The following is a 66,696-nucleotide window of genomic DNA, read 5'->3' on the forward strand; positions in this document are numbered from 1 at the left end:
ACTCTGGAAGGATTTATAAGCAGAATGGATAAGTTGCCAAGAGGCCATTGATGGAATAGAAACCAGAGAACAAGAATGCATAGAAGCTGATGCAGAGAGAGATAAAATGATCTCCAGGAATGAAACAATATTAAGAGAACTGTGTGACTAATCCAAAAGGAACAATATCCACATTATAGGGGTACCAGAGGAAGAAGAGAGAGAAAAAGGGATAGAAAGTGTCTTTGAAGAAATAATGGCTGAGAACTTCCCCAAACTGGGAGAGAAAATAGTTGCTCAGACTACAGAGACACACAGAACTCCTGAGAGATGGGATCCAAAGAGGACAACACCAAGACACATAATAATTAAAATAGCAAAGACCAAGGACAAGTACAGAGTATTAAAGGCAGCCAGAGAGAGAAGAAAGGTCACCTACAAAGGAAAACCCATCAGGCTGTCATCAGACTTCTCAACAGAAACCTTACAGGCCAGAAGAGAATGGCATGATGTATTTAATGCAGTGAAACAGAAGGGCCTTGAACCAAGGATACTGTATCCAGCACGATTATCATTTAAATATGAAGGAGGGATTAAACAATTCCCAGACAAGCAAAAGTTGAGGGAATTTGCCTCCCACAAACCACCTCTACAGGGCATCTTATAGGGACTGCTCTAGATGGAAGCTCTCCTAAAAAGAGCTCAGAACAAAACACCCAACATATGAAGAAAGGAGGAGGAGGAAAAAGAAGGGAAAGAAATAATCATCAGACTGTGTTTACAACAGCTCAATAAGTGAGTGAGGTCAGACAGTAAGATAGTAAACAAGCTAACCTTGAACCTTTGGTAACCACAAATCTAAAGCCTACAATGGCAATAAGTACATATCTTTCAATAATCACCCAAAATGTAAATGCACTGAATGCACCAATCAAAAGACACAGAGTAATAGAATGGATAAAAAAGCAAGACCCATCTAAATGCTGCTTACAAGAGACTCACCTCAAACCCAAAGACATGCACAGATTAAAAGTCAGGGGATGGAGAAAGATATTTTATGCAAACAACAGAGAGAAAAAAGTAAGTGTTGCAATATTAGTATCAGACAAAATAGACTTCAAAATAAAGCAAGTAACAAGAGATACAGAAGGACATTACATAATGATAAAGGGCTCAGTCCAACAAGAGGATATAACCATTGTAAACATATATGCACCCAGTACAGGAGCTCCAACATATGTGAAACAAATACTAACAGAATTAAAGGAGAAAATAGAATGCAATGCATTCATTTTGGGAGACTTTAACACCCCACTCACTCCAAAGGACAGAGCCACCAGACAGAAAATAAGTAAGGACACAGAGGCACTAAACAGCACACTAAAACAGATGGACCTAATAGACATCTATAGAACTCTACATCCAAAAGCAACAGGATACACATTCTTCTCAAGTGCACATGGAACATTCTCCAGAATAGACCACATACTAGGCCACAAAAAGAACCTCAGTATATTCCAAAAGATTGAAATCCTACCAACCAATTTTTCAGACCACAAAGGCATAAAACTAGGAATAAATTGTACAAAGAAAGCAGAAAGGCTCACAAACACATGGAGGCTCAACAACATGCTCCTAAATAATCAATGGATCAACAACCAAATTAAAATGGAGATCCAGCAATATATGGAAACAAATGACAACAACAACACAAAGCCCCAACTTCTGTGGGATGCAGCAAAAGCATTCTTAAGAGGAAAGTATATAGAAATCCAGGCATATTTAAAGAAGGAAGAACAATCCCAAATGAATAGTCTAATGTCACAATTATCGAAATTGGAAAAAGAAGAACAAATGAGGCCGAAGGTCAGCAGAAGGAGGAACATAATAAAGATCAGAGAAGAAATAAGTAAAATTGAGAAGAATAAAACAATAGAAAAAATCAATGAAACCAAGAACTGGTTCTTTGAGAAAATAAAATAGATAAGCCTCTAGCCAGACTTATTAAGAGAAAAAGAGAGTGAACACACATAAACAGAATCAGAAATGAGAAAGGAAAAATCATGACGGACCCCACAGAAATACAAAGAATTATTAGAGAATACTATGAAAACCTATATGCTAACAAGCTGGAAAACCTAGAAGAAATGGACAACTTCCTAGAAAAATACAACCTTCCAAGACTGACCCAGAAAGAAACAGAAAATCTAAACAGACCAATTACCAGCAACAAAATTGAATTGGTAATCAAAAAACTGCCCAAGAACAAAACCCCCAGACCAAATGGATTTACCTTGGAATTTTATCAGACATACAGAGAAGACATAACACCGATTCTCCTTAAAGTTTTCCAAAAAATGATAGAGGAGGGAATACTCCCAAACTCATTTTATGAAGCCAACATCACCCTAATACCAAAACCAGGCAAATATCCCACCAAAAAGAAAACTACAGATCAATATCCCTGATGAACATACATAAAAATGCTCAACAAAATATTAGCAAACCGATTTCAAAAATACTTCAAGAGGATCATACACCATGACCAAGTGGGATTCATCTCAGGGATGCAAGGATGGGACAACATTAAAAAATCCATCAACATCATTCAGCACATCAACAAAAAGAAGGACAAAAACCACATGATCATCTCCATAGATGCTGAAAAAGCATTCGACAAAATTCAACATCCGGTCATGATAAAAACTCTCAACAAAATAGGCATAGAGGGCAAGTACCTCAACATAATAAAGGCCATATATGATCAACCCACAGCCAATATCATACTGAACAGCGAGAAGCTGAAAGCTTTTCCTCTGAGATCGGGAACAAGACAGGGATGCCCACTCTCCCCACTGTTATTCAACATGGTACTGGATGTCCTAGCCACGGCAATCAGACAAAACAATGAAATACAAGGAATCCAGATTGGTAAAGAAGAAGTCAAACTGTCACTATTTGCAGATGACATGATATTGTACATAAAAAACCCTAAAGACTCCACTCCAAAACTACTAGAACTAATATCAGAATTCACCAAAATTGCAGGATACAAAATTAACACAGAGAAATCTGTAGCTTTCCTATACACTAACAATGAACTAATAGAAAGAGAAATCAGGAAAACAATTCCATGCACAACTGCATCAAAAATAATAAAATACCTAGGAATAAACCTAAACAAGGAAGTGAAAGAACTATACCCTAAAAACTACAAGACACTCTTAAGAGAAACTGAAGAGGTCACTAACAAATGGAAACTCATCCCATGCTCCTGGCTGGGAAGAATTAATATCGTCAAAATGGCCATCCTGCCCAAAGTAATATACAGATTTGATGCAATCCCTATCAAACTACCAACAGCATTCTTCAATGAACTGGAACAAATACTTCAAAATTCATATGGAACCATCAAAGACCCTAAATAGCCAAAGCAATCCTGAGAAGGAAGAACAAAGTGGGGGGGGGATCTCACTCCCCAACTTCAAGCTCTACTACAAAGCCACAGTAATCAACACAATTTGGTACTGGCATAAGAACAGAGCCACAGACCAGTGGAACAGAATAGAGACTGCAGACATTAACCCAAACATATATGGCCAATTAATATACGATTAAGGAGCCATGGACATACAATGGGGAAATGACAGTCTCTTCAACAGATGGTGCTGGCAAAACTGACAGCTACATGTAAGAGAATGAAACTGGATCACTGTCTAACCCCATACACAAAAGTAAACTCCAAATGGATCAAAGACCTGAATGTAAGTCATGAAACCATAAAACTCTTAGAAAAAAACATAGTGACTTCTTCATGAACACATCTCCCCAGTCAAGGGAAACAAAGGCAAAAATGAACAAGTGGGGCTATATGAAGCTAAAAAGCTTCTATACAGCAAAGGACACCATCAATACTACAAAAAGGTATCCTACAGTACGGGAGAATATATTCATAAATGACAGATCTGATAAAGGATTGACATCCAAAATATATAGAGCTCACATGCCTCAACAAACAAAAAGCAAATAATCCAATTAAAAAGTGTGCAGAGGAGCTGAATAGACAGTTCTCTAAAGATGAAATCCAGATGGCCAACAGGCACATGAAAAGATGCTCCACATCCCTAATCATCAGAGAAATGCAAATTAAAACCACAATGAGATATCACCTCACACCAGTAAGGATCGCCATCATCGAAAAGACAAACAACAACAAATGTTGGCGTGGTTGTGGAGAAAGGGGAACCCTCCTACACTGCTGGTGGGAATGTAAACTAGTTCAACCATTGTGGAAAGCAGTATGAAGGTTCCTCAGCATACTCAAAATAGAAATACCATTTGACCCAGGAATTCCACTTCTAGGAATTTACCCTAAGAATGCAGCACTCCAGTTTGAAAAAGACAGATGCACCCCTATGTTTATCACTGCACTATTTACAATAGCCAAGATATGGAAGCAACCTAAATGTCCATCAGTAGATGAATGGATAAAGAAGATATGGTACATATACAGAATGGAATATTATGCAGCCATAAGAAAAAAACAGATCCTACCATTCGCGACAACATGGATGGAGCTAAAGGGTATTATGCTCAGTGAAATAAGCCAGGCAGAGAAGGACAAGTACCAAATGAATTCACTCATATGTGTAGTATAAGAACAAAGGAAAACTGAAGGAATAAAACAGCAGCAGAATCACAGAACCCAAGAATGGACTAATAGTTACCAATGGGAAAGGGACTGGGGACGATGGGTAGGAAGGGAGGGATAAGGGCAGGGAAAAAGAAAAGGGGCTTATGATTAGATGTGTAGTGCGTGGGGGTCATGGGGATGGCTGTGCAACACAGAGGAGACAAGTAGTGATTTTACAGCATCTTACTACACATATGGACAGTGACTGTGAAGGGGTATGTGGGGGGGACTTGGTGAAGGGGGGAACCTTGTAAACATAATGTTCTTTCTGTAATTGTAGATTAATGATACCAAAATAAAATAAAATAAAATAAATTAATAAAGATGAAGCTTATCAAAAGTACACAGGAACCATCTGAAGAAGATCATAATGGCCTGTGCTGGAGCAAGCCACAAAATAAATAACGACAGTATTGAATATAGTGAAGTCAGTATCCATAAATCCATACTGATATAACTAATTAGTGAATAAAATGAGGTGAAAGGACAATATTTCTTTATAGGAACTTGTATGCTAAGTTCATTATTGCATTCCCCTAGCAATTAGCATAATGCTTTATGTATGGTAGACATTTAAATATGTGTTTAATAACTGAATGGAGTAGAAGAATGAGGTCCACTTACTTAAAGGACTTCTGATTTTTCTTATGAAAGTTTTTAAGAAGTAAACGTTATGATCATTTTTGGGATAATTGAATGATGGCCTAATGTGTATGAAAAATGTCTGGTTCTTATACATAATTGATACTCTATGGATCTACCATAGCATTTCTTCAGATACAAAGACCCCATTTTCTGTAAACAATAGAAAAAGCAAATGCTGTTGGGATAAAAAGGCTCACTAAAAGATGACTTCCATGGAATAGAAATTTTTTTCTATTCCAATGGTTTTGTTTGTTTGTACTTAGAGAAATAAATGATGAGTTGTTTTAGTTTTTCTGTTCTTTAATTGTATTCATCAAGACTCATTCACTTAAAATCTCTTTTTCACATCAGGAGCTAATGTTTAATAATAAACAAAACAAGAATGAGATACTACAAGCTAAAAAGGTAAATCTCAAGTCAGTAGAGGCTGTCCTCATTTTTTGACTACATCTGATGTTTCAATCCTATCAGTTCTCTTAATTAGATAGTATCTACCAATACAAAATGTGCTCCAGTCCTGTTTTAATTTCAGAGAAAACCTTAGACTAATATTTCTAATAAATGATTGCTTTAGCATAATGTCAGAATGTCTCTGCTTTGAAATAGTTTCAAATGGTCCAAAAGGTTTATTAGCATAACTACTTGAGGAAATTGCCAAGTTGAAAGGATTAAAGAACAATTTTTGGAATATTAGAGAAAAGTCAATTTGGTTCTGCTCCAAAATAACCTTGAAAACTTCAAGGTTATTTTTTAAGTCATTTTTTGTTGATCATTCATTACATATAACAAAAAAAGGGGAAGATATACCATACAAGTTGACGTGCTTGTAGTGCTGTCACGGGCAGAATTTATTCTTCCCCAAATTCATAGATTGGCATCCTAATCCCCAGTTCCTCAACATGTGACAACATTTGGAGATAGAGGCTTTACAGAGGTAATTAATGAGGTCATTAGGGTGGGTGATCCAATCCAGTATGACTGATATCCTTATAAGAAGAGGAAATTTGGAACAGGTACTTGTAGAGAGACCATGTGAGGACACAGGGTGGAGATGGCCATCTACAAGCCAGGAGAGCAGCTAGAACAGATCCTTCCTCACAACCTCAGAAGGAACCAACGTTGCCTACATCTCAGATATCTAGTCTCCAGAGCTGTGAGAAAGTAAGTATCTGTTGCATAAGCCACCTAGTCTAGTATTTTTGTTAATATTTTAGTTGTTTAGGCAGCCTTAACACACTAATCCAGGTGTTAATTCCAGTTCTTGTTCTTATAGCCTTGAATATCTCTTGAGCTTGTAAGGATTGTGAAGAATCTAGGATTTTACTCTGCTTACAAACTAGGAAGTTAGAATGTTAGTATTCTTGCATGCTAGCAGAAGACATGAGATTCCTGCATCAGAGACAAAGGACTTCATTACTGATGGCAAAAGCAGTAGGTATGGACAGGTACCCTATTTCCCCAAGTCCCACAGGGCCAACACAAGGAGTCCACAATGGATGCCTGTATGTGCAATTGGGTGGGTTATAGCACAGGAACACACAGAGCTTAGGAGAGTCATCACTATGGTAGTAAGTGGAAAGAGCCCTGCTCTTTGTTACTGCAGATGCTACCTCATCTCTCAGGCTTACTATGCAAACACAACTGTGAGAACTGGCCCAGATAAAAAGTGGTCATCAAGCCCTTGTATTCTTGGCATGTCCATCAAGGACATGCAAAGACACTCAAGGCCAATTGCAGCTTGCCTCTTCCTACAGAGCTGTCATGTGCCAGGCACAGTGCTACAGGCTCAGTAGTGGAGTCCAAGAAGAAAAAAGGAAATTCCAATACAGGGTATTAGGTGCTGGAATAAATACCAGAACACATGGAAGGTGGATGGAGTTGTACAAAAAGGGCGCCTGAGTTTTATAAGGAGGTTAGAGTCAGAGGAGGTCCAGATGCCAGTAGAGAAGCAGCCTGAACCCACCTCTTTCCATGTACCACATAAAGAGCAATTCCTCCTGAGGGAGAACTGAGGAATGAAAGAATACCTTTTGCATGAAGGATAGAAAGACTACATAAAAATGTCAGGAGAGACAAAGGCACAGTAAGGAAGGGAGCCCTGCAGTTAGGAGAGAGAGCACTGGGGACATGAGCTCAGATTTATGTGCCTTGAGGCACAGAAAAGTACCACAGTTTAAAAGGCAACTACACTGTAGGTGAAGGAAGCAACTTTCAAAACTAAAGTACTCACCAAAAAGCAGAAGAATTGCTGGAACTCTTTCCAGCATCAGAGATGCTGGTAAACACCACTGTTTATGCTCCCCTGTGAACACTGATAGTACAGACAAGAACAGAGTTGGGGTGCATACACAGGCTCCAGACATAACTGGGGCAGACTCCCATCCCCTTCCCATGCTCAAATGTGCCCACCAGAGATCCAGCAGTCCCACCAAAGCAGCATCAGCATGGCACTCACCCAAATTTGTCCCACCTGTGTCCTCTCCATCCCTGGCTGCCCCATCAGCATGGCCCCAACAAGCTCTCACCCAGAGCCCCCTGGACTCTGCCCCAGGAGCCCTGGCACTGGGACACCCTCAGCCCACATTCACCTGGCCTCCAGTTGGCCAACCAAAACAACAGGCACACAGTTTACCTAGGGATCATCCCTAAACCCCATGCCTTCAAGACTGGGAGAGAACCTTTTGCCTAATTCATGGAATGCCAAAAGTTAAACAAAATGAGGAGAAATTGGTCTGTGCTCCAAACAAAAGAATAAGGCCAAACTTCAGAAAAAGAAATAAATGAAATCAAGTTAAGCAATCTGTCTGATAAAGAGTTCAAAGTAGTAGCTATAAAGATGCTCACCAGACTTGAGAGAAGAGTGGATGAGCTCAGGGAGGATTTCATCAAAGAGATAGAAAACATAAAAGAACCAATCAGAGATGAAGAACATAATAAATGAAATGAAAAAATACACTATAGGGAATCAACAGCAGATTAAAGGATGTAGACCAGCAACTTGGAAGACAGAATAATGGAAAGCTCTCAAGCTCAGCAGTGGAAAGAGAGAGGAATAAAAAGAAATGAGGATAGGTTAAAGGAGCTTTGGGACAATATCAAACGTCCCAACATTTGTATTATAGGAGTCCCAGAAGGAGAAGAGAGAGAGAAAGGGTAGAAAACTTATTTGAAGGAAGTCAGAATGTGTTTACAGAGGATTTGAGTTTAACTGATGCTTACATAAATGGCCAATAGGAATTCTGTATATGAAAAGGTGTAGGTACAGAAATGAGAGGCAGTTCTAGGAAGCATAAAATGCAGAGGCCAGGAGGTAAGAGAAGGATCAGTACAATTGGAAACATGAAATATTCAATGTATCTGGAACTGGGAGTAAGAAGGGAGGGTGGTTAAGAAGATAATACTAGAGATAGGAGTCATATCTGGTGCTTTGATGTCTTATGAGGGAATTTGAATTTCTTCTTGAGTACAATGGACAGCCAAGGAAGACGGTTTTAGGGTAAGAAGTATTGGGATGAGTTTTTTTTTTTTTTTCACAAAAATCTCCCTGGCTTCTGTGTAGAACAGATTTAATCACAGTCAAGCAGAAGCCAGTTTGGAGCCATTTGGGTAGAACAGGAAAAAGTTTGGTGACTAGGAGGGTGGAGTCAAAAGATCTCTGGTATTGACAGAATTGAAGGAATAAACAGACAGTTCTACAGTAATATTTGGAGATGCCAATACTCCACTTTCAATAATAGAATATTGGACAGAAGATTAATAAGGAGACAGAAAGCTTGAACAACACTATAAACCAACTAGACCTAATGACATGCACAAAACACTAACCCAACAACAAAAGGATTCACATTTTTCTCAAGTATACATGGGATACTCTCCAAGACAGACCATATGACACTGACAAGTTTCAATGCACTTTAAAATATTGAAATCACACTAAGTATCTTCTCTAACAACAATGGAATGAAGGTAGAGATCATGAGAAGAAAAATAGGAAAATTTACAAATATGTGGATATTAAATAACACATACCTATACAACCTATGAGTCAAAGAAGAAATCACAAGGGAAATTAAATAATTAGAGGTAAATGAAAATGCAAACACAGCTTAACAAATTTATGGGATGCATCAATGGCAGAATCCAGAAGGAAATTTATAGCGGCAAACACCTGTATTAAACAAATAAGAAAGACCTGAAATCAATAATTTAATTTTATACCTTGAGGAGATGGAAGGGGTGAAAACCAGCAAACTCAACTCAAAGGAAACAGAAAGAAGAAAATAATAAAGACTGCAACAGAGTGAAATAAAATAGAGAATACAAAACAATAGAGATCCCAGTTACTCCTCAACTCCCATCTTCTCCAGCCAGTGTCTTCCACAAGCCATTTCCTTTGAGGAAGGAGCTGTACCATATGTCTGCTATCCAAAACCTCCATTCTTTCAGCCCCTTTACTGATGCAAATAAGGGTGACGATCTGGTTCCTGCTGGCACTGACGATTATATCCATATTAGAATTCAACAGAGAAACAGCAGGAACACCCTTACTTCTGTCTAAGGGGTCACTGAGGATTACAATGAAAAGAAACTAGTGAAGGTGTTTAAGAAGAAATTTGCCTGAAATGGTACTGAAATTGAGCATCCAGAATATGGAGAAGTAGTTCAGCTATAGGGTGATCAATACAAAAACATGTGCCAGTTCCTGGTAAAGACTGTAAAGATTGGACTGGCTAAGGGCAACCAGCTAGAGGTTCATGGCTCACTGAACCTTTAGTGAGGACTTTCTTGCAATAAGAAGAATTTCCCTTCTGTTTCTTGTCACAAGTTTAAAAACCTCACAACTTGTATAATGTAATCACTTGGGGTCTGCTTTTAACGTGGACTCATGTAATTCCTTCATGCAATAAACTGAAAACAACCATTAAAAAATATATAATAGAGGAAATCAATGAGGTCAAAAGTTGGTTCTTTGAAAACCAACAAAACTCACAAACTGTAGCTAGACTGACAAAGAAAATAAGAGAGAAGATGCAGATAACTAAAATCAAAAATTAAAGTTAGAACATTACCACTGACCAGACAGAAATAAAAAGGATCTTAAAAGGATTGGAAAGGATTATCTACAGGATAATCTATATGACATGGACAAATGTTTAGAAACACACAAATTACCTAAATTGACCTAAAAGGAAATAGAAAGTCTCAACAGAGCTATAAGTAGAGATTGAGTCAGTAATCAAAACCCTTACAACAAAGGAAAGTCCAGGACCAGATGGCTTCACTGGTTAAATTCTACCAAACACCTAAAGGAGATAAACACCAAGTCTTCCAAACTCTTCAAAAAAGATGAAGGAATATTTCTTAACTTATTCTATGAGACCAGTATTATCCTGATTCTAAGACCAGCTAAAGACATCACAAGGAAAGAAAATTTCAGACCAATATCCCTTATGAATAAAAATGCATAATCCAGAACAAAACACTAACAATCTGTATCTAATGGCACATTAAAAGGATTATATTCCATGACCAAGTGGGATTTATACCAGGAAGACAAGGTTCATATGCCATGAGTACGAGAGTATGCTTAATTCCTTTTGGGTTCCTGGACCTGATCCCAATGTGCATGTGGGTGGGAGGGGGTCTTTCCACACACACAATACCAAGCAATTCTCAGACACCAACAGGGTATCCAAGAACTCAATTCAATTCTGATGCTATCTGCCAGGAGACACCACCAGATTCCCCAGGTTAAGGGCTCCGTCCTACAAGACTGCCCTCCACCCCCGACTTCAGAGTTGCAAGCTCCAGGCCGTTCCCTACCAGCTTCTGACCTACCAGCTACAGACTGGAGGTTCCAGTGACATCCCCCTTAGGTATGATTAATTGCTAGAGTGGCTCACAGAACTCATGAAAACACTTACATTTACTAGTTTAATAATGGATACAAGTTAACAGCCAGATGAAGAGATACACAGGGAATGTCCCAAATAAAGGAGCTCTTATCCTAATGGAGCTCAGGGCCTGGCTCGGTGGCACGTGGAGGCATTCTGGTTCCCCAAGCATAGAAGCTCTCCTACTGAGAAGCAGGATCCAAGAGAGCAGAGGGCTCATCTGATGGATTTTTGTGAGGGCTTCATTGCATAGTCATGATTTACTAAATTATTGGCCATTGGCTGATTCAGCCTCTAGCCCTGACCTTGGGTGGGGCCCAGAAGTTTCTCATTAACATAACAAGACACCCATTTCTCCTTTAAGACTCTGCGATGTTTTCAGGAACTGTGGATTAAGACAAATATATACTCTTATTGACTCATATAGCAATAAGAAAATCAATAAATGTAATAAAATCACAGTAATAAAATGAAAGAAAAAACCCATATTTTTATCTCAGTTGATGCAGAAAAGGCATTTGACAATATCCAAAATGCATTCATGGTAAAAAAAATATTCTCAGAAAACTTAATTTCCCAATAGGATAAAAGGCATTTATGAAAAACCCTCAGCTAACATCATACTCAATGGTGAAAAGCTTTCCGTTAAGATCAGGAATGAGGCAAGGAATGCTCACATTCACCACTGTTACTCAACACTGTACTACCCAGAGCAATTAAACAAGAAAAAAAAACATTGAAAAGGAGGAAATAAGTAATATAACCATGGCATTATTCTACATATAGAAAATTCCAGAGTCCACAAAAAAGCTACTAGAGCTAATAAATGAATTTGGCCAAATTTCAGGGGACTAGTTCAATACACAAAACTCAATTGTATTTTTATACACCCAAAATGAACAATCAGAAGGGGATTAAAAATCAATTAAAGAATAATAGCATCTAAAAGGATAAAATACCTAGGAACAAATATAATCAGGGATGCAAAATACTTGTACATTGAAAATTACAAAATATTGCTGAAAAAAGTTAAGATCTACATAAGCTAGGCAGAGAAAGACAAATACAATATGATTTCACTTATTTGTGGTATATAAAAACAAAGCAAAACAGAAGAAACAAAATAGCATTAGACTCATGGACTCTTGAGAAGTGACTATGGTTACCAGGGGGAGGGGTGGGGGTGGAGGGCGGGAGGAAGGGGAGGGGGGGCTGTTGAACCACTGTGAGGTACATTTGAAAAAATAAAATAAAATAAAAAATAAATAAATAAATAAATAAAAAATAAAGATCTACATAAATGGAAAGTCATTGCATGTCATGGACAGAATTACGTAAAGATGTTAATTCTATAAGAGGTCTACAGATTTGATGAAATCCCTATCAAAATTCTAATGGCCTTTTTTTGCAGAAATAGAAAGCCAATCTTCAAATTGTTATGGGGTTGCAAGGGTCTCCAGATAGCCACAGCAATCTTGAAAACAGAAGAATAGTGTTAAAGAATGCACACTTCCTGATTTTAAAACTTATTACAAAGGTTTCAAAATAGTGTGGTACTTGCATAAGGATAGACATAAAACCAATGGAATAGAATTGAGAGTTCAGAAAAAATTCATACATTTCCGGACTATTGGTTCTTGATAAGGGTGCCAAGTCCATTTAATGGGAAAAGAATAGTTTCTCCAACAGATGGTGCAAAAGGATGAAATTAGACCCCCTACTTCACACCATATATAAACCACAGAACTCTTAGAAGCATGGGGGTAAACTTTGAAGACATAAGGTTTGGCAATGGATTCCTAGATATAATACCAAAAGCACAAGTAACAAAGAAACAAAAATTAGACAAATTGGCCTTCATCATATTTCAAATTTTTTTTGTGCATCAACGGGCACTACCAACTGAGTGAAAAGGCAATGCACACAATGGGAAAAATTCTTGGAAAATAATATATTTGACAAAGGTCCATTATCTGCAATATATAAAGAATTCTTACAACTCAACAACAAAAAAGACAACTCAAAAAAAAATGGTCAAAGGACTCAAATAGACATTCTTCAAAGAAGATATACAATTGGCTGATGGGTACATGAAAAGATGCTCAACATCACTCATTAGGGAAATGTTTATTAAAATCACAATAAGATACCACTTCACACTCACCAGAATGGCTGAACTCCACATTTACTAGTTTCTCCTGAAACTGGGTTTTTGGATGCAAATTGAGAGAAACTTTGATGGTAATGGTGCAAGAGGGGTGAGGCACATCTTCCTGTTGATTTAGCAACTGCTGTAGGCAAGGTCATAGCAATGTCAGATTTTTCTGCAGCAGCATTTCCGGAAGCCTGACACTTGTATTATTCTATCAATAAGCTGTGTCAAAACCTTTTATTCCAATCCTCACGATTCTGGGTTCTGATCACTTAGAGGACTTAACACCCAAGAGAGAGATGTGTCTACTAGTTAACCAGCAATTATGTTTTTAAGCTTGGAGTTGAGACCACCAGCTGGCCATTTCAGGCTGCTTATGACCTTTGGTGAGCAGGTAATGAGTGGCTATGCCATTAGATGTCACAACTAATACTAATTATCAAGGGAAAATAAGGATGGTGTCACACATGGGAGTAAGGTGGACAATATGAATGGACCTAATGGATTCCCTAAGGATGCCCTGATGCTCCTGAATTCTCTTTTCCATTCATAAATATCACTGAAAGTCTTAAAAGCAGTAACAACAAAGCTCAGATATTTCAGGGATGACTGTGTCAACCCACAGGGTCAAAGGTCAACTGAGGGATGACAAGGGGAATAAGAATTTTTAAGTTTTTCCTTACTGGATTTGCTTATTCGAGCTCTGGGGGGGGGTCACAAAAACCATGGCCGTGTAAGTTTCCTGTATGTTCTTCCTTACTGCTTTAAGGGCAAAGAAAATTCTTTTAAATAATCTCTCTCCTTTTTACCATCAGAAGAGGTTTTCTTCCTTTCAGATTTATTGAGATGTAATTGCTCCTCAAAAAACTAAAAGTAGAAATACCATACAACCCAACAGCTATACTTCTAGGAATGTACCCAAAGAAAACAAAATCTCTGATTGGAAAAGAAGGGACTGGTGGCTACCATGGGGGAGGGGCTGGGCTGGGCTGGTGAAATAGGTGAAGAGGATAAAGAGGCACCAAATCTCAATCATAATATAAATTTGTCCCAGGGATGAAAGGACAGCATCGACAATATAGTCAATAGTTTTGTAACATTTTTCTATGTTGACAGATAGTAATTGCAGTAGTTGAGGTGAGGATTTAATAATGTAGAGAGCTGTCAAATCACTATGTTGTATACTTGAAACCAATATAATATTGCACACCAAATATACATCAATAAAAAAGATGTAATTCACATATAGCACTGTATAAATTATAGCTGTATATCATTATGATTTAACTTACATACATTATGAAATTTTTCTTTTTTAGTTTCCTTTCTCCAGCTTACAAGAGGCATGTTGGTGCTCCATTTAGTCCTTTGATTAGAAAATATGGAGATATGACCATTTTAGAAATGGTCATATCTAGAGATCCTGGATTTGGAACTGCATTCAGAAAAAAATAAGACTTTGGAGAAACAACAGATATCTTTTTGTTTTATGAAGGGAAGTTGCAATGCATTTGGCCAGGAGCGTTTATTTCAGAAGGCACGTATATGAAGGGGGGTGGTGAGAAGCTGAAGTGGTTCACTGTAGATACTGCTCATTGTTTTTGGCCACCTGGCACCTGAACCTCATCCCAACATTTGGGGACCCACCATCTTGTGGTGCAGAACTACTGCTCCCACTCCTGAAGCCAGAATGCCGAGGCTCACCTGTGCTGGGTCACCAGGAACAACCACATGGGATGTCGATGCTGAACGTGTGCTGCTGGCCCTGCCAAGAGCACTTGCAGAGAAACAGGAGGTTGCAGGCAGCATGCAGTGGGCTGGCAGGAAAGCGCGCAGCCTGCAGCACTGCAGGACTGGGAGCATCCGACAGCAGGCACGGCAGGTGGTTCCTGAAGCCTGTCCTTCCATAATGTGACCCTATTCCCTTTGTACTGAAGTGACTGGGAGGTGAGCATCTTAACCCATTACAAACACCTGCTTCAAGATGCTGGTGTCAAGGGTAGAGAGATTTAGGGAAGGAGATGACGAGACAATGTAGGGCTGAAGGTGGGTTCATTCCAATTATGGGAGAAAAACAGGGTGACAAATTCTGGTTTTCCTACTGAAAAGTTCCCTGCATCTAGAGAACCCCCCACTCAGTAAACTGGGCTGGTTGGCAGCCACAGATTCATGTACTAACTCTATTCAGTCACTACTAAATGCTGGAGAGTTGTGCCCAGTGACAGAGCAGGGCTGTGGGGAGGGCAGAGAGCCAGAGCACTGGAGGAGGATGGTACCAGACCCGCATGGGAGGGCATCTTGGCCTTGGTGATGAAGAGGCAGAAAGGAGGCATGTGTGTCTGGGTGCCTCCAGTGATGGAAAGCAGCAGAAAATAGAGGGAGCTTATTCGACTTTCCCTGGGGGGCTGCAGCATGTGCAGTCACTTCCTGGGTCTGAGCAGGGAGGTGATGAGCTAGGAGGTCCAAGGAAAGCAGAAGTCTGCAGTCATCCCCTGGGATGAGAGACAAAGCTCTTCAGGGACCCACTTGAAGCTGGACTTGGTGACATATAGCCATTCCTTAAGCATTCTCTTCTCCTTCCCCAAACTCCCGGAAAATGGCTAGAAAGGGGTAAGTTTCCAAATGCGTTAACCCCCCACGGCAAAGCGGGTAGGAGAGGAATCAGCCAAGGGTGAAAGATTTTAGCAAACTGATGGCAAGAGGAACAGACCTTGCCAAGTGGAGGCAGCTGTCCTGCAGGCAGAGATTTCAGTGAAAAGGACTCAGTTTCCCCTCTGCAGATGCCAGGAGAGTCAGGGTCAATAGTGGGGGTGAAGTGGAGGCTACAGGTTGACAGTATTGGTCAAAAGTGTGGCATAAGACTGCTTCATTCCTCAGTCCTCTCCCTATGCAGCCACTGTGTAAGTATTACCACCCATCACCAGGATGCCTGGAGTCTTCTTATCCAGAGAAACTACAGGAAAAATTTTCATATCTTCATATTTCTTGGACCTTGTGTGGCTTACCCTGTGGGAGCCCCATGGAGAGTCTAGGAGGGACATTTCCACAAAGGAAATCTGGGGATGGTATTCCCCAAAGAAATAGAAATAAGAATGGGTGCTGGGCAGACAAATGGATGGGTATCCATCACTGGGGATGATTATTTAAGAAAGAGAAGGAGAAAGCCATCAAAGTATTGGGTAGAATGCTCCAGGCAGAGGAAATGACATTGACAAAGGTCCTGGGGTGGGAAAGAGATTACTAAATTAAAAAAACTGAAGGAGGATTAGTGTGGCTGGAGCCTAAGGAACAAGAGTGAGATGAATGTAAGAGACAGAAGAGAATGGATTTCATAGACCTTTGTGGATCATAGAATGTAACTTCTTTCCTGAGTAGATGAGAAGCTACTGAGGCAGGGCTGACTGCAGCCTGGCCATGTTTTATTCTGTGTGGGCAATTAGGATGCTGTGACAGGGCCACATGAAGATGAAGGTGGCTTGGACCAATGTGATGGCAGTGAGGACAGACATGGCTAGATAAGTGGTATGATTTAGGGGCCTCCCTTTATTACTCAACAGCTAGAAGGGTCTCCTTAAACTGTTATTCAGGTGATGTTTGTTGAATGAATAAAGTTCTGATATACGGGTACTTTAGTGATCAGGTAATTAAACAGAAATTATCATAATATTGTTTTATTTAATGTAATAAACACTCATAAGAATTTACATATGAGGCAACTGAGGCCCAGAGAAGCCAAATGATTTGCCCAAAGCCACACAGCAATTAAGTGGCACCGTGGCTCCATATGTACGCTCCCAATCTCATAACTCTGCTGCCTCTCTGTAGATGTTTAGCTATTTTGAAAAATTCAAAATAAACTTTTTTAAATGAAACATATAGGATACTGAATCATTTGTAAGAAATAACCAAAGAATAAATTTATAAAAGAGGCTAGGTTGAGAATGAAGATTCAGTACAAACTTTCAATGGAAATTTTTAAGTAATGTGCCATCTATGATTGTATGCAGGAAATTATAGCAACAGGCAGTTATGACAGTTCATGTGAGTAAGCAGCAAGCCAAGATAAGGGGACTAGATTTAAGCACATAATTTAATATGCAGCTCAGTGGGCAAGAGACAGACAATGCACAGCAAAGGCAGTAACTGTAGGCACTGACCAGCAGAGGAATTCTGCACACAGCTCCTCTCAGGGCTGCTGGTGGATGCCGGTCCTGCAGACTATGTGACCTTGGCAGGAAAAGGTGGTAATCCCCCTAAGCCAGCAGTGGCAGCTGCTCTAGGGGAAGGTGGAATGCAACTTCAAATTGCCAATGCCTTCTTTGCTTCTAGTTTGAGAATTCAGAAATATGATCTCCGGAAATAACGCAATTCCTTCCATTTGGCCCAAGATCACTGAGATGTGGGCCTCAGTTTCCATATATTAACAAGTGGGCCCTGTGCTCTCCTTGGCTTTAATGGGATCAGCCACATTGATGCCATGATTATGTGTCAAACAGCTGAATTGGAGTTTTACTTGTTTACTGACGTTTATTTTTAAAGACAAATATCATATGATTTCACTTATTAGTGGAATACAAAAGCAAAGCAAAACAGAAGGACCAAAGCAGCATTAGACTCATAGACACTGAGACACTGAGAAGTGACTAGTTGTTACCAAGGGGGAGGGGAGCATGTGGAGGGAGGGGTGGTAGAGGGACTGTTGAACCACTGTGATGTACACTTGATAATAACAAAAAAAAATACACATCTTTTTGTGTTATGTACTTTGTGTCAACTGATGTTAAACCTTGGAGAAATATATATAGTAAAAAGTGAAAGTCTGACCCACACTGACCACTATTCCTGTAGCCCAGAGGTGACCCAATAAGCAATCGGGGGTCTGTCCTTCTAGATTTGCTGCATGTGTACTACACATTTTTGTCTTTAGAAATGAGTGGGATAGATCATGTTCCCTACAAAGGTCTACTTTTTACTTATTATATTACTGCCCTTTTTCAACCTCAATATAAATAGAACTACTTTTTTTTGGTATCATTAATGTACAGTTACATGAGCAACATTATGGTTACTAGACTCCCCCCATTATTAAGTCCCCACCACATACCCCATTACAGTCACTGTTCATCAGCATAGTAAGATGCTATAGAGTCACTACTTGTCTTCTCTGTGTTATACTGCCTTCCCGGTGCCCACCCCCCCCCGCTACATTATGTAGGCTAATCATAATGCCCCTTTTCCACCTTATCCTTCCCTTCCCACCCATCCTCCCCAGCCCCTTTTCCTTTTGTAACTGTTAGTCCAGTCTTGGAAATAGAACTACTTTTTAATGCTGCTTAGTATTCCATTGTATGGATGTATCACCGCTTATTTAACTAGTGACACACTGATGGTCACTAAAAGTTGTTTCCAATTTTCTCTTACAAATAACACTACAGTCTGTATCCTTGTGGCATGGTATTTGCTCACCTCTGTGATTATTTGTGTGAGCCATATTCTGAGAAGTATACTGCTAGTTCTGTGAGATAAATTCTAGGAAGTGTATTGCAGGTTAAAAGGTGGGATATTTGGCATTTCGTACCCACTGCCAAAGTTCTCTCTTAAAGTTTGTACTCTTTTGCACTTGATTTCCCTAACACTCCTGCCAACAAAGGATATTATCACTCTCCCTCATTGCCAGTTGGATAAGTAAAACATTTTCCATTTCCATTTCATTTTCTTCATTATTAATGAAGTTACTTATGTTTCCATATGCCTTAAAGCATTTGATTTTTCAGAAATCATTCATACCCATTGTCTATTTTACCATTGGACATTGGGCTTTTGTGTGGGTTTATAAGAACTCTTAATAGATTAATGCTTCATCTAGAATACAAATGATGAACATTTTCCCCAAGTTTTGGACTTTTAACTTGTTTTGGGTGTCCTTCATCAAACAAAATCTGCTTGATTTTTACTTAATTAAATGTGTTTATCTTTTCTTTCATAGCCTCTCGGTTTCATGTTATGCCCCAGCCCCAACAGATTATAGATCCGTTCACCATATTTTGTTTTCATAATTGTATGTGTAACTTCAGCACTTAAATTTTTGATCTCAAGGGTTTACGTTTATGTTTGCAACCAGGTGAGGGTCTAAGCAATGATCCCAACATGATGCACTTTCCCATTACAAGTAGATACTTTGGTTCACTTCTTATACCTTCATTTTATCTGGTTTCTATTTGGCGAAATTGGAAAGCTAAAAAAACATTTCCTAGATGCCCCTAAAGCAAAGTTCTGGAAGTGAAGTACAGTGCATCATTCAAATGGCTTCTACCTATGGAAGGTAGAAGTGAGTAGTCTTCCTGTGTCTTGAATGTCAGAAAGCATGGGCTGGCTTGCACAGTGCACGGGTACACCCTGCCAGCTCCCTGGGCATGAAGAAGCAATGGTGACATGACAGCTTCTCTATGTGACTTCCTATTCCCAGACCACAGCTTTGGACACCATGGTCCAGTTTCCTGAATGTGAGAGGCAGTTGCAAAGACAACAGCTTCTTGCTTCTGGCATAGCTTCAGTGGCAATGTCTAAGCACCAACAGCTCCCCATTGCATGGAGTCTGTTTATGCTGAGTCATCCCAGGAGATCCAGCCTGAAATATGCTCCCATAGCCCTCTCAGCATACTGTAAGCATCTAATTCCCTATGTTAAATCACTTTCTGTCCAAAACACCCACAGCAGCTTCTGTCTCCTGCACTCATTCCTGATGTGTGCTCTTTGTTTTAAATGATCATACTTATCACTGTGGTTTTACATTTTTTATGTGAATCTATTTCTAAAACTCAGTTCCATTTCATTCATCAATTTGTCTTTTAGTGATGCCACACTTTTAATTAATACAGCTCTAATATTTGGTTGCATTAATCAGTTACGCTCACCACATCTTCTTCAAAGCCAGTTTAGTTATTTTGGAATATTTATCCTTCCAATTGAAAAATGAGAATCAACTTTTCATGTTCCTCAAAATAGCCATTGGAATTTTAACTGGGATTATACTTATTGGTTAGTTTGGGGATAACTGCCATCTTTATAATACTGACTCTTTTAATTCAGAAATGTGTTCAGTCTCTTTCTCTTATATGTCTCTTCTTATGTCATTATTCAGGGTTTAATAGTTTTCATTACATAGATGAGCTTGTACTTTTTTGTTAGCTGTAATATGAATTACTTTTTTATTATGAGGCAGACATTTTCCCCAACTATATTTTAAAATACAAAAACAAGAGCTAACACTCTTTAAGGACCAGATATGTTATTTATGTTATGCTTTAGAAATAAATATAAAAATCTGTGGGTCACAAAATACTCACCCAACAAGAGCTTAAATAAATCCAGTTTGTTTTCTCATGTTTGAGACACCCAGAGATAGGTAAGCAATGGCTGACATTGACCTTTTCTCTCCTGGTCAGATGGATGCTACAGTTCCAGCGTTCTATCCATTTTTAAAGCAAGAGGAAAGGAAAATAGGAGGTACCTGTGACTCTTCTGTCTCATTGGCTAGAATTGTGTCAATCAGCTATCTACCTCCAAGGAAGCCTGAAAGTGTGACTCTTATAAATCCCAGACTAAAGGAGGACCAGATGCATGAGTTTAGGATTAGGTGTGGGAGCAGTCACACTACAGCACCTCCCTCTCATGACATCGTCACCAACACCTCTGAGGGTGACACGCCCACCATCCCACGTTTGCAGCTGAGGAAATGAGCAGTAAGTGGCAGAGGCATGCTTTCAGCCCCTCCATTATAAATCCTCCCGTCTGTAGGAGAACCGGTGTTTTTGAATTGCTAACATTTTGTCCAGCCACCTTGCTGAATTCTCCTGTTATTTCTATCAGCTTTAGTTTCCCTATGCACTTTAGGTAAATGAACATATTGAATCAGATCCTCTTTGTTGTAGTGATCATTTTTTCCCTGCCTCATTTCTCATGTTTGATGTCAAATAAAAATGGGATCTATGTTTATTTTCCTACTTAATGTCCTATTTAAGGCTTTGCTGTTTCATTGTTAAGGAAATGATTAAATTTGTCCTGGAAGAGAATAATCTTCAAACACTCAATAGTAAAAATGGATATTTTTCAGTAACAAGAAAATCGTTTCTAATCTACCCTTTAAAATGTTTTCTTTTTATCATAACAAATAACCGTATTTCTGATGAGTCTCCAGTGAAGTCAACCAATATGTATCACACCCGAAAAGAGTTCTGGAGAGGCATTCCGGACACTTTCCTGACAAATTCGTGCTCCTTTGCCCTCCCTTCATCCGGTGGCATTCCCACCGGAGGAGGAACTAAACAGCATCACCGGAATACAGAGGAGGTGACTCAGGTCAGGAGAGGTTTGCATCTTTCTGTGAGAGACAAGAAAAGTGGACTCCAGTTCCTCTGCAAGGCTTAAATTGTTGTTTTCCTGTCTGCTACTTTTCATGAGGTGTATATTGTCAGAAAAGCTATTTTTGAGAATATTGCTGCATTTTACATCTTCTTCAGTTTCTGGAAGAAAGAAAAAAAAAAGACTGTGTGGACCCGGGATTCCTAGAAATTGGAATCTGAGTCAAAGCTTGTGTGCTGAGGCTTTCCTGGGAGGCGCAGTTCTAGAACTAACTGCAAGATGAGGGAACAGGATGGGGAGGTGGGCAGGCAGGGAAAGTCAGAAAGGTGATGTGCTACTGAGCTGACCACAGCTTCCCAGTGAACCAGCAAAGGCCCTGCTCACCAGCACAGTCCACTACCTTGCTACCTGCTGCCACACACTGCTCAGACCCCCTGATGGTGCCCAGGCCTCCTGCACTTGGGTGGCGTTACCTGCCCCAGGGCAGCCTCTGCAGAGGGCAGTTCCCTCGCTTCTGTGCTAGTTTGAGTTCCCAAGTGATGCGAGGCATTTGAGTGTCTGTAGATACTGCCAGGTCTGACCTGGCAGCGAGGAAGTGGTGATGAAGCCAGCCACACCCCAGGTGGGGGGCAGAGCAAGGGGGCCAAGTTGGGGTCTCTCCCCTTGGCAGCAGTTGTCCTGAAGCAGCACATGCTGCCACTGGAGCCACGGCCCTTTCACAGGAGAGTGGCTAGCTTCTTTACACAGGGAACATCCTATGCAGCAGGGGCCGGCAGAGCAGAAGGGGCAAGGTGCTGCACCTCCCCAGGAGGGACTCTGCCTGGGGGCCCAGCCTCTGTGGGCTGGCTTCCATGAACCCTTTCAAGTCTGGTGCAGTGCCCTGCAGGCTCGTGCTGGGCTGTACCCAGGTGGGTCAAGGCAACCACGTGAGCTGCACAGGAGGGCATGCTCCCAGCGGCACTGAGCTCTTGGGTTCAGTAGTCCCATGGGGCAGTGGGGTCTGAGTCCTGGTCAGGCACCTTGCCCCTCTTTAGGGATGGCAGGACGATGCATTGCCTTAAAACGGGGTGGCATGTTGGTGCTTTGAAGGCATCTGTTGATGTTTATGGAAAAGGGAGTAAAGTACATGTGTGGTGCACACAGCATCATGCTGGATCTTGGGCACTTTGTATCTGCTCCATTTATGCCCTAAGGTTGGGGGCCTCTTTCAAGAATATTCATCTCTGGGAAAATAAACACATCTCTGGGTGAGTCAGGGAGTTTGGGGAGGTGAACATCTCTGGGGGTCCAGCAGAGTGCTAGCCCCTGTGCTCACCCTCCAGGAATCAGGCAGCTTCCCCTGCTGGAGCAGAGCAGGGCCTTCTCCCAGAGGCACACAGCTCAAAACCCCGGGACGTCTGCCTCTGCGGCCACCACGCTGTTTGGAGGTGACCACGCTTCCCTGGCCTTCCTCCCTGTGCCCTGTCCCCCTTGCTGCTGACCACACTGGCGTGGGGAGGCCTGTTTCCTCGGGTCCTCCAGGGTGTCCTCTGTGTTCCCACCTTCCGATGCTCTGCCACCTCAGCTCTTCAGACCTGAATGAATAACCAGGTCTGATTACTTCCATCTGAGGACCTCCTACTCGTCCAGCTTTCTCCTGCTACCATGAGGCTCAGAGCAAAACATCCATCTGCTTGTTTCCTTCAGACCCACAGCCAGTCCAGACATCCAAGATGGAAGGATAGACAGGGGTAGAGGGGCTGCCCTGGGAAAACCACAGAAAAGAGAGCCCTCAGCTGGTGCCCTAGCTCTGCATCTCTGTGCCTGTGTCTGAAGGTCTGCCTTCCAGCCTAACCAGGGCCTGCAGAGGGCATGCCATGGAGCACTGAGCATGCACAAGCCTGAGCTCCATGCTTTCCTTAAATCAGCTCACTTCTTCCTCTCAACAGTGTTACCAGTAAGTACAGTGTCACTACTGTCCTATTTCCCAGGTGATGAAACTGAGGCATGGGGTTTCAGGTGACCTGTCCAGGGTCCTCAAGAACATGGTAGAGACTCGGAGCCAGGGGCCATTGGAGCTCTGTAGTCCAGGCCTTCAACCACGTCACCCACCGATTCTTCATGTTGGACATTTGGCATAAAAATGTGTTAAAACACTGTGTCACCTTCTCCTGCCATACAACAGGCTCCCCAAGCCAACAAGGCTCCTGCTGACCCAGTGTATGAGCCTTGTCAGCACAGCCACTCGTGGCCCGCAGGTCCTGGGCCTGGTTCACCTTCCCACCTGCCCACCCACCTGCCACCAAACTTAGCTCCAGTCAAGCCTTTCATGGCCTCAGAGACCCCCAGGTCGCTCTCAGTCAGCGATCCCCAAGCTCCAAGTCTCTGCTGGGCAGATCCCTCCATGCCCTATCCTCCACAGTGGTGGCTCTTGTCTGTGGAGTGCCAGCTCATCTTTAAAAGTGGTGTTAAATCCCACCCCTTTCAGAAAGTGTTTCCATCTGCCTTCACTGAGGCATGGGTCTCCTCCACTTGGAACTTCTCTTGGCACATGGTCTGGCCTTTCCCATGATAGTTCACATCATGAGAGTGATTTGCCCAATGCTTCTAAGCCTCTCACTGACTTCTGCCAGCCTGGCTGAGCACCCTGCCCAGCATCATTGGCAGGAGTAAATGGGCGAGCTCAGTCCAGGCAGGCACAGGGCCGCACTCAGCCCTCCCAGGAATGCCCAGCAAATGAAGCTCAATAGTGGAAGCTGAGTGGCCTCTGCTCCTACCTACCTCTGGTGTGACCTCTTGTAGACAGAAGGAGGCCCTACACGCTCAATCAAACTGAGCAGGGGACTGATGGGGTAACAGCGCTCACTGTCCCTGTCAGTCCATGGGACAGGCAGTTGTGCACACAGCACACACACACACACGTCTTTAGTTGCTGACACTATTTCCCTGGTGCATGTTGACCTATGATTGGGTTAATAATAATACCTAACACTATCACTGTCTTCTATAGGGCACTTCCCTGAACAGTTAGTAAATCTTAGCTCATTTTTACCTCAGAACGACTTGTTGAAATTGACGTTATTGTCATCAGTGATTCCTATCAATAGGGAACTGAGGCAGGGAAACTGAGGCAAGGGATAGGCAATGGGGCTGGGATGTGGACACACCACTGTCTGCTCCTCACCACTGTGCTCTCCTGCCCATTCTACAGTGTGGAGTCTGCTCTCCTGTCATCCAGCAGTGGGCCAACATGGCGAAACCCTCCACAGACACGCACACCCTGCTTGAAAAGGGCATCACACAGCAGGAGTCAATGTTTGAAGCACTTCTGCTGAGTCGCTCAGAGTCCATTAAACTGGAAATTTCTCTAAAACCAGAAATGTGGTCAAGCACACAATTTCCGGGCTTCTTAGAGCATTTACCAAACTGATAGCATTCATTTTAATCTCCTGCTGAAACACACCACACCTCTAGGAGACCACTTTGTCTCTAAATCCTTCAGTGTGTGTTGCACAGTGTAATATCCTCTTGTGCAGGTTGCAGTTGGCCAAAGTGAAGGTTGGGTGCAAGCCAGCATTAACCTGGAGCTGCCTCTCTGTGATGCCACATCTGAGGTTCTCCTTTCTGCACCCTGTGCTCTGGCCCTACAGCAATGCCAGGAGGGGCATTGCAGAGTGCCATTCAGCTCTGTCAGGCTGCATGTGAAGGAATGAGGCTCAGCGATTAAACGATTCCTTTAGTGAGTCCAGCGTAAGGAATGCACTAGAACCCCAGCCTCCTGAGTTGTAGCCACAGCTCCTTCCAGGCTCTCCCCTGCACATGACATTACAGAAATGTTTAGATAAGGCTTGCCTCAGTGAGTGAGGGTGCATTGCAATGTGGACGTGTCATACCTTATTCTCAGTAAAGTGATTTTTGTTAGAACAGGTTTCACAATTTTGTATTTCACACACTCTTAATAACCCTGCTGTGTCCTTCGCCAGTGAACTGCTGTCACAATGCTTGCTCCATCACTGGAGGTTGTGCAATAAACACAATTAGCTGCTTCCCATGGCTTGACCATTTAATGCATTCTTCACTTCTCACCCTCCCTTCTTGTTAGTTTCCTCTCCCTTCTTGTTAGTTTCCTCTATTTTGACACCTTTACTCCCATACATCATTTAATCTGAATAAACAAAAAAATGCTAACTGAAATGAATGCCATCTGTGGCAGCTGAATTTAAAGACGTTTCTGTTTTTGCAAGAGCAAATTTGCAACATTGTCTCTTCTTTTGCAAAATCACCTTTTCCTGGAGTTTTCCCCGCATCTTTTAGAAATGCTTTCAAATGTATTCAGTCCATCAGCTGCTTTTGTCGGTGGAAATTATGTAGTCGGTATAGAAATCTAATTTCTTAGTTTGAGCAAGACCACTTTAATAGGAAACATTTTGACTTGCCATGCCTTAAAGCCTGTGCTTCTGGAGTGTTATTTGACCATCTTCTATTACCCAATTTCCCACAAAAACTATAGTTTTGAAGAACAAGGCTGAGCATGCTAATGAAACTTCTAACTCCTGCTGATGGAAGTGCACTGCAGAAGCTGGGGGACTGCTCTGCTGGGTGGGGAAGACCTCAGAAACCTTAAACACTCACGACGTCTGGTTTGTGGCTGGGATGGGATGCGGCCGGAGGGAAGGGGAAGTGGACGTTTGGTAGAGGAAAGAACCCACAGAAGTAATGAGGGTTTGATGACTGAGAAAAGGATAAAGACAAAACTGAGTGAGTTGAGTAAGTCAAGGGACAAAATACAAAAAAGTACCAAAAAATATAAAAAACAAAAGTAGAATGAGATGAGCAGGTGCAGGAAGAAGCAAGCCTAATGACTAGAGGTGGCATGAAGCACGCAGATAAAACAAAGCACAAGAGTAGAAGAAAGAAATGCCGTTCCAGGAAGTCCTGCCCAAACACTCAGTGACTCATTAGGTCAAAGCCAAAATATCGGCATTAATCACATACTGACAGGTGTGGGCAGGCCTCCCGTGGGTGTCAGCTGCCGCGCGCTGCCCCACTAGCTCACATTTTAAAGCCTCAACCTGAAAACAAAACTATTACCTGTGAATTCCTAGAAATTGTTTTACCTTCTGTTCATCGTGTCTTAAAAATGGATACAAGAGCACAGCACTGTGCAAAGATAGTGGCCCTGGACACAGGACCACTGATGCTGATGGTGGGGCCCCACTGGCCACCAAAGGGTCTTCAGCTATGGGAAGTTTTCTACAAAGCAACCCAGAAGCCAACATTTAGGGCAGATAAGGCAGAGCTGACTGGTCTGGGTGGCTGCTTCCTCTCCCTGCGGCGTCTCTGCAGAACTCTTCTGCCAGAGGGCACAGACTGTCTGACCTCCAGCTTAGTTAGGCAGGGGGTCTTTTCTAAGAGATTGTCTACCAACCCTGGAAAAGCAGGATATTTTACCAAAAACATTAGAATGTCAACTTTTTTTTTGACAAACTGGAGTCTTGGACCCCTGTGTGTCCTGTGCTGCAACCATCCCACAGAGCAAAAGGGCAGCCTCCTTTCAGTAGGGCATGTTCTCCCTCTCTGCCATAGCCATGAGCGGATAACCTGAGCTCTCATTAGGTATCTGAGTTTGCAGCCACGGCTGCCCGAAAAGACCCAGGGTTACGAGCTCTGGGTACACATGGCCTTTTGAGTATTTTCTAGCTGGAAACATTCTGTACTTATAGGACCCGTCCCTTCTCAGGTAGGAGAGGCCACATCCTTAGGTGTTCAGCTCTGAAGTTAGAGTCCTCGTACTTGCTGAGAGGGCATGTTGGTGTGTAAGCAGGGGAGGCCGAATGTGGTGGATCATCATCTGCCGGTGGTTCTACCTCCTCCTTCCTCACCAAGCTCCCAGGCATGGAGAGGGACTGACAGTAAGGCTCTCCAGACTTAATGCTTCAGCCAGAATCCTCTTCCTCTCCCCAAGGGACCTGGTCTCAGCCCTGCTCTCTATAGTCAAGCAAGGATGGATTCCTGGAAGCCTCCCCACCCCCAGTAATTTGTTTCTAATGTCTTAGGTTTTATGCTCCATTTACTTGTGTTAATCAGCAAATGCTTGCCTATGTGAATGCTCTAGATAGCCTGCTGGACACATCCCCTCTTGGGCAATGGGGACAGATCCTTCATCTTACTGCTCAGTCAGTGGTTTCCTAATCACCAGGAGGAGCTAAAGAGTTATTTTCTAAGCGGGTATCGCAGACATCTTTTACACTTCATCTGATTTCCAAGTAAGATGGTAACAAAAAAACGATGCACATATATGACACAGGCACAATTTGGGATACCTTCAAGTAATGAGAGGAATATCAGGCTTCAAAATTCAGCATAAAGAGCCAGGTTCCACGTTCAAAAAACTCCTCCACTCGGGCTGTCTTGGGGGAACTCCAAGCATTTGACCTTTCTTAAATTTCAAGTTGTTCATCTATAAAAGCATTCACTACAACAGCTTTGGAATTATATTAAATTGTTCAAAAATCAGAGCAATGTGCAGAACATGTAGGTGCAGGGAGGTGATTATGAAGGGTGGCTCTGGATTTCTAGAAACTAGCCAGCCACATTTCTAACACTGAATAGGTCACTGACCTATGGATGTGATTTGATCTAGAGCTATCACGTCCATTGTGAGAGTTTGGAAAAAAGGAAATGTATTGGTAAAAATGAAAAAGGGGAAATCAGAAACAAAAGTCAGGGTTCATTTTCAACAGTGAATATAAGTTTCTTGGGAATATATGTTTCAGGGATTGTTAAGCATCTTGAATTGGTGGTGGATTTGGGGACCCATATTGTATGTCTAAATTGTCAGGGCCTTGTTGGCAAATCTACACTTTATCAAATGAATTGTGAACAAGTGTGTGTGCTGAATCACAACATTGTTCTTGGAGAACAGTTTGAAAAGTGAGGCGTTCCTAAACCCCAACTGATACATGATATACACTTTCAACCATCACTCTTTGGGTGCTTCTGTGTAATGCGAGAATGGGGAAGGCAGGAAAGAGACAAACCTAGCAAGCAGATTTTCTGTCCGTAACATACCCTGGCAAAGGTAGATGGGGGCTCTTCACTTTGGTCTTTGGTATTCAAATTTTTTTTACTAAAAATGTGTATTCTTATCATAGGAAAAAGAAGTGGAAAGTCAAGGAAGGCATACAGTCTGGCTCTGCATTGTCCGGGCAGACCGGGAGGCCTTTCCCCACCTGCCACATTCCCTACTTGGGCAAGTCTGTGCGTCACTGTCAGGAACATGGCTCCCTGCGCCAGGCAGGCGCGGCCCCTATGTATCTGTAATGCGCCCTGTGTGCCACGTGCCTTCACAGTCTTCAGCGCGATGACTTAAGAACTCGCCGCGAGGTGCCTTTTCTTCCATTTCTTTACGTCGCCCGGGAGTTTAGGGGTGAAGAAACTGCATCCAGTTAGGGGCAGATACGACACCACCGAGCTTCTAGCTCTAAGATCACCGGAAGAAACTCTTCGCGGACGTCCCCAGCCCCAGCAGCACAGGCAAGAGGCGCGCCCGGCCCGCAGCCCCGCACCCGCGGCGGCCACCTCTCCGCGTGGCGGGGGGCAGAGGGACCTTGGCGCGCCTCATTTCCCAGCCTCGTTACGCAACAACTTTGCAGCCGTCATCTTCGCCCTAACTGTGCAGGGGGCGGTGTTTGGGAGCCGCGCTCCCCCCTCCCCGGCTCCCAGCCGTCACGATTTCCCGGGAGGCGCGGGGAGGGGGGGGGGGCGCAGTGTAAGCGCTGCCCCAGCGGCACCACGAGCTCCTACCCGCCGCGCCCTCCTCCCTCCGCGGCCGCCCGCTCCCACCGCTGCCCGCGCGTGAGCTGGCAGCTCGCCAGCGCCCTCCACCCCAGCCCCCCGCCTCCTCTCTCGCTCACCCCAGGGAGGAGGGGTCCTCCCGGGAGGGGGAGGGGAAGGGGAGGGGCAGGCGGAGGTCCCTGCCACGCCCGGTCGCCGCAGCCCACGGTCCTTGCCGGGACTCTGTCGGCAACAGGTATCCTGGCCCCTGCGCGCTCGGGGAGGCAGAAAGCGCCCCTGCGAGTGAGCGAGGGGCGCCGGGCACGTAGAGGCACTGCGGCCACCCGAAGGGCGAAGGCAGTGTTGCGGGCGGGACGGTGAGGGCGGGGGCCTGGGGCCGCGGGCGAGGCGGCTGCGCCGGCCGCAGAGTCCCGTAGAGCCGACACGGGGCGCAGACGCGGGTCCTCCGGCGCTCGGGCGGCGGCCGCGGCCGGGAAGGGACTCGGGCAGCCGGCGGCGCGCGGGTGGGGGAGCGAGAGGGCGGGCAGGAGGCGGGGGCAATGAGAGCCCTCCCCCTCCGGCAGCGGCCATTGGCGGCGGACGGGGGGCGGGTGCGGGCGCGGCGATTGGGGCCGTGGCCGCCCGTCACCGCGGGGCTGGCGGGCGGCGACGTAGCGCGGCGCTCGGAACTGACCTACTAACACACATCTCCTCGCGCGGCCACGGCGCCCGCGGACCCGGCGCGCCGCCCGCCTCTTGCGCCGCGCCCTCCCGCCGCCGCCCCGGAGTGCCGGCCGAGCTGAGCCGAGCTCCGAGCGCCGCCAGGCCCGCTTTCAGCCGCCCGCTCTTTCTCCCCGCCGACCCGCGAGCAGGAACACGGTAAGCGCTCCGCCCACCGCCGGCCCGGCCCGCGACTCGCGCCCGGCGCCCCGCTCCCCCGCCCGCTCCCGGGGCGCGCGGCCGGCGGGCGCAGAGCGCGGGGCTGGCTGGGCTGCGCGCTGGGCAGGCCGGCAGCGGCGAGTGTGCTCGGCGCTTTGGTTACATAAACTTTAGCTGCCTTGTCAGGAGGGGACTCGCCACCTTAAGGTGGCTGCTTTGATTGCAGCGCTCTCTCGCCAGCACGTAGTCGGGCTGGCTTGCGCTCCCCCGCTGGTGTTGCATAATGTCTCCTGATCTCAGGAAAATTGATGTTTTGGTAGAGAAGCGCGCCGGGGAGGCTGAGCCATCTCGAGCGGGAAGGGCAACGCGCCTTCCTTTCAGGTCCCTGCTGCAGGGCCGGGGCGGGAGCGAGGGGCTGAGTAATGGGGAGTAGTCTCGGGTTTTTCGTTGAGACCGCGTTGGTAGCGCGAGCGGTGACGGCATTCAGAGAATGCCTTTGCCGCGCTTGTTTGTGTCTGCACAGAGGTTTTCCATCCACCCTGTTTGTCGTCAGCGTGTTTTAGCAGCGCTCGGGAAGGCTGTGGGATTTGTCCTTGCGTACAATTGCATAATCTGCCCACGGTGAAACATTGGCAAGGATTACGGGCCGATGTGGGAATGTACGCCTACGTGTGCAATGATTTGGTAATTTTAGCGCAGCGTCGGATTGTAGATCGTTACATCTATACCACATCCCAGATAAAAAAAGATACACTCTTACAAAACATGAAAGGAAGACTTCCTCGGGTTGAATTCTCATCTTGGATATTAATTAGCAGGGTTTGCCCCTTTGGTGTTCTGAGCTATTATTTTTAAATCTGGGCAAACCATTGTGATGTTTACCTCCCCACCTTCCTAATTTTATGCATTCCATTCGATCAGCCCTGTTTCTCACCTTGTCATTGCTGCTTCAGACACGACAAGACAGATCACAGAAGAGTTTCCTGGAAATGTTGCATTATGTAACTGCCAATTTGCTGGCAGTGAGCATAGGAAGAGGGAGCTAATTACGTGATTTTATAATCTTGCTACAAAGAAAGTAGGACAGCCTCAGCCTTTAAAATGTCACTGTAACAGTTTTTTTTAAAAAGGATATTTTAAAAAGGAAAGTAGACAACCGGGTAAGCGACCGAGTTTGCTCCTGCGGCCGAATGTTTGTCTTTTGCCCTAAATGAAATGTGCTTTCTTCTAAATTTAGCTCTAACTCTCACATTTTAACAATTGTGGCCTCGCAGCGCTATTTTTGGTGTTTTCTCCAGGGCTGTGTGCAAATACAAGTTCAAGGCCATTTGCTGTAGTTTTAACTCCACGCCTTCGGGGACCTTTGATAAGATTGTATTTTTAGGAAGGCATTTCGCAGAGCTGTGATCTGCTGGATGCTGACTCCCATTTATCTTTGTAAAGGACACTTTAGGAAAGTGCTGTTCGCTGAGAACAGCGGGGGATGACCAGGTGTCTTCTGCTCTTGGCTTTTGTAAATAACAACAGTGAATGAGATCACAGTGTTTGTTTCACGTCGTATTTTTTTCTCCAGAACAGATATGATTTATGGGAAACATAATAAATTAGGAGAATATGTTTTGGTATGGATGCCCTAGTTTTATTGATGTGAGAATATGTGAATATACAGTGTACCCAGATTTTACATTTCTTCCTGGACTCTTACACGTAGTGTACTTGTGCGAAAATACACACACACACACACACACCATCTATAGATCTATATCTATCTATCTATCTATCTATCTATCTATCTATCTATCTATCTATCTATCTATCTATCTGATGGTGTGTATATGTCAGATTTTTTCCCCCTAACGTAACATTTAAATAAAGTGCAGGGTTGAAGTTTTTTGGGGGGCTTGGGGGTGGGTGGGCGTATTATAGAGATTCCCTTCTGGAACAAATTATATTACCCCAAATAATTGCAGTCGCTTTCCAAGAAGCTGATATTGCTCTAGGGCCCCCGTTGTCCGACCCTGATCTACTTTGGACCTCGGGCCTGGCGCCCGGCTCCTGCAAGGGGCCGCATAGTGCCACCTTCCGATCGCGACCTCCAGTGGCGCGCCCCTTTCCTCCCGAGGGCCGGTGGGGGATGGGGGGCGGGGGGGTGACCCGGCGCGGGCCGCGGGTTGGGCCCGAGGAGCGCCCCGGGCGGTTCTTGGGCCGGGACTGCATGGCGGCCTGCGCTCCTCGCCCCCACCCCGCATTCCTTTGTTCTGGCGCGGGGGTCCTGGCGGCTGCGAGGCTCCGCTGCGCCGCCCACCCGGCGGGGGCGGGTCCCGCGGAGGCGCGGCGCGGGGCGCGCGGAGGGACGGCCTGGAGCCGGGGAATACTGGTGCACCCAGCGTTCCCCGGCGGACGGAGGGAGTAGGGGCAGCAGGGCAGGAGCGGGAAGGGAGTAGGGGCAGCAGGGCGGGAGCGGGAGGGGAGCTGGCCCCGCCGCGGTGAGAGGGCAGCTGGGTCTGCTCAGCCTCGGTACCCCGCCGCCCGCGCCCCTCCGGCCCCTGCAGGGCCTGCCCCTGCCTTTCGCGCAGTGAGCTCCCGAGCCTGGCAGACACCTTTGTTCCGGGAGGCTTCGTTGTACTGGGGAGCTTCGTACTTCTTGATTCGCGAAGTGAAAAAGACCTAAGAAAACCTCCAAATGTCAGCAGACCGCAGAAATTGAAGGTGGGGGCGCTCCAGCATTGATGGGGATGGAACGGAGGGCCCCTGCTTGACCGGTTAGTCAGAGTCGCTGGGTTTTTTTGTTTTGTTTTTCGATCATTTTTTACGTTGTCAAAGGCTACAGTGGAGAGAAGTTGAATCTCCGGAGTTCAAAATAAAACAAAAGTCCAGTCACCCACGGCGACACCGCGGTCGTGCTGTAAGCGAACAGTGCTTGCACCCTGGGATGAGGACTCCTGAGGTCGCGGTCATTATCCTGGCGTAAGGACTCCAGAGGTCGCTCATGCCATAAATCGCAGGGACTTTGGGGCGACGTTACAGATGTTCACTGAAGGCTCCTTAACGCAGTTGAAAAGTTGGCTTCTGTGTAATCATATTTTACACCCTTGTCCCAACCACAACCTCTTTGGAGTTTCAGGGGCAGGAGTTAGGAAGGGCCCAGGCTCAGAACAACATGCTCAGAAGAGCCCGGGCCAGGCCCCAGCCCGGGGTCGTGGGGACTGCCAGGGTGAACTGAGGGAGGAAAATCCGAGCAGCTGTGAGGAGCTCGGAAAATGTTTCCTGTATCGTTGACCAGGAACCAGGTGGTTGGTTTTTTTTTTAGATGAAGGTAGTCACCTTCATTTTTCTCTACCTAAATCTCTGTCAGATAATAGTAGGGATTAAAGTTTGAATTAAGCCTATTATTAAAGATCCTTCTTGAAATTCTTTTTGTTCCAAAATGATTAATTTTTTTCTCCCCCAAAATGGTTGGCCATATGTTCAGTGGTAATTTTAAGTTTGAAGGGAATTCTTGATAGAATGGCTGAACCTCCAACTTCTGAGGCACTGGGTTAATGTTTTGGGGGAATCTGTTTGAAGGAGTACAGGGGTGAGTGGATGGCAGCAAGAAGGATGTAAAAAGTGACAAACAGCTTGGTTTTCTCCAGTTCCCTTGACCTCTCTGTGAGGGTCTTCCTTGGCCTGGATAACCTCTGAACCTAAGTTCTGTGGTCTAAGATCAGCAGAGGCTGGTTAGACCCTACAGGTGAGGTATCTGGGAGCCAGTGTGTGTGGCCTACTGGGTTGAAAACTAGGGACATGCCCATGAAACCACAAAGCTGAGCCCTTTTGACTAATACAGAGTATTTCTCTGGTTAGCCCATTTCCTTGCCACCTAGGGCAATGTTTTCCTGAGAATCAGGAGGCTGAAAAGGCCTAGAACTAATACTTGTTGATTAAAAGGTTGTTTACTAAACACTTACCCTGCATATGCCAGGCACTGTACGGGGGTGATGATAACTGTTGTCATCAGGGTGATGTTCTGTTATCATTCCCACTTTACAGATAAGGGGTTAGCAGCCCAGGCCACAAGCCTGAAAACAGGATGGGGAGCTGTGCTGGTAACCCCTTTCAGTCTCTCTCCCTTCCCTAAGTGTGAGCGGGAGCTGACTGTAGTTTTTGAAGCAATTTCCTTTCTGTGCTAAAGGCTTATCTTTGCAAAGCGCAATTTAACATCACTGTGATGCAACAGCCTGAAAATTAAAAACTCTTTGTTTAGAGTCCTTTCCCAGGTTGAGCAATGTGCCTGACTCATCAACTGAGTGGATATTTCTAGTTGACCTTGCCCTGGTCCGTGGAGTCCGTTCTGAGACGTGTGATTGCAGCATGGATGGAAAGGCACCGTCATATTGCCTAGGCTTTATTTTTACCCGAGCTAAAATCACACATACTTCATTATTTCCATTGTAATCCAGATGGCATTGATGCTGTTAAAAGGTGTTTATTTTTAATTTGTATTGAGGAATTAGAGTACACTTGGGATTCAATTCCAACTATGACAGAAACAATGTAATTGAAGTTTCCTTTCATATTCACTTCTTGTTTTTGTAAGGTATGCCTGTATTTCACAGGATTAACACATTGTTTGATATCCTGTTATTTTTTCTGAATTATATTTGAGTTGATTTTTATCCAGATCTGGCTTTTAGGAGAATGTCGAAAGAGCTGACCTTTGATCACAGACATTACATAAGAGTTTTTCAGTTTCAAAATGAATTTGTGTTACCATCACCCCCAATTACCTCTCAAGTTTCTTTGCAAATAACTTTCCTGTAGTTAAAAAATAATTCTGTTTCTCGTGTGATTTTAATTAGAGAGCTTAAGCTTGTTTTTATGATAAGAAAGTTTAGTAGGGATTTACTAGTAATCTGTGCTTTGAGGGCTTGGTTTCATTGGAATCAGAATGATGTTTAAAAAGCCTTTTAGTTATCAGAACATGGTGTCTCTTATTCATTAACTTTCTAGGGATCTTCAACTGCAATTAAGTAGCCTTCAAATAAACACTAAAAGATTTTTTTAAATCTGTCCTATTCATAAGGCACATAATAAAATGAAGGACATTTGTAATCACTGCTCACTGGGAAAGAAAACAAAATTAAAAAGAAATTAAAAAGCCAAGCTGAGGAGAATTGGAATGATTCTTTGGTGTAATTACAAACACTCAGGAACTTTCCCTACCATATCCTTTCCCCACCCAGCCACTGCACCCGCACCATTTTGCCATCTTCACTCCATGTTGCATGTGTTTTGGTACTACTGACCCAGGGCAGAATTTCCTGTATCAGGGTTACTTTGCGACCATTGGTGACTCTTAGAATATCAGGTTAGTTGCTAGACTGGTTTTTTTTTTAAGTTTCAAGAAAACCAATAGTCCCTAATTTGAAGAGACTGCAGATTTTTAAAAATGCATTACTCTTACAGCACTCCCCAAATTCCTCTCCCTCTTTAGTGAGGGTGGTTTTATCTTTATTTCTCAAGCCAAGCAGTTGTTTTGTATGCATTAGCATCTATGTGCTTACTCTGTGCAATCTTCAGAATATTGTCATTGTCCACTAGGTTATAAACACTGGTCTCTTTCATAGAAAAAATGTCAAGTTATACCAATTCATATTTCAATTCCTTAAATTGTGTCAGTGCTATAATAAAATGTAATTTTGTCATCCTATTTAGTAACTTTAAAGCTACTAGTCAAGTAGTTCTTTGTTGAGGATAAGAGAGCAAGAAGCTTGAAATATTTTCATGTATCATAAGCTCCATCAAGTTTTGACATACTTATTTACAGATGTACCCAAATAGAAAAAGTAGGTCAATTTGTTGCTATGGTAGGAGAGTTTTTGGCAAAGTGTGGAAGTCTGTTTATGTGTGAGTTGCTCTCTTGATCAAGTACACATTTCTCTTTGACTTTAGGGTTAAAGTCTGTGTCACCAGAGACAGAATAGAATTAAATTATGAATGGGAGGCACTTCACTGGCACTTAGAGAGCTTTAGCTTAGTTTTAATTTTAAAAATCTTTTATTTTTCAGCCTGATTAGAAAATTCTGTTGCACCTTCAGTATTTCCTGAATGTTTTCATCCCTCCACTCTCCAACACTTGATTGCGCATGTGTATTCTTTTCCTAGTTTATGTTCTCTTTAAATACCAGATTTTATTTTTATTCATGAAAAGAAGTAAAGCATTTTATGAAAACAATCATGTTGTGGGTTTTACCCACAGGAAAAAAACCTAGGTTAACATTTTGCTCCTGTTAGCAGTTTAAAGAACTGTGGGTTAATTAACTTTTTTTCCCACTAAAATGACACTTATCTCAAAACAAGCAACTGACCACTTAGTGGAAAGATGTTTAACAGTTTAACAAAGAGGATTTTTTTTTCTCCTTTAATGGTGTCTGTACTATACCTCTGAGGAAATAAGTAGCACATCCAGAGACTAGAGGAAAAATGAGATAGTTCTACAGAAATGCTCCCAAGTCATTGATGCTCCCATTTCATATGTTGACAGAATTGTAAAATCAGAATACATAATAGAAGCAATTTGCAATAAGAGTTCCGCTTTAAAGAGATAATTAATAACAAAATTTTCTCACAGTAGATTTTAATGTCTAAACTATTAGCAAGATTTTAGATTCTTGGAGCAAAATGTTTCTTTTCTTGTTTTGTAGAGCTTGAATTGTCAAGCATTATTCCTCTGAGAGATGCGTGAGAGGCCAGGGAAGCAACAGGCCTGTCATTGTAAACATAAGTAATGCGGTCACTCCTCAATGGGAAATTTGGTCTAGAATTTATGTTGTAAAGTTTTATTCTTTTAGAGAATTTTCTAAACCAAATTTTAATCTTAAAACGGTATTCAGGTCCTCTGACTTAGGTAGACTGTAAAACAAGGTTAGGAAACAACTCCAGCCGGTAGAGAAAGTGTTAGTGACTGCCCAGCCCCAGGCGGTGGGGGAAAATAAGTCCACTGGAATGTGATACTCCAGCTCCGAAATTTCTCTTTTTATGTGTGTTTTTAAGAAATAGCCATATTACCTAATGGGTGTGATGAAGCTGAGCAGACCAGTATCACAGAACTTGCATTTGGTGTCAGTTACTCACCAAAAAGGAAACTTCAGTGTGACTGATACAGCAGAGTGGTAGCTGAAAACCGGAGGCAGAGGCTGGGGAAGCCAGTCATTAAGGGGAAACATTAGGATTTGAAATAAACTCATTAGGTGAGCATAGTGATGTTTTTAGAAGGCATTGTAAACTACCTCTACATTCCACTTAAGCTCCTGCTTGAGGAACATGAATAGATCCTGGGGCCCCCTTAAGTGCTGTGTGATCTTGGGAGAGTCACTTAGTCTTTATGTGTTTTAACTGCCCACCCTTCCCCGAAAATGGATACATTTTGGTTTTGTACCAAAAAATCACTGGTGACAATGCCTATAGCTATAGCTATAATTTTTTCTTTACCTTTATTTTAGTATATAGGATTGTCAGAGAAGATTAAAATCTTAGCAGAGATATGAAATTTTGGAATGCTTTCTCAATTCATTGACTACTCTGAGGACATAAACTAGCTCTGAGAAAGCTGAAGGGAGGTTCCAGATGTTACCCTCTGTTGCCTTAAAGAAGTTCTGGCAACATCTAGTAGCACCTTACTGCCCCCAGAGTAACTGACAAGTGAGGTGTTAGAGGGAGACTCAGCAGAGCGCCCTCTGCAAGTAGAACAGAGCGCACCAGTAGAGGAAAGGGACTGGGGCCTGGACCATGCCAGGCTGTGTGACACTGGGCAAGTCACTTAACTTCTCTTAGTCTGCATTTCCCATCTGAAAGTGGTTACTGTGAGCGTAATGAAATAAAGACAGGCCAGTCTTAGTGCATGTTGTATAGTAAGTGTTTGGTAAATGGCATCTAATATGATTGTTGTTGTTATCACAACAGTGTACTAGAAACTATTCAATATGTGCTCCGGGCCCCCATGTGGTGGTGCCCCCCACCCCCTACCAGCCCATCTGTGTCCGTACACCATAGGTGCTCCATGTGTGGGGTGATAAATCAATTAATGAATAAGAGAAACTGTTAACATGTAAAATACCTTTTTTAGAATTTACATAGTATTAAATTTTTTAGAAGTATCAAGAAAGTTTTTTTGGTCACAAAACTCTTCTATACAGTAAATGAGTGACTGTCAGTCAAATGTGGAGTACCTAGAATATTCCGTGCGTTGTGAGGATACATATATATTACTTAGTCCTCTGAAGTAGTCTTCAGGCTAATTGAATATACACACCAACATGCAGGAAGATACACGTGCACAAAATCAGCACCTCTACATTATCTCATACTGAACCCTTTTCAACACTGCAAAATTGTTTGATGATGAATAATATTACAGAAAATATCCAAAAATAGTATGTGGTGATTTGCCAATGGAGTCGGAGAGACAGTTAATATTTGCAGATGAGGGAGGAACCCAGATTGTAGTACACGTAGTAAAATTCAAATAGGAGAAAGGTTAACTACAAAGAAATGATACTTTCTGCAGGTTTTAAATGTACCAACAAAGTTCTAGAGATGATGAGGTGGGCGAACAATACTTAGACACCAAGAGGAGTTAAGGAGATTCTAAGACAAGCAGACTATTTTCATTAAATCGGAATGGGATTCTGTTCTCCACACAGTGTGCAGGGGGCTGCCTGGCCCCCACTCACACCAGACTCACGAGCATGTGGTCTTTGGACCAGGCAGCTGAAAGAACTCCAGCTCACCCAATGCGGATTTGAAATGATGGAAATGGTATGAAAGGATGAAAATTTTACAGAGAATAACTAAGCAGAATGAGGGGCATTTCAAAGGCATGACTGTAAAAACTATAGCTGAGGCAAAATGTGACAGGCATGTAAATTTTTTAAAGTAAGGGACAAATTTAAAAATGGGAAAGATTCTCAGGTGGATCAGATACACAGAATAACAGTGTGCAGGGAGTTATGTGATGTATAAAAAGACAGTAGTACCAGAGGGCCCGGTGTGAAAGGGCCATGAAAGGCACCTTGGGGAGATCCCTGTAATTGTTCGGCCACTGGAATGCTTAGTCTTTGCTCCAACACTCATGTACTGTAACTGATTAAGGGAATCCTTAACAGGAGGACAGAATCCTGTCCATACGTAGAAGAAAAATGGGTTTTCATGTCAGAAGATGAAAATATAGAAACTAGTGTTGTTTTACTGAGTGGGGAGACCAGAAATCCAAAGTCCCTTCCTACACTATCATGCCTGCCCAGGCAGACTCCTCGCCTTCATTTCCCACTGAAGTTGTAGTATCAAAAACAAACAAACTTGGTATTAGTAATAACAGGTTTTGCTAGATTGCAACCCACTGTTTCCGTATTGGCTCAGTTTAATGGACAAAAACGTGATATGAAACCTCATTCTTTATGATCCTGAAATTATTACATCATTGCTTCTATTCCTTCTGGAAAAGGCATGAGAAGCTGGCAGTCTTTCCCAGTTGATAAAATTAAACTTCATTAGTCATTAGAAAACTATGCACAAGAAAGAAAGAGTGACGTAAAACAAAAGCATTTAATCTTTTTAATGTGGCAGGATAAAGTGCCACATGCATTGTGCTGAATGCTCAGTTAGTTGTCTTGCCACATCTCCTTTATGAAAGTATCAGCTCCCGGAAAATTAGCAGAGAGCCTGTTAGATCCAAAACCCACCTCGAGACGATTGTTATTGGAACCTAATAAGATGTATTATCTCATGTCAAGCCAAACTCAGATTATAAATATTTCATCAGTGGAAAAGGAAACTAGTTGATGGTCATATTTTTTTAGTTCTTTTATTATTTTGTTTGAAACTAATTAGCAAAATGAAAAGAAATTCTTTCCATAATTCCCTTCTCTCAGTTTAAAATAATACTGAGTTTCAAGACTGCACTGTACTTAAAAAGGAAATCCCTTTGAATAGTAGCTATTGCTTTTAGTCCAGAACTACTATGTAAATGAAATCTATTTTGACAGAATTTTCAGGATTGGAAAAGGCACTTTGGGTGCTTCAATCTTGAGTGAATGTTTGATCAGTGAATTTGAAGGAGCCAGGAAAAAATAATTTCTAATCTCATAACGCACATGCTTCAAAGAGTTAGCTTTTTTTAGGAGAATCCCTCTCTCAGGTATGCTGAGGCCCCGGGTGGAGTAAGCTGCACAGAAGCCCACCAGGTGGCCAGGGGTGTGATAGACAGGTTTTGTGCCCACATAACAGTCATGTTGAAACAACCACATGTCAGTTGTTTGTGTGGCTTTTATTTTCATTTTTATGGTAATAAAAATTTAGCCCTGATTGCACTTTATTCCACATAATTGCCGAATTTGTTTACTAATACTAAAGGGGTTTTCTTGGAAAAGTTCCTTTAAAAGGGAAGCTGATTTGCTTTGCAGTGATGTAAATGTTATCTAAAATGATTCTGAAGCACCACAATATGCAAGTACTATTGAAACACCTACCAGGCAGAGGCGATCCGTCGTTCCCTCCCTGTAGTGCCCCATCTCCACGTGCCCTCACCCACACTGCTTCGGAGACTCAGCCTTCCTCTGCTCCTCCCCCAGGGCAGATGTGTTCATGCTCTCCCTCTTCTGGATCACATGTTGCTCTGCTGATAGGTCTCACTGGGGATTTGTCTTCTGCAGCTTTGCTTTAGGGTATAAGTATTTGGGTCCTTTTCAGGATTGTAAACTCTGTGAAGGAAAAAGCTACATCTTGTGCAGAACTGTGTACCTGAAATGCTTATTGTAGTTCCTTATACATAACTGGTGCTGAATGTTTACCCAGTGGATAACTGTTTTCTTTCCATGTATTGCAGGTAACCTGGAAGACTCCTACTGCATTCAGTAAGAGGAGCCTGAGAGATTCATTATTGACAGGAGAACCGAAGGATGAATACTGATGGATGTTAACCCCCAGTTTTCAAAGCATTTGAGAATCCTGGGAAAATAATTTGTTCTCCTGCACTGCACATACAGGTTAAGGTCATTTCTGATGCAGCTGAGAAAAATGCAGACCATCAAGAAGGAACAGGCATCTCTTGAGGCTGGTAGCAGTGTGGACAAGATGTTGGTGCTCAATTCTGCTTTAACCGAAGTCCCTGAAGACTTGGCAACAGGAGAAGAGCTGGTTCTAAATGAGGGAAGTGTGGGGAAAAACAAATCTTCAGCGTGTCGGAGGAAACGGGAATTCATTCCCGATGAGAAGAAAGATGCCATGTACTGGGAAAAAAGGCGGAAAAACAATGAAGCTGCCAAGAGGTCTCGTGAGAAGCGTCGACTGAATGACCTGGTTTTAGAGAACAAACTAATTGCTTTGGGAGAAGAGAATGCCACTTTAAAAGCTGAACTGCTTTCCCTAAAATTAAAGTTTGGTTTAATTAGCTCTACAGCCTATGCTCAAGAGATTCAGAAACTCAGTAATTCTACAGCTGTGTACTTTCAAGACTACCAGACTTCCAAGTCCAGCGTGAGCGCCTTTGTGGATGAGCCTGAGCCCACCATCGTGGCAAGCAGTTGCATTTCTGTGATTAAGCACTCTCCGCAGAGCTCTCTGTCTGACGTTTCAGAAGCATCCTCGCTGGAACATTCACAGGAAGGCCCTGCGCAGGGAGGCTGCAGAAGTCCAGAAGGCAAGTTCCAGGTCATCAAGCAAGAGCCAATGGAGCTGGAGAGCTACACCAGGGAGCCGAGAGACGAGCGGGGCGCCTACCCCACATCCGTGTATCAGAACTATGTGGGCAGCTCCTTTCCTGGCTACTCACACTCTCCCCCGCTGCTGCAAGTCACCCGCTCCTCCAGCAACTCCCCCCGGACGTCAGAAACTGATGAGGGCGCAGTGGGGAAGTCCTCCGACGGGGAAGACGAGCAGCAGGTCCCCAAGGGCCCCATCCACTCCCCTGTTGAACTCCAACGCGGGCACGCCACCGTGGTGAAAGTGCCCGAAGTGAACTCCTCTGCCTTGCCACACAAGCTTCGGATTAAAGGCAAGGCCATGCAGATAAAAGTGGAAGCATTCGACAACGACTTTGATGCCACGCAAAAACTTTCCTCGCCCATTGACATGACATCTAAGAGACATTTCGAACTCGAGAAGCATAACGCCCGGAACATGGTGCATTCTTCTCTGCCTCCTTTTTCAGTACAGGTGACGAACATTCAAGATTGGTCTCTCAAATCAGAAATCTGGCATCAAAAAGAACTTAATGGCAAGACACAGAGTAGTTTCAAAACTGGAGTGGTTGAAATGAAAGACAATGGCTATAAAGTTTCTGACCCAGATAATTTGTTTTTGAAGCAGGGGATAGCAAACTTCTCTGCAGAGGTGGTTTCACTGAAGAGACTTATAGCCACACATCAGATCTCTGCTTCAGACTCCGGGTAAATTACTACTGAGAAAGCTGTGGGCACTTAGGAAGATGTCATTTGCAATAGATTGAGTACGTTTTGTATTAGGCTGAATTTTCACTGGACCTGTGATGTCATTTCACTGTAATGTTCACATGTTGTCTGTTGGGCGTCTCTTTGTGCACAAATTCTTACGAACATTAGATCGTGTTATCACTGTGTATAGTTGAATAGTCCACGCAAAGGCTGTGTATATCTTGAACATTATTTTTGTTGTTCTGTTATAAAGTGTGTAAGTTACCAGTTTCAATAAAGGATTGGTGACAAGCACAGAACTTCTGCTCCATTGCACCTGATTTTATGGAAAAGAAAAAGTTTAAGTTACAAAAACAGGTATTAAGGTATTCTGCATTTTACTTATTTGGGGGAGTTTTTAAGTTGAGCACATAACTTGTTTTCTTCTGGGTCAGTTTAGGCTATAGGAAGTTTGGAAACTTCCAAAGAGAGGGAAAAATAACAATGTATTTTCTTACATTTGAGCCTAATTTACTAAATTACTCTACATTATCTATTTTTCTTGATGGTTAACTTTTCTCTATAATTTTTTTTGAGGAGAAAAATCCAAGTTGTTTGGCATCAGCCTCACTTGGGTCATCCCTATTTTGAGTATGACACATGGCTGTGGATAGTTGAGTCACTGACCCACTTTATTAATAAGAGATTCTTTTAGAAGAGTGGGTAAAGGCTGAGGGTGAAGTCATTTTTGTGTTATTGTAAATCTTAACCATTCTGGAGTGTAAGAGCCAAGGGAGTTAAGCTGGTGAAAGCCTGTTTTTATTTTATTTCCAAAATTTCAAAGAACACATCAACTGTCACATTCCAACATAAATAGTCTGAGTATGTATAATGATGTGGTTTTTTCCTATTTTTTCATGATGACTATAAAGTAGATGTCTAGAAGAAAGCATCATTCTAAGTAAATTGTGATAAGACCATGACTGAAGATTTGTCCAGAACCCTCAACTGCCCTGCAGAAGTAAGTGCTGTCAAACTTGGACCAAGTGTCTTCCATGGCAGGTGGGACGGGCAGGCTGGTGGCATGATGTAGGGATGGACATTTGTCATACCACTTTCTCCATAGCTGCTTTCATCAAAGCTGCCTCCAGGGTCCCTTTCCACACTGGCCTCTTCCCCTGTTCTGGAGCAGGTGGAGGGATTGAGGTGTCACAGACACGCATAGGGTGGCGTGACTCTTGCTGTTACCCGGACCTCAGTGTGGCGTCTAGGGAGAGCCCTGGTGTAACATCCCATTATAGGGTTCTACAGTCTTTCTGACTTTTGGGTTTGAGTAAAACCTGATGTTTGAGATCTTAAACATTTTTTAGATCTTCCTACATCTTACATCTTAAAAAGTGGTGCTCTGAATAAGAGGTGGGGCTAGTAATGCACACCCCTGCCATCCATGTTGTCCTTTGGCCCTTGCGACCAGTTTGTCCCTGAAGCCTCCTGGCTCCTAAGAGAAATCTATCTCTGGTCTCAGCCCTTGGCCTCTTCTTTCTAGTAGTTTTTAGAGACAACGTGAGGTCCAGAGGCAAACCCATCTCATTTTTTAATATTAGGAAGCCAAGGAGGGCTAAAATATTGGGTGGCAGTCAGGATCCAAAAGCATTTGACAGCCTAAGATGGATGGAATGAATCCAACAACATGAATTGTGGTACAGATACAAGTAAAGCCAGGTTCCTGTGTTGAATGTGGGGCGGGGTGGGGTAGGCAGGGTTGGGGATGGGGGGAAGCTGTCCAAGTTCACAGTTGGGAGAAAAACAATAAAATTACTTATGGGGAGTGCCGGAGGCTCTAGTTCCCTCTGGGTTGCTATGAGTCAACGCCCCGTGGACTGTTGGGTTGTGTCAACACAGTGTCCAAACAGAGAGATTATCCTGTACCTGGGTGCATGCATGCTGAGAGGTGCAGTAGAGATGTCACAGCTGTGAGATAAAAGATTCTAAGAAAATGGTTGATAAATTGCCCCTCAAAGGAATGAACCTTATACTGTGTGGTTGTGGAAGGGAGAATAAGAACAAACGGGTAACAGCAAGAGAGGTAAATCTTGAGTTACTGTAAGGGAGAATGCTGCATCCGCCAGAGCGGTACAGAAGCAGTGGCCTATAGGGCCATCGCACCTTCCCTATGAACAATTCCAGCTTCATCGGGAACCAGAGAGATACACAGTCCAACCCCACTGTGATCCTTCTGTTGCTGACGTGAGGAAATGCTGCTGCATCTCCCTCCCACTCACAGAGTTCCTAAAAATGATAGGTGATGTGTGTACTGCCAAACAAATCCATGACTATCCTCAAAGAGTAGGAAACGAAAGCCTCAGGGCACCAACATTCTTAAGATTCCCAGAAAGACGTCTATGGGTAAGAAGCTGCGGCCGGCAAAACACAGAGCTATACCCCAGCTGCTGGACACGGAAAGGGAGGCGACCCTGTTGGTCTGCAGTGGACTTCGTAGGGACACTGCAGCAGAAACAGCCCAGCCGGCAAGTGAGCAGGGCGTGTGTGTGTGGGGGGGGCCCTGAGGCCGGCACTGTCCCTCGGCAGCAGCCCTGGGTCCCCACAGGGTCCACCTAACAGCACACCCCTCTGTGTCCAACCATGTCTCATTACTTTTATTATTACTTTATTCCTTTGCCCATTCTGCATATACAAAGGAGAATCCTGAGACTCAGAGCCAATCGTTTAAGCTCCCACAGCAGCCAGAACCCGGCCACACATGCCCCCATGGAGGCAGGCTGGCCAAGTGTCTGCCACTTCAGTCTCCTGCTGATGGAACCTCGGAGAGGAGACTGGAGTCTCTAACCTGCAGGAGGAAAGGGGCATCTAGGAAAGTGTCCAGGTTGTAAGTGGCTTTTCTCTGTAAAGTACTAAAACTATTTAAGCATCCACTTTTTCTATTGCACAATAGTTGTGCAATAACTGGTTTCAATCTTCAATCTTAAGCAAATAATTCCAAATAAAAACAGCTCAATCTGTGTAGGTCTTCCAGTTCATGTGGACATTCACACATATTCCTCTTCTGGAGTCTGATCCCTCACAAATGGGCCCCTTCTTGTCACACAGTCATTGTTCATTAAAAACTTAAGAAAAAATTTATTGGTAGCTAGTAAACTCATTTTTGAAAACTAGAAATGATCCTTCACAATTGAGAATCATTGGTAGCACCCACTTTGTTTTTGTGTCTGTGTGGGTTTCAGGCACGGATTGGGGTTGTTTAGAATGTAGTATAGCTGTTAGAGGGATGTGTGCAGTGTCCCACCAGCTGTGCGCACCAGACAAATTTAAATGAAAAACTTGCCAAATATGTGAAATATGGGGAGACTCAGGATACCAGTGATGGCAGAGAAATAAGAGAAAATTCAGAATTATAAACTATATAGTCTTAGAAAAAATGTGAACTGGGACATCTTATGGGATGGTAACATTAAATATGAATGGTTTAAGGACTACATCAGTATTTTCCACAATTAGCTTATACAGGTTCTGATGGATATAAGAAAAAATATCTCAGGAACTAGTGAAGGTAAGTGGTGGCTTGGGCAAAGGAGGACAGGTGGCATTAGAAGGTGACAGCACTACTTAAAAAGTCAGGAGGGTGTCCACCCTTCAGGCTAGGGACTGCTGGAGGTGGTGGCCATTGTGAGTGTTGATAATGTTACTGGCAGACAAGGAAGAGGATTTCAGAGTGAGCTGAATAAGCTGAGTTCCCCAGGCAGCTGTAACTGCCAGTTTTGACCTCCTGTCTTGTCCATCTTATCATGCAAGAAGGAAAAGGTTACTTTGTGGAAAGTTCTGAAATAAAGTCAAGAGTTCCAGAAGTCAAAAACAAGGTTCTTTTGAAAATGCTGGTGAGCAAAATCCTGAACATAGGAAAGAAATCTCTGAGCACCAGCCTAAAGTGATGTAACAGAAGGAAGGGAAGGGCCAAGGAATCTTAGAGGTTCCCAAATATCTGGCTATAGACAATTCAATGGAACAAGGTTAAAAAAAGTCATTCTAACAGCCCTACCAGATCTCCTCTGAGAGAGAGAACAAACCTTCTGAGAAAGTATCTTCAATGTGCTGTTGGGGTCACGGAAAGGCCCTAAAAAGCAACTTTGGGGGTTCCTGGGCACGAAGAAGAAGAGGTTAGTGGCTTTGCAGAGAAAATGGAAGGAAATGGGGTGGGGGTGATTTGGACGTGGGGGTTGGGGAGCTTGGGGGCTGCTTTTGACGGGAAGGGGGCTGGAGGAAAGGGAGGGAGGGGACAGGAGGTCCAGGTCGGCCATGGGGAATATATGGCAGTGCTGCTTCCATTTCCTCTGCAAACTGTCAGAAGTTCTCCTAGGCTCTCAAGTGCTTTGCAGGAGTGGGTTTTTGTTGGCTTGCTGGACTTATCTGGGTCAGCACTCAGCAGAGCACGCATGGCAGCTTGCCTGGGAGCCAGTGCCAAGATTGGGCAATGTTGAAGGAGGACACTGGGGAGCCTACAGCACCTGGATGGGGCCAGGGCCTTGACACTCACACAGCCGAGGCTCAGAGACCACCTTCCCTGGGTCTCCGGGGTTAGGGACACCCAGCCAGCCATCAGTACATACCAATTGCCTGTGGATACCCAGTTTGGGGCTGCCTGCTCTAGAGGCAACATAGCAAAAACAGACAGTATTTCCTTTTGGAGAGTTTTGAATTTCCTGGAGAAGGAAAGTCACAAACCCTGGCAGTGGTAACAGCCCGTAGATGCCACCAAGAGGGAGAACGTGGGAAGGAGGGGCATGCATCTGGGCAAGTGGAGAACCCAGCTGTGAGGGAGTTAGCCCTCGGAGGTGCAGAGAGCAGGGGTCTCCCGGCCATCAGGGAGCAGGAGGGTTTACTGTGCCCCTGAAGAAGGACTGTATGTAGAGGATGGCTGAGAAGTAAAATTCAAAAGTGAATGTAGAACCAGTTGCAAAAAAAAAGGTACTTGAATTCCAGGCTTAGGAAATGGCATGGGTCACTTGAGAATGGCCGATGTGACATCATCCTGTGACCGCCTGCAGAAAGGACGGAAGGTCAAGAGAGCAGAGGGAGGGAAAACAGGGCCTGAGGGAAGAGGGAATGAGGCTGGGGGGATGCCTGGCCAGCCTGTAAAGGGCAGGAAGAACACGCTGTGGATGGATATAGCAGGGCCAGGCCCTCTGGCTGGCAGCAAGCGTTGCTTGGGCTCTGGCCTCTTTCCACCAGCCCCACAGGCAGGTCCACAGCCATCCCAGGCCATGGTCAGCTGGGAGACCACACTGAGAAACCCCAGCCCTGGCCCAAGAAGATGGAGAGGTCACTGGCCTCATCTGCCACATTGACCAGACCAGGGTCCTGCGGGTAAAACTACATCACCTTTACGATAGGACAAAGAAGTCTAGAATTTCACTGAAAAGCTTTCTTGGCCACGTACAGCAGCATTTTCTGAATGACTCACCGGTATTGGATTAGCCCAGCCGGGGGTACTGAGGTGAGTGCAAATGAACCTTTCTTGGTCTTCTGCCAAGTACAATAAAGTTCACAATAAATTGTTGCCTCTTTTTTTTGTAGATGCTTTTGTATTGTATGCCAAATAGCATCTAAGATCAGACCTACATCGCTGCCCCATGAATGTCTCTTTCTGAAATCAAGATAATCATCTGTATTGTCCATTTCATTTGCCCTGAATGTGCAAATGAGGCCTAAAGCTTGCAAAACCCAGAGAAAACCCTGTCTCCCAGGTGGGGGGTGTCATTTTAGCCCCTCCTTTCAGCCACACAATACAGCAGAAATGAGGAAAGTGTCACTCTTTGTGTTCACTGACTTTGACAATACATTAACCTCAGGCCAGAATGTTCTATGATGGAGAAAAGTGTAATTTAATAACTGACCAAAGCAATAAACAATGGCCAAGCAGAAGAAAACAGGAGCAGTTACTAGAACCTACCATTTGTTACTGCCAGTGTTTTTGCCAAGTTCTCTGAAGCCTAAATGCCAGGAATAGAGTACCAGAAATTGAACTCTGCCTTACAAGTACAGTAATATGTATGCATGATGAAAGCATAATAACACAGGTCACTTTTTTCTGAGTATGTGCCTTTATAAGAACTCAGGGTGTACTTTAAACCCATAAATTACAGTAAGCGCTCTCCTGAGTGAACCAACAGCACATCCCCTGCACCCTCCTCACTCCTCCCCCACAAGCATGACTGGAGGACAGGATGACAGGGAGACCCCAGCCGCACCAACAGCAGTCCCAGCAGCTGCATTCAGAGGCATTTTCTGCTTGCACGGAGGGAAATTGCTCTCCCTTGGGGAACATGGCTGGTCGCAGCTGCGCTCTTCACCAAGTACGGATGCGTGAGGGTGTGTGGTATTCTGGGTTCCCAGGGCACCACTCAGGGTATCTATATTTTGGGAGCTCTTCCTGTGTCCATCATGTGAAGTTACCCTGCTCCAGAGGAACTGAATATTGTATGCATCTACATATCTGCAGGCATATTCTCTATAGCTATGGAAAATAGATATAGACATATTTAGAAAGAGAGAGACTGAAATTTATTATGAGGAATTACTCCTGCAGTTTTGAGAGCTGAGAAGTCCCATGACCTGCCCTCTGTAGGCTGGAGACCCAGGTTGTATAACTCAGTCCAAGTCTGAAGGGCTGAGAACCAGGGAGCCAATGGTGTAGCTAGTCTGAGGGCAGCAGCAGGTGAGGTGACATGTCCCGGCTCAGGCACTGGAGCAGGAAGAGAGAATTCTCCCCCGTCCCCACTTTTTGTTGCCAACACCTTCTCCAGAGTGGATGGGGCCCACATTCATGCTGTACTCAGTCCACTGAGACAAATGTGAACTCATTCAGAAACCCCCTCACAGAAACGACCAGAATCATGTGTCACCTGGGCACTTTGTGGCCGCTCAAGGTGACACATGAAATAACCCATCACACCTGCCCAAGCTCAAGGAGCTGGGAGGAGCCGGGGCGTGATCACAGGTCTGCACTCACTGCCTGCATCCTGACTAGTAGTGCTTTTAATAAAGGCAGAAATCAGGAAGAAAATAAAGTCCAGTACATATACTGTTTAGACCTAATCATCTCATGTCTATGGGTGACTATGACCGTCCTTACCTCTAATGCTTCTTGACCATACGAAGCGCCATGCCCTCTGCTGCAGGGCCATCTCCCAAAGCCCACGTCAAACCACACCATTCACCTTTTAAGAACATTGCAGACACTCTTGTTAATAAGTAATAAAGGCCAAACTCACTTGTCTAGAATTGAAGGCCCTCCACATTTTAGCTGATTTTTCCAGGTTTATCTCCTTTTACCCGTGAATTCCAAAATGTGAGTTACAATCACAATGGCTTTTGCCATTACTTAATGGAAAACTAATCATGCATTATGTGTAAGTATAACTGTGGTTTTGCAAAACATTTATGCTTATTTATGTTTCTGTTCACAGTGTAAAACAGACATCAATATAGGTCACAGTCAAAGCAGTGTGAAGCCAGGACCTCATACTGAGGTAGGGCAGGGACATGGGACAAGTGCCATGATTAATTTTTCCTGCTTTTGATGAAAAATGCAAAGATAAAAGTAGTTGTACGAACAGGAGCGACTCCATCTTAAGGCTAAGATTCCATTTTAAAAGCCAGGGAGTTAGAAGATAAGATTCCTAACATACTTTACGGTAATCAGCCAGGAACTGACCCTATCTTAAAGCAGGGCAAGTAGTTCTAAATGATACATCTCCTCTGCTTGAGGGTAACCACTATCTTAGAGAAGAACAGGATCAAGAAATTCCTTGTGTTAAGTTTATCTTACCGAATATCTAGAGGGTACACTGTGGATGATGACACAATGTCTCTCACTGGAGAGAGACATCATGAGACTATGTCAAGCCTATACCCCTATCTCCCCACCCCCACCCCCACTTTGTTCCATTCTTGAAAGCCTTAAAAACGGAATCCTAAGCTTTTAAGCACACGCCTCCTCGCTGAGTTTGCCCACACTCCCCTTTCTTGGAGTGTGTACTTTGCCTTAAATAAAGTCTTCTCACTGCTCAACTTAGTGTGTTTTGTCTCCGCACTCTTCCAAGCCTCTTGGGAGGTCAATAAGAGACCCCTTTTCCCGGTGGTAAGAATCTTTGTTACTTCACTATTTCATTCAATTTTCTAGACTTGAGCACAAGTCTTCACTTTCTCTGTCCTACTTCAGACAAGTAAGGATCTCTGATTTGGGCTTGCAAGTTCCCGTTGCTGGGGTGACCCAGACAGGACTGCAGCTGTGTGGGCATGTTCTCTAGCAGCCTGCCCCCAAATCTCCTTTCTTTGCTTTGGGAAATTCTCAGAAATTCCCTCCATCCAGTGCTCTGCAGCTGCTCCAAATCCCGGGGTAGTGGGGGCTTAGTTCCCATGCTGCGCAGATTCAAGGGGACCCTGGACGCCAGGTGACACTGTGCTTAGGAGTTGGCAAGGGATCTGCCCTGTGCCGAGCGGGAGTTCAGCGAGCTCCCCTCTCTCCCCTCTGCTCTTTCTGCTCTCTGCCGCCTGCAGGGCAGCTGCCATTCGCTGCTGCTGTAGCTTTAATGAATCCCTTCCTTACCCATCTGACCTGTCCACCAATTCTTTCTCTCAAGACCCTCCCCGACTAGGTTGAGGTTTCACCTAGTGCACAGGGAGGGACCTCCCCAGATGCAGCTGCCCAGCAACAGCACCAGTGATGTCAGCTGTTCTCCGCGGAGCTCTGGGTTCCCATGAAGATGCTTCACGGACCCATGGGAGGCAAAGGAAGTGGGTAAGGCCGCAGGTAGCCCCCTTTAGGGTGCAGCTCCTCTTTCTCTTGGCATTGGGCTTCCTCCTACCTTGTGAGGATATTCTTCACCCCCAAATCCTGGTGTTCTTTCTGCTCTGAATTTCTGAAGGACTTACCTGTCCTGATATCAGTCACATGATGTCTTGTACTATTGATCTTTTCTCCAGATGAAACACGTGGCCACTATTCAAATAGTGTTATTCAAAATAAATTGATACAAGAAAATTAGAGCTAAGTTTTCAAGACAATGATTTTATAAATCAGATAATATCTATTATGTACTATTGCTGTTACTGATCTTTCAATCCAAAACTTAGCTTTCATATTATACACCTATCATTAATGCACTGTTATTTACAACACTGAGATATAATGTCAATTATATCTCAATTTTAAAAACAAAAATTATTTCTAAAACAATATAAAAATTGTTTCCCTGATATTGAATCCCTTAAGGAACAACTCAAATAAATTAAGTAAACCTGACCAGGCTCTGAAAATGCAAAACAAAAATGCCCTAATACTTTACACCAGAGATTTCCAACTATAGTTTGTTTATCCCACATACCTAGCTATCAAAAAAATTGAGTACTATCCATCTATCCATCGATATAGAGAGAAAAAGATAGACAGAGAGAATGAATGTACTAGACAGTTAAAACTTTAAATATTAGTAAAGCTTCATGTATTTTATTTTGGGACAAATAAATGTAAAGAGAAATTCCAATATTCCCCCTATACCAGAGGATAACTTGTAAACCTCCTGGGTATCAGGATCCCACTTAAAGACCACTGCTTTGTGTGAGGGTCTCAGAGGTAGAGGGTAATAACTCTTCATGTATGCGATGAACTAACTGGGAGTTTCTTTTAAATTTTTAAAAATATATATACTTTAGGACCTTAGTTCAAAGTTCTTAGATGTTTCTGAATTTTAAAGATACACACATAGATCCTTATTTATTCTTCCCCCTCATTCTACTAGCCTGGAATTCGTAGGTAACATAGTCTTATTGAAATTTTCCAGTTTTGAACTACTTTTGACACCTATACTGTATTTTGCAATTAAGACTGTGTTTGCCTCATAATGTGCCTAGCAGGAAAGTCATGGGCCTGTCTGGATGTCTCACAGCAGCCAGGGAATGGCTGCACCACCCTTAATGAGGCAGGGGAGGCTCCATGTTGGGCTTTGATTCCATCCAGTGTTGTTTACTCAAGGAACCAGATACCCACTTAAATAATATAAGGTCAAAGAATATAAAGTCCTCTTTAAAAGTTATAAAATCCCTCAGGGCTGACATTCAAACAGGCTTTGGGGAAATAATCATCTATTAAGCTTTTTTGTGGGAACATCTCTGGATTCATCTTTTAAAGAATATTATCTGGTCTCTGAATGTGGAGCTTCTTTAAAATTACAATGGACCCCAAGTCATTCTATTTTGTGATTTTCTGCCTTGAGCTCTAGCAGACTTCCCAATATTTGTAAGATATTTGTAAAATTCACCATCTGTTTTTACTCACTGTCTCTTAGGCTTCTGATGTAATAAAAATATTAATTATTTTTAAGAGCACATTTCTAAGCTTTTTATCCCCTTTTATGAATGTTTACTAATGAGTCCTTATTAAGCCATTAAGGTAAGCATGAAAATTTATTATTACATATTTGTTTTTCTATAAAATGAGAACAGCTTGTCTATAATGGTGACAGAAACTTTATGAGCATCTGCTTTGGAGTTAACTTCTAATAGGCCTCATGGAACAATCTGTTCTCCATGCTTGGAACTCTGTCATTGCTCAAGTCTCTGAGAAAAGATGGCATCAAGTCAACTACTGCTGGTTTGACATACACTATTTTTAAGCCACTTTATTTTTGGCTGTAGATAGTCTGTTCTTGAAAAATGCAGCTTACAAGAATTCCACAAAAATTCCTCTTCTATATTAAGACTGAAGTATTAAATTGAGTAGAGGCACATAAGAGTAAATTCAAAGAATGTATTTATTGTGAAGCTCTGAGGTGTTCTTGTCATTTTAGGAATTCCTGCAGCGAGTCAGAGGACTAGGAGGCAGAGTTACAGTAATCACTTAGAACCCATGGGCTGTATATCTGCAGAACTTCCATTGTTGTGATTACCGGCAGTAACAATTCAACCAATTTTACATAGGGTCTTCTAGTTTAACTTTTAAAACTACAATTGCAGTCAAGCCAATCTTTCGGTTTCTCAACTTTGTCGACGAAGCTTTGCTATTCAAAGTGTGATTTGGTATCCAGCATGGAGAACCTGACACAGAAGATTCTAGAGCCACAGAATCTCAGGCCCCACCCAGCACTGAAATCTGCATTCTAATAAGATCCTTAGGTGATTCACATATCCTCAATAACATGTGAAAAGTACCATCTGTAGGAGTGGACCCCCAAACTCTGCTTCTGTGAAATTAGTGAAAATGAAGAATACAGTGAGTTTTTCATAAAGGAAATATATTCAACACTTTTTTGTAGAAAATGATGACTCTCCTACATTCTTGGTGTTGTTCAGTGTAAAAAATGACGTTACTGAATTAGATATCAGCTGTGATGAAAGCATAATAAAAAATACTAACAGGTCACTTTTCTGAGTAAAAATTGAATGAAATAGTGAAGAAACAGAGACACTTACCACTGGGACGAGGGGTCTCTAATTAACCTCCCAAGAGGCTTGGAAGAGTGCGGAGACAAAATGCATTAAGTTGAGCAGTGAGAAGGCTTTATCTAAGGCAAAGTACATACTCAAAGGATAATAGTGTGGTTTCTTTACTTAGTAAAAGAAAAATTCAACGACCTTATGTCAGCTTTCTATTAATTATTTTACCTGATAAAAGAAATGTAAAAGTCTGGGAACCTCTTACATAAGGGACAAAGGCCAAACTCTCCTGTGCATGGCAGGTTTTTTAGAGCTGTCGCCTGCTGGTCCGTGTCACCCTGGCCCAGGAGACCACGCCTCCAAATCTGGTCTTGGTCTGCCCCTGACTTGGCATGTGACTGTTTGAGTCACTTAATCCCCTGGTGCCTCAGTTTCCATATTTGTAATGCAAGAATACCTGACTGACCTCATTTCACTGAATTATCCTGAGGGTGAAAAGGAAAGAATCATGGAAGAACTTTTAAAAGTTAAAAGCTGAAACATTAAACAAATGCTTAATGTATGAGGCAGTAATCTTTTTTTTTCACATGAAGACATGCCCAGGCTGAACTCATAGAAATGGCGCAACAGTGATTGCCAGGGTTGGTGGGGAAATGGGGCGAGGCTGGTGAAAGGGCACAAACTTTCAGCTGTAAGATCTGAACGTCTGAGGATCTAATGTAAAACATGATGTAATTGTTAACACTGTATCATATCACTGAAATTTGCTAAGAGAACAGACCTTAAGTGTTCTGACCAAAAAAACCAGAACACTAAATACGTGAGGTGACAGATGTGACACCTCAACGTGGGAATCCTCCTGTAATGTCTACCTCCATCAGGCCATCACATCATACACTTTAAGTATATTACAGTTTTGTCGATTATGCCTCCATAAAGCTGTAGGACAAAAAGGGAGCAAAGATATGCCAGATATTAGTATTAGTTGACTGTATTAGCATGCTAAGGATGCTGTAACAAGTACCGTAACACATGCAGCTTAAACAACAAAAGTTTATTCTCTCCCAGTCCCGGAGCCTAGAAGTCCAAGATCAAGGCACTGGCAGGGCTGGTTCTCCTGAGGTCTCTCTCCTTGGTATGTAGACACCCACGTCATCTCCCTATGACCTCACATCTTCCCACTGCCTGTTTGTGCCCTAATCTCCTCTTCTTAAGGGGACACCAGTCAGATTGGATTAGGTCTTGGGGAAACCTTATTTTGACTATTACCTCTCTGAATGCCCCATCTCCAAATACAGCCCCATTCTGAGGTCCTGGGGGATTAGAACCCCAAAACATGCATTTTGAGAGGACACAGTTCAGCCCAGAAGCAACTTTAACTTTGCATAGTGAGTATTCGGTGGAGTTTTAATAAAGCTCCTATATTTTTTTATCCACTCCATAAATCCAGCCAACTCTTAGGGTTTCCAACAGAAGATCATTTCAGAAATACCAGCACCACTCAATTAACAACATAAGCTGAGAAAGTTCATCCCTGGTCAATAGGATCAGACTCCAACATGATTCAAATAGATAGATGTTTTTACAGTATTTTTCAAGTTATAAAAATATAAAAGAAATACAGTGTAGAAGTACAGAAAGAAAATGTAAGGCTTCCCCTTCTCCAGTGTAAGATGATCAGTGTTCAGTGTGCACTTTTCCATATTAAAAATGCCTATATATGAAAATTACACTAAAACACATGAACATATGGGTACTCCATCTGGAGGTATTTTCATACTCATTTTGCTTTTATCAGTAACTCATCATAATATCTAAGTTTCATGATGTAATTTCAGTGGAATGATATTTCACAACTCAAGATTACACATAATCAACACCTTTCAACAGGGGAGGGGCAAGTAATGTGCTTTCCACTTGCTGGTAACATCAGGAGGCTCTGGTGCTCAATTCCGTTCTCATGCAGACTGTGCTGGTGGGCAAACTTATAGGCATTTCCAAAGCCATTCCCTTTTGCCATATTCACAGATTCCCTTGCAGCTAGGGGTGGACATGTGGCCCCATGTGTCAGTGAAATGTAAAGTGTGACTCCTGAGAAAGAGCTGTCTCTCCTGACAAAGGAAAGGTGCCTATACTCTTCCCTGCTAACTAGATAAAGTCACAGGAGACCACAAAGCCCAGAGGAGAGCCCAGAAAACTGCAGGGTGCTTTGACATCCCAAGGAAGAAGAGTTCTCAGGAGTTGTATTACCCCTGAAGTTAGGAATGGCTATTCATCAAAATGCACCATTAGGTGGATAAATTGTCAATCCACAGATGGAGATAATCTCTATCTGTACATATAAGCAACAAGAGTCATAATCAGAATATATTAAAAACTCCTAAAAACCCATAAAAGAACAGACTTCACCATACAGGATATCTAATTGACTAATAAGAATATGAAAAGTGCCTAGCATTCTTAGTTATCAGAGAAAAGCAAATTAAAATCACGGTGAAGTCCACTATACACCCATCAGAATGGTTAAAGTTAAAAGGCTGAAAATACCAAGTGTTGACAAAGCTATGGAGCATTGTTAGTAAAGAAGGTAAATTAGTATCAGGAATTGGAAACATGTCAGTATCTACTAAATATGGACATAATGCAACTCTTATTTTTTGTTACATATTCTTATTCTTATATATACCAGCTATTCTGCAGACATATGACCACACAAAAACCTGTACATGAATGTTCTGAGCAACATTACACAGAATAACTAAAAACTGGAAATGACATACATATCCATCAACCATGGAATAGATCAGTTAATCTTGGTATATTCATGCAGTGAAGTATTGTATAACAATCCATGAACACTCTGAAGGGCATGAACAACCTGGGTGAATCTTACAAACAGTATTGCAAAAAGAAACTGGGCTTAAAAGTATACTGCATAATTCCATTTATATATATATATATATATATATAAATGTATATATATATATATATATATATATATATATATATATATATATATATATATATAACTTTAAGGGCAAAACTACTCTGTAGAGTTAGAAGAGTGGTGATCTTTGAGAGGTGGGATATAGGGTACTTGGGGGAAGAGAGGAGGAGGGCTTTAGGATGCTGGCAAAATTCTGTCTCCTGCTTTGGGTGGACTCACTTTATGAGATTGCCAAGCCATGCACTTGGGATTCTGCACTTTTCTGTACACATGCTATATTCAACTAACAAAAGTCATTGATTTAAAATATTGCACTTTAAGATGAAGGATGGGAAGTTTGTGATCCAAATATATTTGCACTGTCCCTGTAAGCCACGAAGAGCTGGTAAGGGTTTTAAGTAGAAGTGGAGGGGTGTGCTGGGTTGTAACAGGACACAGAATCTCTGGTGGTGGAGAAGCAGAGGGAATGGTAGGAAAAGAGGGCAGGAGGCTGCTGCAGCAGCAGAGTAGGAAGGAGAAAAGGGGGATCCTGCTCCAGGGCCACTGCTGTGAAGACAGGATCATCCTGAGGGAGCATGAATCCCAGTGACCATGTGAAATACAGGGCAGAGAAGGGCTGAGTTTTCTGGCAAATATGGCCAGACAGAGAGAATGAATCCAAGAAGATGAGGTGACGTGCAGCATGCTTCCACCACTCCAACTGTGGTCACCCACAGCAGGGGCGGCATGACGCTGTGACAGAGCAGCAGCTCCCAGTCCTCCTCACCTGGCTGGCCCCTCAGCCCCTCCCGTGCTCTCATAGCCCAGTGGGAGGTGTCAGACACAGTCTCTGGGCCTCAGGGCTTAGCCAGATTTGCTGCCTCTGCCCCTTTAAGATTCCAAATCTCCTGTGCTCTCTACATCCTAGTATTTTTAACACCCAGAGATGTAAGGGGCGCCCTTCCAGCAGCAGCCAGGAAAAATTAAATGTAAAACTCCATTATCAAGTGATCGAACAGCAGCACTAGAGCAGGACTGATGGAATTACAAGCCTCCTTTGAGGTGGACAGTGGTCGCTCCGTGACAGCGCCCACGAAGTGGTCTTGCCTAAAGGCAGGCCTGAGCCTAACTAAGAAAATAACCGAAGAAACCCGGAATCCAAATATGCTGAGAACAACCGGCCCACAGGGACTCTAAAAGAGACAACATCCTAGACAGAAGAAACGTGGCAACTATTGTAGATCAGAAGAGAATAAAGAGACAAGACCAAGTACAACCCCAGTGGGTTCCTCTTCCATGGCTTCTGGAGATCTCCCCGTGCTGGGATGGCATGTCAGGAAGGAAGAGATGGTGGTCCGAGATGCTGCAAAGAGCTGTTTGGATTACTGGATTTTTTAACATGGAGTGGGTATTTGGTTAGTTTTTTTTAATAAGCAGGAGGAAGCTTGAAGGAACACCTGAGTAGTTATATACAATGCCAAGGAGCTGCTCCTGGAGAGATCTGAGCTGCAGAGTGAGCTGTTCTGCAGTGGTGCTACCTCTTTTTGAACATGGGGGATGGAGAGGCTGCCATGTTAGCAGAAGTGGTCAGGAATACTGACTGTGGTGATTAATTTTATGAATCACCTTGACTGGATCATAGGGAGCTTGGGTATTTGGCTAACCATTATTTCTGGGTGTGTCTGTGAGGTTGTTTCCGGGTGAGATTAACATTTGAATCAATAGACTGAGTAAAGAGACTGCCTCCTTGATGCAGATGGGCCTCAGCCAATCCATTGAAGGCCTGAATAGTAAAAAAGGCAGAGGAAGAATTTATTCTCTGCCTGGCTGCCTGAGCTGGGATGTGGTCTCCTATCCTCAGGCTGGGAATTATGCCATCAGCACCCCTGGTTTTCAGCTTTCGGAATCAGCCTCGAATTTGTACCACCAGCTTTCCTGGGTCTCCAGCTTGCAGGTGGCATATCCTGGGACTTCTTAGCCTCCATAATTGCATGGGCCAATCCTTTTAATAAATCTCTCTCTCTGTAGTACCTGAGAGAGATATATATCTCATACATATGTACGTATGTATCTCTAAATCCTTATATATCCTACTGGCTCTGTTTCTGTTTCTCCAGAGAACCCTGGCTAATACATTGAATTTGTGACTCACCAGTGTATCAGCTACAGTCAAAGCCATGATGTGGATGGTACCTTCCCTAGCACAGAGGGCAGCACCTGGGACAGCACCCTGGAACCCGCCCTGGGGATCAGGAAGGGTCTGTAAACAATACCTGGAACCCCCACCGTGGGGCAAGCCCAGAGGTCGGGGTCACAAAAGCAGGGGTTTGACTACATGAGAAAACTGGAAGGAGAGGCATTAAATAGAATTTGGACTTTTCCCTGCTAACTTCAGACAATCAAACAGCCAGTTTTCTACATTGACTTGCTTAGTTTTCATAGCTTCTCTGTGTTTATTTGAAATGTCACTGCCTGGAAGATTTGCAAATGAGTATTGCTTCTTAAAATGTTTTTCTCTGAGGCTTAATGGGGAATTGACATGGTGCAAAAAATATCACACATGTTATTGGAAGAGGGAAATACTACCCTTGTGGAAGGAAGTGGTGGGGTCAGTTAGCATCAGTAAGTGTGGGCCATCGGAAGGCCTCTCCTCCTGTCATGGAACAACGTGAGGAGCTGGCCTTGTCCCAAATGGTTAACCTGAGTTGAATGAAGCCTTCCTATCTGCCTTCCAGTGTATGGACAAATAGAGGACAAAGGAAAAGTGTAGTAGCTTCCCAAGGAAATACATGAAATTGGGAGGTGGAATGTTTCACAGAACAACTGGGTACAGTTGTATAAATGTCCCTTCAAAAAGTTAAGGTCATATAAAAAGGGCTGGGGGGGAGTGGGAGGAAACTATTCTTTATTAACAGGGATTATACTATGCATAATAATGTAATGTGCCCTCCTTAATTGGACCCTGGTGATTACACAGGAAGACAGATTTTGAGATAACTGGAAAACTTGATTATGAATTGATGTTGGAGATACTGGGAAATTATTTTGTTAGGTATGATAATGATCATAAGATTATGAAGTAAAAGTTTTCTTTAAAAAAAAAGAAATGCATACCTAAGTATTTAGAGGTGAATCATCATACTGTCTATAACTCATATTGCAACTGCTGCAGAAAAACGGGAAGGTGTCATTTTATAGAGATACACAACAAAATATTTCAGGGCCAATGTCATGCCTATAGCTTACATTAAAATATTCCACACACAGCCCCCCAAATTAATAAAGCAAATAGAGCAGAATCAGACATTACTAATGTTCACCAACATCTGGTTCGCCCTACTTTCTGATCCGTGGAGAGTTACACTCCCCAAAGTCCCTGAAGTTAGTACAATTGTGGCCAGGTTATTAGATCTGGCTGATGGCACATGAGCAGGAATAATAAGGTACTTGAAGGGCAAGCATCTAGTCATCTGTATTGGCTCTCCAGACTGCTCTAGCCTGCACTGCTGTAAAGTCAAAAGGCTCTTGTTTTGATGTTGTCATCATAAGAACATGAAGCCTCTGTCAACCTGGGTCTCCTAACAATGCTTAAAATGAAGTACAGTCCTCAACTATTCCACCAACCTATGCTGGGCATAGAGCAATAAATTCTATTGCTTTAGAAGTCTCTGTAAGGCTACCAGAATTGTTTGTTACTGAAGTATCACATAGCCTTCCCTGACTGATACAGTTAAAACTAGGTGATGCATTGATTTCATTATTCTCTCTACTTTTCTGAACTTTTTTTACAATGAAAAGTCTGAATAATGATTTTCTTTGAACATGAGAGTCTATGTTGCTGGCATTATAATGAGATATTAGTTAATGAGAATTAACACCTTCTTTTGATGCAGAGGCCAAGCCTGGAGTCAGCTCCAGAGCCATCAGCACAGATATTTTGGTCTAATGGAAAGAGTCAGGACTTAGTATTGCTTCTATATTTTATTCCAACTCACAAGAGTGAGGTTGTCTGGATTTCAGGTTCCTTCCCTCTAAAATAAGGAAACTTTTAGGAAGCCTCTAAGAAGCTTTCCATTTTAAAGAGATAAGGCTACCTAAAGTTCTTACTCTTAAGAAGAAAGCTGGAGCAATTTTTAGTGTCAAAAATACGGATTTAAGTGCTATTTTAAGGCAACAAGAGTAATGCAACCCTTAAACAGAAATAGCAATCAACAAAATACTACACTGGAATAATATATCTTAATAAGAGCACACCGTGACTAAGGGCAGAAGGTTAGGAGCATACTTCCCATCTTCACGCCCCTCGCCCCCTCGCTTTCCCGTGGGGCTCTCCCTGGAGCCACATTCCTGTCCTCTCTCCTCTCCTTACTTTTTCCTTGTGCTGGGGAAGAGAAGGGAGTCATCTGATTGATTACCATCAAAGTCAGGACAATGGTGTGTCACTATAAAGGTGGGAAGGGGGATGAGTTTGTAAGGGGATACACAGAAGGAACTTCCAGGATGGAAGGCAAAGCTGTATTTCTTTACTTGAGTAGTGGTTTTAAGTGTATGCCTGACAATAATTCAATATTATTGAATTATTTGCCCACAATATTAGGTCATATATGTGTTTTTTGTGGTTTTCTGAATTTTCACTTTATAATACAAAGATTTTGACTGTTCATTTGGGGAGAGAAAGCTAACTAAAGGGAGGGAGCACCTTCCTTTTCTGCCTCTCTTTGGGATCTACCTATCTGTGGAAGCCTACTTTCTCTGCTGCTCCATGCCCTGAGTCTAGGGACCAGGTCCCCCCAAAGATGGGGAGGCAAATAGTTATAACAGCTGGTAGCAATTGTCCATTGCCGTGGGTTCTATATGAGTTGCTTTTGTCCTGGAGCCCAGGACTCACGGACCCATTTGTTGCGGATGGCAAGCCACACTGCCTAGCAGCCCCAGCGGTGGTCAGAGGAATAGAGGAAAAGCCGAGGTAACACAGACATGGACGTTGGCTCCCCAAGGCCAATTTCTTAACAGGGTCGGGGGGAGTAGCATCGTGTAATGTGCATTTTTTGTATTGCATGTTAATATTCAACGATGCTGTAGGAGATGAGAAAACAGAAAAGAGGAAAATATAAGTATAGATGTGAGATGTAAGTAAAGATCAGTAAGTTTGGATGTGAGATGAAGTGGCCGAGGGGAAAAAAAATCTGAATGGCACAACAATAAAATTTTGACATTACCATCAGAAGAGACTTAGTACCAGATCTTACAAAGGAAAAATAAAAACAATGGCTCTTCTTCTCTGACAAGACAAGTTCACGGAGCCAAGGGCACATTTGCATGTTGGAGGATTTGTCTTCTAACCTCTGCAACTCCTCTGTGAGGTTACAGGGAGATCCAGGAACCTCAAATGAGGACCCTCACAACAGCAAAACAACCTTTGAGGCACCAAAGAAAGCCCTTCACCCTCACTCTCTTTGTCCCATCCTTCAGCTGCAAATGACTATTTTTGATAACCATGCTTACTTGTCTCTGTTTTATGTCAGTGAGTAGGTTTTTGGGCTGAAAATGTGCCCCAGTTTGAATCTAAATAGACACTAATTCCATGCACACTCACGCATGCATGCTCACATGTGCTCTCACAGTATATTGGGCATCACAGCAACGAAAGAAAATAACTTAAAACTAGCCAGAAACACTGCCAACAACAAGCACAGGGGGGTAGCTGAGCCCTAGTCCAGACCTGGGGGAATCCAGGCCCTCCACTCACAGAAACTGAAGAGGCCCAAGCACAGAGGGGGCCCCCTGAAGCCTGTCATGGTTTCCTGCATGAGGCTGCAACCTCTCTGGAAGGGGGCTGCTGGCGTCTGCCAAAGCTAGGAGGGGATGCACGGTGGGACCCCTTAAGGGAAACCATAGGGCACCTGGATTACTGATGGAAGGGCTGTGCTGATACCCCATGGGGTGGCCTGGGCCCTGCTCTTCAGCCACTGCTGCAGGACCTGTCAGCCAAAGGTGGGAAATACATCCAGTTTGCTCCATTACCAGCCATACGAAGAGGTGTAACTACTTGGTCTGCAAATTGTCAGGCTATCCACCGAAAAGTTAAGGGCAACAGGTTAGAGAAATGTAACTAAAAATCACATTTCCCAGTGGTTGTAGGATGTGACCCAGTTTGCATCCTAAAAAACACATCTGGAGCCATATAATAGGAAGCAATGGGTGAAGTAACCCAGAAAGTAATACACTAATAGGGCAAGAGCACATTATCTCATGGAAAATAATAAATTGTGTTCCCAAAGCCTTAGGACACTCAGGAACAAATTCTTTGATAACAAGGACTAAAGACACATTCCTTTGACAGGAAGTGTTTGAACAACTATGTAATGAAGTAAGCTCTTCATCTGTCAAGGGAGAAGCACAATTATCACAGGAGATAAGCTGAGCCAGAGGTGGCAGGTGGGTTCCTGGCAGATACTATGCAGATCACAGGAATAAAGTCTCTGGCCATGGATATGAGCTCAGGGATAGCAGTGGCTGTCCCACCAGATCTGCAATGCCAGGTGTCCAGTCACCTCGTTTCAGTAAAGGCCCCCACTCATGCCCAGTGTGACAGACACACACTGGACACTCAGGCTGTCATGTTCAGGGAGGGATGGAGGACTTGGCTCCTGTGCTTGGCTCCTGCCTCCTCTTCTTTCCACATGTGACTTTCCTTTGACTTTTTAGCCTATAGACATTTCAGAGGCAGCAATTAAAAATAGGCCAGAGCACAGAAACAAAAAATAGGGTGTGTAACAAAATACACATCTAAGGTTTGGACAGTGCTGGTGTTTCAAGATAACTCCTTCTCTTGCATAAGTGGCTGAGAGAGTCTGTAACAAGGACTAAATCACTACATAACAAGATAGACCCACATGCAGAAAAAATACTTTAAAAAGTCAATACTGTTAGGTATACGGAAGTGAGCTCTACAACTTGGCTGGTAAATGCAGTGGCTTATAAATTGTGTTAAAGGCAGCATGAGTAAGATATCCCCATTTTACATGCATCCTCAGATGAATTACAACGGTTTGGCAATTCTGGATTCAAAAATAGCTAGACATCTTCTCTTTAACTTCATTATTTTAAACTTTATAAATTTCCTCTTTTGGTTTTATTGGTCAGATAAATTACTCTTCACACATAATATTTTAAGTCATAAAAAATAGGTGTATTTAACTAAATGAATGAGTGCTGTTTTATAAACCAGTTGGCCCTTATAAACTAAAAAAGTAGTGCAGATCAACTTGATTATTTCACTTCTGCTATCTGGATGTGATTTTTAAGTGTCATCTCTTTGTTTTAAAAATCAATAATGATTATATTCCACCTTAAATATAATTTTTGAGACCTTTGACTTAAAGACCTATGACTAATACTATATTAAGTTAGCGAAAAACATTGGTATCTGAAATATTTGACAATTAAAATGCATAAAGAGGTTTCAAAACTAATCATTCTATCAACATATATTTGCTTTTTCCAAAGCTCCAATTAAGATGGTAAATTTATGTTAGATACATTGCCTTTTACACTACAGTGATAAGGTTAAGTTATTTTCAAAAGCTGAAGTTAAAACTTTGAATTTTTATCTACTTGCATATATGTATTTGTGTATCTGTCAACAAACATGCATGTAAAAATGTGTCCAACCAAAAAAGCTTATGAATAATAAATGGAGCAAATAGTTCAGATAAGTATTATTTTGATCTTTGAATATACAGTCTGCTCTTTTGAAAAAAAAAAGGAAACTATTTTGTTTTTTGTCTTCTGTGGAGGACAGAACCCCACAGTTAACTCCTATCTCCCAAAGAGTCAACCTTCTGAGAGGCTGTTTTTTATTTGTAGCTTTGTAGTGATTTATTAAATAATTTTAAACAAGTCTGATGTCTAAAAAGCTAAGTTTACTTACTACTATGATTAGACCTTGCTTTTTCTGGCTTTAGTAATTTCTTATCTTTAGAAAACTCTGACATATGTTCATATCTTGATGTGATTAAATATTTGACAACTCTCTTTTGAAATTTCCTTTTTCCTAATCTAGGTCCACAACTAAAACAAAACTAGCAGATCAAAAAGGGAAGCTAGATTAATTATATGGTGCTAAAATGTTATCAATGTGTTTCAATAATTATTTAATTTTTAAGTTGAACAGAACATACTTGGGCTCATGTATAATGAATGAGGCAAGACTACTCAAGAATTGATGTTTGTTCTTAGATACAAAAACCCTTGTAATTTGGTGGCAGCTATGTTATATACTTTATGGAAGAAATTAAAGGCCCTGGGCATTTGTCAGTATCCTCAGTGATCTTAAGTTCTTTCCCTTTGGGTCATCATTGGCTCAATATACCCAACTAGGGCATTCCACTCTCCTCCATTCTAATTAAAAGCCATAGATGAACCAGAGCTATTCAGTCTTGTCACCCACAGGTGGTTTCATAAACTATAGATCAGAAATTGCTTTTTCTAGAAGTCACACACACACACACAAAAAAAAATGCACCAGATGCCAGACAGACTTCCCAAGGAACAAAGTCAGGATTTCCAAGACTTGTTCTACCTAGGAAGAGACAACTCCATGGACATGTGCCTTACAGTCTGTCTTTCTTCCTTTCCTCCTTCCCTTCACCTCTCTTCCCTTCTCTTTCCACCCTCCTTCTTCCCTCCCTCTCTCCCTTTCCTCCTTTCTCTTTCTTATAGATTATGATAGACTGACTATGATGGAGCTGACATCAATCACAAGGGTTTTCAGAATGTGCTCCCCCTCATTTAGGTTTTATACTTCAAAACATCTAGAAGAGGACATCTAGATTACTTAAAAGATAATTTTTGGTAAGAATGATATTCGTGGGTTTCTCTTTCTCTTCAATGTGATTAATTTATTATTTCCAGAAAAGCTTTGACATTGTTTCCTTTTTCTCCTTAACTACACCACTACCTCTTTAAAGGCAAAAGTCAGAGGCTGCACTGCGGCAGGTACTCGGCATCAGCCTCTGGAGTGGCTGCCACTCACCAACACAACACGTGCCAAACGTGGGGGAAAACACAGAGGGGAAAACCTGCACTGCTGCTGATTAACAGGGGTCATAAGTCAAGAGTTCTTTCACCATCTCCCAAACCCAATTTAACTTAACCACGTTTTCTAATTGGGAGATACATAATTATTAAGTGACTTCTGATGAGATGACATAGTTTTTCTACAGGACATGTTTATAGTAATGTTACTGATTAAAATGAGGTCTGTCTCATTTCCTGAATTATTGATTAATTCAGTTGCTTAATATAAACCAAGCATCCCAGGCAACAACATTGTTCTGGATCTCGTGATTTGGCAAAGGAACCTTCACTGAGAGTTGGAGTGGCAGAGAAATGCAGCTCATTGGCTTGTTTGTCTGCAGTCCAGCATGGGAATATTCTCACACCCCCCACTACAGGTTGACAGATTTTAAATAATTAGTTGTTTGAAAATGTTTTGTGATCTGTATGCAGAAACTCTATTTTGAGAATGAAAATGCTATAAAATATGCTTCTGG

The 66,696-nt window shown here is 43.0% G+C and overlaps 1 protein-coding gene and 1 pseudogene across 4 annotated transcripts; both read left to right on the plus strand.

Moving 5' to 3' along the window:
• Positions 1-9,731: 9,731 nt before the first annotated feature.
• LOC118969891 (eukaryotic translation initiation factor 1 pseudogene) lies at positions 9,732-10,091 on the plus strand (annotated as a pseudogene).
• Positions 10,092-29,058: 18,967 nt separating this feature from the next.
• NFIL3 (nuclear factor, interleukin 3 regulated) lies at positions 29,059-43,085 on the plus strand. 4 transcript variants are annotated; one of them, XM_073228853.1, is made up of 2 exons: positions 29,059-29,239; positions 41,223-43,085. In XM_073228853.1, the coding sequence occupies exon 2, from the start codon at positions 41,399-41,401 to the stop codon at positions 42,785-42,787; it is 1,389 nt and encodes a 462-aa protein (XP_073084954.1). In that variant the 5' UTR covers positions 29,059-29,239; positions 41,223-41,398; the 3' UTR covers positions 42,788-43,085. The 4 variants fall into 4 exon arrangements, with proteins under 4 accessions (XP_073084954.1, XP_036860791.1, XP_017518230.2 ...); XM_037004896.2 differs by lacking the exon at positions 29,059-29,239 and adding an exon at positions 30,115-30,358; XM_017662741.3 differs by lacking the exon at positions 29,059-29,239 and adding an exon at positions 32,613-33,067.
• Positions 43,086-66,696: the final 23,611 nt, after the last annotated feature.

The sequence above is a fragment of the Manis javanica genome, chromosome 2 (assembly GCF_040802235.1).
Source record: "Manis javanica isolate MJ-LG chromosome 2, MJ_LKY, whole genome shotgun sequence".
In the NCBI taxonomy this organism is placed as follows: Eukaryota; Metazoa; Chordata; class Mammalia; order Pholidota; family Manidae; genus Manis; species Manis javanica.

Bases quoted from the DNA above. Each gene is read 5' to 3' on its own strand.
- NFIL3 (XM_073228853.1), top strand. From the start codon at position 41,399: ATGCAGCTGAGAAAAATGCAGACCATCAAGAAGGAACAGGCATCTCTT.